Source organism: Pinus tabuliformis, chromosome 7 (genome assembly GCF_031772625.1).
Source record: "Pinus tabuliformis cultivar Carrire ecotype Pingquan chromosome 7, CPIR1, whole genome shotgun sequence".
NCBI lineage: Eukaryota > Viridiplantae > Streptophyta > Pinopsida > Pinales > Pinaceae > Pinus > Pinus tabuliformis.
This window is the reverse complement of record NC_142293.1, coordinates 108,602,740-108,674,828: the sequence shown is the minus strand read 5'-3', so window position 1 is coordinate 108,674,828 and position 72,089 is coordinate 108,602,740. Positions and strand designations below refer to the sequence as shown.

The following is a 72,089-nucleotide window of genomic DNA, read 5'->3' as shown; positions in this document are numbered from 1 at the left end:
TTCTCTAAATTTTCCTTCTTTTTTTTTGTTTTATACTAGAAGACTCGCTACTATTGGACTAGTACGAAACATTTTGTAGCATAAACAAGCTAATTGGACTATAGTATTGGGTTCCTTTTTTATTTTATTTTTGGCTTTCATTTTATTGGCTGTATTATTTGAAGAAACTAAGTAAGTTATGTTTTTTTCTTTTGCTACTGCTATGTAACCACTAAAGGTATTTCTAGCACACCTCAACGGAGCTGGAATAGCCTTTTCTTAAAAGAATCTTCCTACAAGTTCAAGTCCACTGTCATATGTCTCGACTCCAAAGAAAAACAGTACATCAATAGTGCAGCCTACAAAAAATTTTCATACCTTAAGTAGACCTGATATAGTTCCTGTCATTGTCCCTAGAAGCAATTCATTAAGACCGGACACAACAGCAGATGCTAAGAAAGAAATGAACAATGTTGGAAGAGTGGTTGCATTTACAGTATCAACCAAATCAACCGATGTGATTAAATCTGGCAGCAACAGAGATGAATCTGACAAGATAAACTCCATAAATCCGAAGCCCAAGACAGGCAATGACAAAACAGACCTAAACATTGCTAGGGTTGAGCAACACGTTTCCTCTAGACTTGACAATACAAACACTAGTTCTGTTGTTTGTGATGGAAATCAACTAGGGGCAAGATGGATTGGTTCAGCCAAATTCAGAAGAAATTCACCAGTAGATTCAGTTGTAAGCCCACATGATAGAAGTCTTGCTTTTCCATGGTCATATTTTCCATCTTAATTCCTTTTGAAGATGAAGTAGAATATGATCATAATCCCATTAGATTGATGTAAGGTGTTCTTTGGTAGCACTTATTATGTTATTTGTGGGTTCGTGAGGCCACATACTTCATTACACTTCATTACACTGCATAAATATATATTGAATAAAGATGGACAACCATTTTTGTTTCACATTTTTTGCTCTGAATACTCAGAAATATATCATTGCATGCAATTTGAAGTTATGATACATACTTTCGCTTTCAACAACGTCCATTCACATGTTGATGTTGTTATTCTTCCACACTTTATGCCTTACGACGTTTCCTTTGCAACATCTGGTGCAAATGCTAATTATAATATAACTTAAAACAATTTTATAATTAATTAATATTTATAACCAATTATGTATAATTAATTAATATTTATAACCAATCATGTATATTTCTTTTGTCCCAATACATTAATTGATTTTTACCAAATTAGTTAGGTTAATATAACATGCTGGACAAGTTTTAATAACCTAAATTTGTATTTTTTTTTTCCACAACAGCTATTTTAACGCTGGCGCTCTATTTTATTTTTTATTTTCACCGAACCGAATGTTACACATTTTCCAAACGCGTGCATATTATAATTTTATTAAATTCCTAAACATACCCTTTGAGATGACCTAAAACTTAACAACCACCCTTACGTGATATATGAGATATTTTGGCGACTTTTCAGTCCAATATTTTGGCGACTTTTCAGACCTATATTCTTTTTCAATGTAGAATTTATTTTATTTTTTATTTTCACGAAACCGAATGTTAGACATTTTCCAAACGCGTGCATGTTATCATCTTATTAAATTCGTAAACATACCCATCGAGATGACGTAAAACTTAACAACCACCCTTACGTGATATATGAGCTATTTTGGCGACTTTTCAGACCTATATTCTTTTTCAATGCAGAATTTATATCATCGTCGTTGACTTTGAATAGGTTTCCTCCTATTCTCTGTGTGCCGAAGGAATTATTTTCATCCGATAAGATACAACAAACTTTACACGCCAGAGAAGAACCTTGTACTTCGCGTCATACCGCGCGAACCTGCAACGATAATGCGTGTAACTCGATCCATGTCTCCATTATTTCCGACTGCATAGATCTACACTTATTAGTATACCTCTTCTCCACCTTTATATATTCTCGACGACTGTGCAACAATCTATTTGAGAAGTACAGACCATATGTATCCCTATTGCAATGAAGGGTAACATAATCTAATACAAAACAATCTATATTTTTTAAACTTAACAAGTTAGAGTTGCATAATTTGTTGAAGCATTGAAAGCTGAATGAAAGGAAATGTTTTAGAGAAATTCAAGTTGGTCAATGGTCATGAGTGGTTATCCTCTAGGTCCAAGATGGATGCCGATCTAAACAATGAGAGAATATAGCTATAATGGTTGAAATCTCGTTAGAAGATTTATCTAGAAAGTTAAAAAAATTGTTTTATGATAGCTTATACCTTGTTTTTACACTCAAAATACTTACGTGTCTCATTGAAATTTTCTTTTATATTGAAAAAATGAAACCCTCAAAAACCTTTAGATGCCCATGTTGCTTGGTATTGGATCACACCAACTATGTTTTTGAGTATTACAGGGAAGTTATTCCCACCACGGAACTTTTTCTCATGGATTGTGGAACTTAATATATGAGGGTAATAAGTATACCTTGTTTTTACACTCAAAATATTGAGGTGTCCCATTGTAATTATCCTTTATATTGAAAAAATGAAACCCTGAAAAACTTATATGGTATAGTATAGATGCCCATGTTGCTTAGTATTGGATCTATAATCTCTAGTACCAACTATTTTTTGAGTATTACATGGAAGTTATTTTTTTGAGTATTACAAGGAAGTTATTCTTGTTAGGGAACTTTTTCTCATGGATTGTGAAACTTAATATATCATGGTAATAAGAATGTAATTGATATTTTATGTCAATTTTAAAAATCAAAATGAATGATGAAATTTTATAAAGTCATAGGACAATGTAAAGTTTACTTGATGATGACTCCTTAATCCATGTCTATTTGTGTGAGTGTATGGAGTAGAGTGTACCATGAACATAGTGGCTAGTGAAGCTCATAATTTGGCTCATTTTGCAAGATTCATCTCAACCAGGAATCTAGCAAGTGATGAGAGAAATCAAATATCTTGAGGTGCAAACCTTTCCTCAACTTAATAAGGCATTTGCATATTGAGATATATTAATTGTGAAGATACAAACCTCTTTTTGAGTGGAAACTATTTGAATGTCATATATATATATATATATTTATATATATATATATATATATCTGTATCCTCTACAACCCAATATAATCAAGATGTCATGTAACATTACATTTAAAACTAATAATAATATTAATAAATAATACATGTAACACGTAACATGTTAAGAAATATTAATAACACACACACACACACACATATATATGAGAGAGAGATGTTTTCTACTTGCAAATATGAGGGGGCATGTATTAACATTTTAGTGTGGAGAAGGTGTGTTATGAAACCAGCTCACAAAAAGATAGAAAAGATAGACCAACGCCTTAGAAATAAGCCTCTTCGAGGGGGAAACCTCCTTTACATTACACAAATGAACAATTATTCGATGATACAAATGACAAGACCTCCTTTATATATATAGGAGTCTAAGAGGTCATAATATAATCAAAGCCGACATAACAATAATAATGTAAGGACACAATAATAACAATAGTGGGCTTCTATGGGGCACAATAATAACAATATGGGGACTACATGGATACACCAATATAATAAGGAGGTTGTACTAATAACAATAAGGGGTTACACTAGTAGTATAGGGGCCTAACATGCCCCTCTCCTTCAAAAAGTGTTGTCCTCAACACTTGAGTAGTCCTTGATGCTTCTGTATAAAATTCTTGTCCTCCCATGTGGAATCTTCAGTGGGTAAGTTCTTCCACTTCATGAGATACTTTGAAATTGATCGATTTCGTAGTTGTCGAGTTCCTGTTTCTATGACTACTCCAGGTTCCAATATGATTTTTCCTTCCTCTTCAAGTTCTGGCAATATTGTTTGAATTGGGATATTCTGCAACTTTTGAATGAGTGGCCACACTCCTTCGTCCTTCTTCTATTCATCCCTTGCTTCGTTTATCCAATCTGGTTGGATCATAGAAATAGCACAAAATAATGCTTCCACATCCTCATTCTTTCTTAAGAGTGCATCTGCAACAAAATTTTGCTTCCCTTTTCTATAGATGATGTCAAAGTCATAACCCAACATATTTGTGACCCATTTCTTCTGTTCGTCTAAAGATAATATTTGTTCTAAAGAGTATTTAAGACTATCATGATCCATTTTTATCTTGAAGTGTCTACCCATTGGGTAAGGTCGCCATTTCCTAAGTGCATGTGGTATTGCCAAAGTTGATCATTTTTACCTTGAAGTGTCTACCCATTGGGTAAGGTCGCCATTTCCTAAGTGCATGTGGTATTGCCAACGTTTCCTTCTCATAAATAGTTTGCTTGAGATGTAGCCGTAAAATTACCCAATCACCTACATCAAAACTTTTTTCACTGTGATGTTGATCTACCTGTTGTTTCATTTGATTATGCACCAAAGTGGCGTTATCCTTTAAAATTTGGAGAACTTGTTGTTGATGCTCGATGTGATATTTCACTGCTTGAAACCTTTTCTTCTTGATATGTCCTTCTATCTTGAGACTTTGAGGAGTGGTAATTTCTTCCAATGCTTTAAAAGATATGGTGAGATTCATTTCATGATGATCGATGTGATCTTTCACTTCTTGAACATTTTTCTTCTTCATATGTCCTTCTATCTTGATAGTTTGAGGAGTGGTAATTCCGGCCAATGCATTATAAGATATGGTTGGATTCACTTCTTCTTTCTCGATGTGATATTTTACTTCTTGAACCTTTTTCTTCTTAATATGTCCTTCTACCTTGAGAGTTTGAGGAGTGGTAATTCTTTCCAATGCTTTACAAGATATGGTCGGATTCATTTCTTCTTTCTTTGGGGTTGGGTCCTGGTGTATATCCTCTTTTTTTTATGTTTCTTGATCCTTTTCTTCCTCCTCTTCATACTCTATGTAAAATAATTTCTTCTCAGCACACTTATGACCTTTAGTGCATTTGCTATCACAATTGTAACAAAGCCCTTTTTCTCTTTTTTCTTCCAATTGTTGTGGTGTAACCCTTGTAGGTTGTGGAAGGCTATGAGAAACAACACTTCCATCTTTATAGTTGTGAGGGGTAGAATTCTTTGTTGCCATAATTTTTCTTTCCACTTTCTAACAAATCCCTTTTTCTCTTTTTTCTTTCAATTGTTGTGGTGTTGCTCTTTGTATTCTCATAATGTGCTATAATTTCCTCTATGAAAATTGACGACGTAACCAGTTGTTTACGAGAACAAAGCCCTTTATACCATAAAAATTGATCTTGTTCTAAATATGAAGATGAAATACATACCTTTTGTAATAGTGGTACACCATGTAGGTAAAAATATTTCTCCATCTGTAGTATCCAATTTACCGGATCCTTGCCATCAAACTTCCTCATCTCGATTTTTCTTGATTTTAGGAGCTCAATATTGAAACGATTGTAACTCTGCAATTTCAGATCTCCAACTTCTGAAATTTCTTCTTGCAATAGCTCTTCAAGTTCTCTTTCTAACGCCACCAGTCTAGTCAAATTTAGATTCTCCAAGACAGAGTTATGCACAATATCCCAAGATGACCTGATTATATACCTTTTCAAAAGAGCGAACTTGTATGAAGTGCCACATGTCACTGTTTTTACCTTCGGGTCTAAAAAATATACACAGGAAACTACAGTCCGTCCTCTTTCTACAACTTCTTACGAAATTGTAATCTGATGCTCAAAACAAAAGTTATGACGATTTTCCGAAGGTCACCTATTTGGAACGTAATTCAGGAGTCTACAAAAAGACCAACTTCCTCAGATCATATCTCTGCAATTATTACGCAAAAAGCTCTGAAATTCAGACTTAAGGTTCAGCGCGATTTCGTCTCAAATGGTTTTTTTTTTTCACTTTTGAAATGCTGCAGAAAAAAATTTATAGAGAAAATTCCACGATGACCTATTTGGAGCAGCGAAACCTTAGAATCCAAAGCTCTGATACCAAATGTTATGAAACCAACTCACAAAAAGATAGAAAAGATAGATCAATGCCTTAGAAATAAGCCTCTTCGAGGGGGCAACCTCCTTTACATTACACAAATGAACAATTCTTCAATGATGCAAATGACAAGACCTCCTTTCTATATATAGGAGTCTAAGGGGTCATAATATAATCAAAACCGACATAACAATAATAATGTAAGGACACAATAATAACAATAGTGGGTTTTTATGGGGCACAATAATAACAATATGGGGACTACATGGGTACAACAATATAATAAGGGGGTTGTACTAATAACAATAAGGGGTTACACTAGTAGTATAGGGGCCTAACAAGGTGAATCATAAATAAAATATTCCAAAATCAACTATCTATATATTATATAAAACGAGTGAAAATAAAAATATTTTAAAACATTTTATTGAAATAATTATATATCTCTCTCATGTTAAAAAGTTTGAATTACTAAAATTAAAATGAAAATTGAAATATTTTATTTATGGCATAAATTGAATTTCTTGATTATTACTATTTTTTTAATTTGTTAATGTAAATATTATTTTATTAGTTTTAAATGTAACCTTATGTGACAACATCTACCTCAATAAGAATTTACTTACTTTCAATTGTTTTGTCTCTCATATATATATACGCTTGAAATTCAAATATTTTACTTAAGATGGACATTGGAATATTTATGTATGAATGAGATTGTCCACATTTTTTTTAATTAATATATTTCTAAATATATAGATTCATCTTAACTCTAGATTTACCAAGAGTCAAGATTAATCAAATCTCTTGAGGTCCAAACCTTTTTCACTTGAGGAAAGGTTTGCACCTCCAGAGATTTGATTCCTCTAGGGATTGGTAGATCATAGAAATTTTTTAGTTTCAATCATTATATATATATAGTTAACTATGGAATATTTATTTGTGATTCACTTCTCTACATTAAAATATTACCACATGGCCCCTCATATTAGCAAGTAGAACACATCTATCTCTTTACAAAAAATTGATTAAAAAATATGTTATTTAATATAGATATTGAAATATTTATTTATGGATAATACTAATTTTTTTTGTTAGTGATAACTTTTTTTTCAAATATTACATCTCAGCTAAACATACATACAATACAATGGATTGCACATCATATATTATTAATAATATTATTTTTACATGCAATCTATAAACTGCATATTTAGTAAAACAATTATATCTCTCTCATGTTAAAAAGTATATCATTTTTTTATCACTTTCAATTACTTTTGTTTTTCTATACAAAATTAAAATAGAAATTGAAATATTTTATTTATTGCATATTTAGTGAAACAATTATATATCTCTCTCATGTTAAAAAGTAAATCATTTTTTTAATACTTTCAATTACTTTTTTTTCTATATAAAATATAATTAAAATGAAAATTGAAATATTTTATTTACTGCTGAAATCTAATTTTTTGGTTATTATTATTATTATTTTTTAAATTTACTAATGTAAATATTATTCTATTAGTTTTAAACGTGAATTTATTTACTTTAATTGTTTTGTGTTATGTATATATATTTGAACATAGACATTAAAATATTTTATTCATGAATCATATTGTCGACATTAAAATGTGTTTATTTTTTGTTATTAATATATATTTTTAAATACATATCAATATTATTTAATCCTCCATATTGAAATATCTTATTCATCAACACATTTTTTTTAATGTTACATATTAACTTTATATTAAAAATCGAATGAATTATATGTCTCCTATTATTATTCTTATTAGAAAGAAATTGATTTTTTTTTTTTTTCTTTCAATTATTTTTTCTCTTTGGATATTGATTTATTTTACTATATGGTAAATATTAAAATATATCTCTCTAGCACATCTCCTTCATACTAAATTAATTTTTTTTTTATTGTCCCTTTAACCATATATGAAGTAGAACATTATAATGAATGGTAAGTAGCACAACTATAAATGAGATTCCATTGTTGCCAATTCCATGATCAATTCTCCAAGTGCAATAAATAAATAGGGACCTTCTCATGAAGATGAAAATTATCCTCTCACATTAAGCTTAATTTTAACAATTTTGTAATCAAATAATTTGCAAGTAAAATATTTATTTATTATGATTTTTTTTTCCACTAAAACTTATTGTTTTAAATTTAATTATAATAACTTTATTATTACATAGATAGGCATGTCTATTTTGGAATAGGAAGTCTAGAATCTTAATCTAATTATTAATATTTGTTAGGTAAATGGTAGTGATTTAATTTTCATGGAATATTCTAGAATATTCTTAGAAGTACTCGAGATAAAAGGTTGAGATTTATCACCAAAGTTATTCTTTCCTTTTTAGTCTTTTAATTAAACTGATTAATTGGAAGAAATGAGTGAGTTTATCTTATGTGTTTTAGGGGTGGCAAGAAGGGGACATATATTCTTTTAAGTATGCATGGGGACTTGACCATAAATCAAACAACCTTGTGGAGATGTATGGGTTGTATTGCGGCCACTAGATAGCCAAGAATCAAAATGTTTCTTCAATAGTAATTATCAATGACTCTCTTATTACCACCCAACTCCAACTTAAAGAATCTAATCTGAAAAATAATCAAATCTCTTTTCTTCGTTGCAAAATTAGAAACATTTTGGAGGCATTCTCATCTAAATATTATTTCCACATCATAAGAGGGCAAAACAAAGAGGCGAGAACTTAAGCAAATAGGCCTTGTTAGCTAGAAGTAGGGAAATGGGAAGTGAATGGCTCATTAGGATGTAGAGTTATCCTATGAAGGACAATGACACATATATTAGACCCTCCCTTCCTATAGGGTTAACTGGAAAAAATAAAAAAGCTCAAATTCGCACAAACCATAATACTCATCCCCCAATTCTTACAATACTCCGCATATCTCTCCTAAATAATAACAATCCCAGTAGATGACACTGAATTCGCGTCATGCATCATGAGGTGGATGTAGTTCTATAGTTTGGCCATGTGCCAGTTGATGTAATGTGTGAAGCAAGGAAAGATCCACGCCGGATTTCAATCTCCTCCCACACCTTTGCCTCAGTTCCAATGATGTGCAAACAAATCAAATTCAAGACAACGAGGAAAAATAGACATCCCGAAGTGAATAAATTCCATGAACATGTGAGGCATTCATGGATGAAAAGGATGGGTGGTATTGGCCCCAGTTAGATAAAAAATTTGAGAACGAGAGAATCAGGGATAAATCAACCAGGTTGGAGAGTATCCACTACAGTTTCATTGGTGTATGTGGGTGTTTCCCTTGGTCTGGTATCCTATGGTTTCTTGGTTGGTATATTTTCACTAGCCTAGATGATATTTACCCCTCCAGGTTTGAAGGTTTAGAGATTGATTGTAAATATCTTTATCACTCTGGCATTGCAAGGCCAAAATTTCAATTTGGTCATCGGCTCGACCTCATAAGTAGTAACAGAAGCGTTAATAGATTAGGAAAACATTTTAGAGTGTCTATTAATTACTCTCTCTCTTTAGTGAATTGAAAGGATTGCATAAAAAGGGTCCCTTATTCTCGTTAGTGTATGATCTCTACAAGCTTTTATCTTAGTGGGTCACCTGCACGTTAGTGGATTTATTTAGTCGACCTTACAAGCACTCCGTGCATGAAAAAATTACATCTCAATAGTGAGATATTTAGGCATCGTCTGTGCTCAATATTCCTACTCTATATCACTCAACATAGCCAACTTTATCATGTGACCATCTTCTATTCTCTTGGGAGACAAGGCAAATCATAGTGCACCTTCCCCAGGCCTTAGGGTCCTAGATCATTGTTTGCTTTCCCCTCACCCTCCAATTGATGACAGCGAGGAGATTAATGAACTCAAGTAGGAGCCAACATTCTAAACACATTCCCTTCCTCCATGAAGAATGAATTATGGAAGCAAAAAGCAAATATAAACCAGTTAGAAGGAGAAATGGACTAGTTCTGATGCCAATTCGTTGATTTGAAAACCCAGAAAAATGTGGACGTGGAACACAACACAAGTAGTAGTGCATCAGATGGAACCTCTAAAAAAATGTCCACTGACCCACTAAGTTAATCCATGTTTACACAATGCAAATATGTCCTGGTCTCTGGCCAGTTTGGTAGAATTTATAGCTGCCCCAATTTTTGTTTCATGTATGAACATGGTAGGCAAGTGGAAGTAATTTTTGAATTTTGTTTCATGTATGAACATGGTAGGCAAGTAGAAGTAATTTTTGAATCTCTATCAAAAAAGTATTCTGAATATTTATCATCTATATACTACATGTAATCACTTCCTAGTTTTCTTGCTGGTTCAGGGTGGGCGTAGACTTAATGAAAATCATAATCATCATTGTTTTAAAAGAATGATTAAGTGACAAAATGTCATAAGAACAAGTATCATATAAAATGAGTTATGATTTTTTGGGCATGTGGTATTGATAAGTTGTGGTATTGGCCCATGATATTGTAAAAATACCTATTTCTCAATGGTAAAGTGGGGTGAATCTCTATGGTTAAGATCCTTATAACATACTTGTTTATATATATGTTTAACTTATATATTATTTTTATTTTAATAATTAATAATAATAAAATAATTTAATATAAAATTATACATTAGTTAATCTTTATGATTTTTGGGCTAAGAGGCGCTCGACAACCATATGGGGGTAGATATAAGGTAAACACATAGACATTTAAACACGTAAACATGTAATGTTTAGCATTTACCATTTAACATTTTTAATCGAATGTCGTCCCTATTTAAAAATCAATGTAATTATTATTATGTATAAACACAATATAAATAAAGAGGTTTAAGAACACTAAAAAAAGATGTATGGTAAATAACTAGCATTTGCACCAGATGTTACAAAGAAAACGTCGTAAGGCAGTAGAAAAGGAACTAGTAGCTTGAAGTGTCTTGTAAAATCGATGCAATCTTTGCATGCACAGTATTATAATGTTTCAAAATGATATATTTACACTGTCCAAGATCATTTGTAAATTATTTATAATTTAAGGTTAAGGTTCTTATTTTCATTAAATGAGTAGAAAAGGAACTAGTAGCTTGAAGTGTTGTGTAAAATCGATGCAATCTCTGCATAGGATTATAATGTTTCAAAATGATATATTTACAATGTCCAAGATCATTTGTAATTATTTACAATTTAAGGTTAAGGTTCTTATTTTCATTAAATGACATCGAATGCTTGCGTTTTTCAACCTTTGGTTTTGGCTGACTTGGTACATCTGAGAGAGGAGCAGAATTTAGAGTTTGCACCTTTCGTTTATTTCTTGTTTCTGTAATTTTGTTACTACATTGTTGCTTATTGGTTGGAACACATTGAACATCTTGAGTTAATTTTCTATAAACTTCTTCCCAACCAACTTTTGCTCAATAATTTTCCATTTTCCCTCAAAGAATTGACTCATATTAACTGCCGTATAATGAACATCATTACCAGGAGGATTATATTTCATTGCATTGGAAAAAGTCAATCTTACATCTTCCCCAAATTCCATTGGGGTGGAATAGAGATCCTTATCCAACTTACTTTGTATAGTGCCAAAATCCATCGGTTGGGTGATAATTTGAAAATAATCAGGGATGTTTAATTTAACTAGAACAACAAGCTCATTGAATACCCAGGAAAATTTATGTGTCATGAGCTTCTTCAGAGTATCAAAACACTAATTCATGTACTCAAGAACTATTTTTCTTTGGACAGGATCCATTTCAGCCTCTTCACATCTTTTGATTCAAATCTTCCAAGAAGTCCACGCTTTACACATATAGCACCAACTTTAGACTTCTATGCCTTCTTATCATCACCAGAAACATACTCAGAATTGAGGTAGAGTTGATTCAATTTAGGAGTTCACTTTTGTTTACCAAGAGAACGTAAGACACCATTACTTCCATCACTCTGCAGAATTAAGATTTATAGACTTTCTCTTAAGGGAACAGGAATCCTCTGAGGCAGTCTTAGAATCAAACCTGGTAGAAGCTCCAAAGTTTTCAGATTTTACATATTGAACATTCTGCCTCCTTCCATATGAATCCCCTGTAACCTCCAACACATAAGGGTAATCATGGAGCATATTGTATGAAGTCCTAGCTGATACCTTTTTAGAATTTTTCATGATGGAATTCTTGTTGAGGCTATTTTGAGATTAGTGCCTCTCACGAGTTACTATAAGGGCAGAGGCCATTCAGTGTATTAATCAAATAAGCATACAATTACATACAACTAAATAATGGGTTCCAAGGTCGAGGACTTAAAGATCGTACTTAAAAAGCCTCACTTCCAATTGCCAAGAGTCATCCTGAATGGGGATAAAAAGCACACAATAATCTAGAATTATAATAAAAGTATAGCTTCAGAAATTGACACTAGCATACTCATCCTAAATTCATAACAAAACTTTTAAATATGTCAAAAAATATTATCTTATAAGGGTTTCCCTTAAATTCAGAGATATGCTCGCTTACATCTTGAACTATGAAAGAACATAAATTTAAATGAAGATATAAAAATGTTAAAATATTGAAGATTGGTGATGTGAAAGGCAAAGGCATACCTACTAGGATTCACCCGACCTTCATGTCGGGTGTGGGTTCAAAGGCCATGATCCCCATTTTCTTTCTAGTATACTGCAACAGGCGCCACAGGAGAGCCAAGTTACATGATACTTCCTCGTTTGATGAATGAGATGTGGCATCCGATTCTACTTAGAGTTAATAAGAATAACACGACAAAGAGCAGGTGCCTAGGCACAACAATCCAGTTGTAGCTCAGTTTGTATAATCACTATCACCTCTAAGCTACAGGGTCCAAGGACAGCTACCCCAGTTAAGAGTGTCACTGCTGCTAGCGAATGGAACTCAAAAGCTGAGTCCCTCAAATTCTAACTTTGTTGTTAGACCATCAATTTTGATTTATATCTCTGCTCAGTGTAGGGCCAAGAGGGTTTTAAAGATGAACTCAGTACTATATTTTAGATTGGTTCATTATGGCAGAGACTATCAGCGAAGAAGAGGCACTTCCAAGACACTTGATCCCAATTTTTCTTAGGCTCCTTTCCATGGTGGTAGGATTTCTATTGCATCTTCCTGAAGTTTCAAATCTAATTCAGTCCTATTAGTCTACACTTTTAGTTATGTTTGATTTTCCATTATTCCAAAGACAGTTGCCCTAGTTACAGGCTACCGCTAGAGTGTCACTGCTGCTGGCAAATGGAACTCAAAATCTGAGTCCCACAAATTTTCACTTTGTTGTTAGACCATTAATTCTGATATATATAATTTTTTAAATATAAGCTTAGTACTATATTTTTTATTGGTTCATTATAGCAGAGACTGTCAGCGAAGAGCAGGCAGGAGGAGGCACATCCAGGGTGATGGATCGCAATTTTTCACAGGTGCTTTAACATGGTGCTAGGATTTCTATTGCTTCTTGCCCTATTTGTCTACACTTTCAATTAGGCTTTATTGGCCATAATTCCATGGAAATTTATGGGTTGTTATTTTGAACAAGGTTAACTCCAAACTTATTTTCATGCTTTCTTCTGCCCAAGTCAGTGAAAGAAAATTCTTGTGAGAAAAAGGACTTGCCTCTGTAGTGTCCTAGCAAGTGTTTGGTTGAATGGAACAAACTTTATTGTCTTTTCCCTGCCCTCTATGAAATTATTTGGATGAATGGATCAAGCTTTACAAACTTGTCCTTGCCCTCTATGCAAATTATTTCTAACAAGTCATAATATATCTCAACTCATAAAAGTTCAAAATGACAGTTTTCTGACTTATTTAGTGCTCTGTTTTTAACCTTGAATGTAGTCATATTTCATTTCTCAGCAATAATAATAAAACTTAATATCACCCTCATGCAAGACACCAAGCAATTGTTGTATGAGACCTTCCTGACACCAAATTGTTGTACGAGACTAAAGTCTCCAATAGTATACATACTCTACCACTTCTGGATTTGAATATGAACTTTTTCATCTAATTATAGCTTAAAAAGATGTAGTATTTAATACTACCAAAACTTTTACTAGACATTTATGAGAAATAAGCATTGCTCTATGCATAACACATAGAAGGAACATAATTTGTTTTATATGCTATAGAGTAAGAGATTGGCTTAGTGCTTAAGAATGGGCACCAAAGGGGGTTTATCAAATCTTTTGAGCTAAGAAATCATTCATTAACTCTCAAGATAAAATAGGCAGTAGTCTAAATAGGTCATTTCCCCCTTTTCTTAGGCTTATTTTTCAGTTGATTTTATCTAACATTTCGTTAGAAATTGGGAAAATTATAGTTGCAAGTTGTTGAATCTATCAATTTCGATATTTGAAAACACAATTTGAAAGCACACAATAAGCTAGAATTATAATAATAGTACAACTTCAGAAATTGACACTACCATGCTCATCCTAAATTCATAACAAAAGTTTTAAATATATTGACTAATAAAATTAAACGCAGTAGTAGTAGGCAATAACAAAGGTTCCCAAAGGTTCTAAAATTCTATTTTAGTTCAACATTAAAGTCATTTCTCTGACATCTTGAAGATGAAAAAGTAGCTAACACAAATGAATTATCATAGATAAATTGGATCAACTATAAATATTATGTTACAAATAACTTTCACACAATTTACAACATCATTGTCTTGAATACCATAATATACCCCTAATTTTATATATGTCAAACAAATAACCGCAATGGTTGGTGAATGAGTCTTGAAATGCCTCTAGCATTAGCTAGAGATAAAACAAGTAAATAAACGAAACCAAAACCAAACCCTAACAAGCATTTTCATAATACGGGACAATACCACTAGAAGAAGATCAAGAATCACTGGTTGAGCTACTTGAGCTACTACATTTGATGCTAACTGCTTCCATATCTTTCTCTATATAAACACTAGGGAAGTTCATTGCAGACATCTCATCCCCACCAACATCGACATATTCATCACCACAGTCACCACCTACACATGTACAAATGCTTAACATGAACAATAATAACGAAATGCAGAAATTCCATTTAAAAGAATAAATAAAAACTTGAAATTCTGACTAGAATAAAGAGTAAACCATGTTGGACTACTTTTGTGCGCTGACTCTCCAATTTTGATCCAACCCTAGCATTCACAGGCTACTATAGAAAATGCTAGTGGCTCTTGTAAGGACAAACAAACCGAATATGAGTGAATATTGAAAAGAACCAAATGACGATATGGCCATTATCAACTACATTTAAAATATAAGACAGTCATAACTCTACAACAACATACCTCAGGATTAGGAAACCTTGCTAGAGCCTAGGCATTTTTGGTGCCTTTGCCTATCTCTTTGAGGGAATTTGAAACAAGGTTCTGTAGCTCCCATAAAGAATCATCATCAGAAGCATCAATATCAACTTTTACTTCCTCCTCATTCTGACTTAAACCAATGTGCTTCCTTAAGAATGTAATTATGGGTACCGACATCTCATCTAGTAACTATTCAAGATCCTCACTAAGCTTCTTCTTTTCATAAAATGACATCGGGTGCTTCCATTTTTCAACCTTGGGTTTCTTCTGACTTGGTACATCTAAGAAGGAGCAGAATTTGGAGTTTGCGCCTCTTTTCATAAAATGACATCAGGTGCTTGCGTTTTTCAACCTTGGGTTTCTGTTGACTTGGTACATGTGAGAGAAGAGAAGAATTTGGAGTTTGCACCTTTGATTTATTTCTTGTTTCTGTAATTTTGTTACTACATTGTTATTTCTTGGTTGGAATAAACTGAACATCCTGAGTTAATTTTCTATAAACTTCTTCTCCGACCAACTTCTGCTCAATAATTTTCCATTTGCCCTCAAAGAATTGACTCATATTAACTGCCATATAATGAACATCATCACCAGGAGGATTATATTTCATTCCATTGGCAAAAGTCAATCTTACATCTTCAGCAAATTCCATTGGGGTGGAATAGAGATCCTTATCCAACTTACTTTGTATAGTACCCAAATCCATGGGTTATGTGATAATATGAAAATAGTCAGGGATGTTTAATTTAACTGGATCAACAGGCTCATTGAATACCCAGGAAAAGTTATGTGTCCTGAGCTTCTTCAGAGTATCAGCACACTGTTTCATGTACTCAACAATTGTTTTTTGTAGGACAGGATATGTTTCTTCCTCTTCACATCTTTCGATTCAAATCTTCCAAGAAGTCCATGCTTTACACCTATAGGACCAACTTTAGAATTTTGTGCCATCTTATCATTACCATAAACATACTCAGAATTGAGGTATAGTTGATTCGCTTTAGGAGTTCACTTTTCTTTACCAAGAGAACGTAAGACAACATTACTTCCATCACTCACAAATGATGATTATATACAAAAAACACTATCTTCTTGAACCTTGAAATATGTCCATCACTAACAGTTGGAACACTGCAAGATGAAGTAAGCTGTGATTCTTCAATTCCGTGTGCAACAGATCTCACCTGGTCCAGTTCCAACTTAAGTTTCTTTCTCAACTCATTTTTTCACTCTTTCGCATTTGTGAAACTGCAATAACATAAGTGGGAACTCCAATAGCATCCATTTTATGGTCTGCAGAATTATGATTTATAGACTTTATCTTGAGGGAATAGGAATCCTCCGAGGCAGTCTTAGTATCAAACCTGGAAGAAGCTCCAAAGCTTTCAGATTTTGCATATTGAACGTTCTGCCTACTTCCATTTGAATCCCCTGTAACCTCCAACACATAAGGGTAAGCATGGAGCATATTGTATGAAGTCCTAACTCATACCTTTTTAGACTTTCATGATGGAATTCCTGTTGAGGCTATTCTGAGATTGATGTCACTCATGAGTTACTATAAGGGAAGAGGCCATTAAGTGTATTAATCACATAAGCATATAGTTATATACAACTAAAGAATGGGTTCCAAGGTTGAGGACTTGAAGATCGTAATAAAAGTAAAGCTTCAGAAATTGACACTAGCATGCTCATCCTAAATTCATAAAAAAGTTTTAAATATGTCGACAAAATTATCTTACAAGGGCTGCCCTTAAATTCAGAGATATTCTCTCTTGCATCTTGATCTATGAAAGAACATAAATTTAAATGAAGATATAAAAATGTTAAAATATTGAAGATTGGTGATGTGAAAGGCAAAGGCATACCTACCAGGATTCACCTGACCTTTATGTCGGGCCTGGGTTCAAAGGCCATGATCCCCATTTTGCCAATATTGACATAAATGCCTCCGTCTAAAGGGCAGTTGGTAAGCAAACTCCATGAATTTTAGCTTAAACTATAAACAAGTCCCTCTATAGTGTCCAGAACATTGTTGAAAATGCAAGCACAATCCCCCACTCCTACAACTTGTATGATGCTAAACGGGAAGTTAACATAAGGAAAAGTCCTATTAAAACCCTCGCACATGGATGAGGGCATATTTGTTATCTCCTTCCATGATGATGAGGAGGAAGACAAGTTCAGGTTCATCTTCTCAAACTCCCAAATAACCACATCCAACAATTCCTCTTTTTCTGTTATACCCCCAACGAGTCGAACCCATAACCCGCACACGAGAACGTGAGGCATCATGTACTTGTTATGGGTTGTCTCTAGCAAGGGCACGAAAATGGAATATCTATCTCTTATGCTGAAACACAAAATGTCGGGATTCGCATTACCCGACAAGGCCATTGCCAAACAATAGAAGGATTCGCGAGAGATAGCCACTTTTTTTTTAATTATTCGCACATCCTTGGGCAGGTGTCCTGTGATCCTCCATGATTTATCATTAGAGTCAAAGGCTTCCACTATCTCTGGACCCTGATGACATGAATCTCCCACAACCACAACTTAGAATGTATCTTTATTGTCACTCAACACCTTGTCTCTGAGGATAATGGTCGTTATAGTTGAAACAGGGGACGTCTTAATGTTGTTCTTGTCAGAGGATTGTAGACCATAAAATATTTGGGACTACAAAATGCATGACCAATGTCCACCAAGAACAGTCCTGCGACTGATCTATCACAAAAGATTACGTATTCTTTTTCCACTCCTCTCAAAAGAAAGGAAAGGGAGATGGACAGGATCCTCTTCTAGGTTCCCTTCGAGAAGCAGTAAGCCAAGAAGTTTGACATTTCATATATATTTTTTTGTAAAATGAGCCATGGCTCCCCGTTGGGAGGCAATTCACAAGATCCTTGGTTGTGTTCCATTGCTCGGCCTCGGCCCCTAATCACTCCGCCATCTCTCTGCCCGACCTGTGCTGCCCATATCGGCAACCCATTTCATTAGGTTAACACGAGCAGTTATTAGATGAAACTGTATCAATGTTCATTAGGTTAACATGAGCAGTTAGGTTAACACAAGCGGTTATTAGATGAAACTATATCAATCCGATGGTACACCTTTCTCCAATCGTCTAACACTTGATCCGACAGTGTAGACCGATGGAGAGTGGTAGACAGGGGAGTTGATTTTAGAGGGGAACACCTTACGACGTAAATATAAATATAAATAAACCAAAGGTATGGTAAATAAATAAAACCTCTTTTTATACTTACTCTAGTGGTATGGTAAATAAATAAAACTATAAATAAACTAGAGGTATGGTAAATAAATAAAACCTCTTTTTATATTCACTACATCAACCTCTTTATATTTAAAAAAACTCAAAAATGAGGTTTTATTAGGTGAAGCCTATGGGCCAAATACCATGGGATAAATTATTATTAATACCATGGGTCAAATACCATGGGCCAAATACCATATTTATAAAAGAGGTATGGTAAATAAATAAATATAAAATAAGTATAAGGAGGTATGGTAAATAAAAAAAATTATATCAATTAGGATTAGAAATCAACATCTAATTATATACCAAGCCTATGGGCCAAATTATTATTAATACCATGCAAAAAAGCATTATTAACACTAATATTAATATTAAAATATTAATGTTATTATCATTATTAAATCTAATATTCATATTAATATGTCACAATATTAATATTATTAAATTTAATAACGTTGGATTAATACAATATTAATTTTTTTTATTATAATATATATTAATATATTATGATACATATTAACTCTAGATATATATGGGAGGGAAGAACAAGGGCATAGAGTGATAGAAGTGGAGAGATAGGAGGAGTCACAAGGGAGAGATGGAGATAAACTAAAGGAGAGGGGAGAGGAGGAATGAAGAGAGAGAGATGGAGAGGAGTGAGAGAGGTAGAGAAGGGTAAGTGGGAGATACAAATATAGAGGGGGGAGAGAGGGAGAGAATAACAAAGACATAGAGAGTGACAATTAGAGAGAGAGAGAGAGAGAGTGACAAGGGAGAGATGGAGAGAGAGAGTGTATGTTTAGGGGTGAGATATAGAGACAAAGAAGAAGAGATGGAGAGAAGGGGGGCGATAAGGAGAGAGAAGGAGAGAGGAAAGGACATCGTAACATTGTTGGAGATAGATAGAGAGAGGGAGAGTAATGGGGTGAGAGAGAGGATTGGAAGGCAAAGAGATTGCGAGAGAGAGAGAGAGAGAGAGAGAGAGAGAGAGAGAGAGAGATTGGGGAAGAGAGATGGAGGTAGGAGAGAAAGGGAGAGAGGGGAAGGACGAGAGAAATGACTTGAGAGAGAGGAGGAGAGTGATGGGGGAAGAAAGAGTATTGGAGGGAAAAGAGATAGATTGATGGGGGAAGAGAGAGGATTGGAGGGAAAATTCAAGAGAGAGAGATGGGGGAAGAGAGAGGGAGGTAGGAGAGAAAGGGAGTGAGAGGAATGATGAGAGAGAGAACTTGAGAGAGAGGAGGAGAGAGGGAATGAGAGAGGAGGAGAGAGGGAGGGATAGAGAGATGGAGATGGACGGGTAGAGAGGGAGGGAAGAAGAAATACATAGAGAGTGAGAAGTTGAGAGAGAGAGGGAGTGAGAAGGGAGAGATGGAGAGAGAGTGTGTATGTTTAGGGGTGAGATAAAGAGACAAAGAAGGAGAGATGGCAAGAATGGGGGAGAGAAGGAGAGAGGGAGGGATATAGTAACAAATTTGGAGAGAGAGAGAGAGAGAGAGAGAGAGAGAGAGAGTTGGAGGGGGAGAGAGAAGGAGGTAAGAAGAAAGAAATAGAGAGAGAAAGGTGGAGAAAGAGAGATGGAGTTATAAGGAAGATGGAGAGAGATGGAAGAGGACAATAGGAGGGAAGAGAGATAAGAGTTTGGGAGAGGGAGAGAAAGGGAAGAGAGAGAGAGAGAGAGAGAGAGGGAGGGAGGGAGAGGAGCAGGGAGGGATATATAGATATATTGAAGAAACAAAGTGTATGTTTTGGGGGTGATATAGAGAGACAAAGGGAGATAGAGATATATATGGAAGGTGAAGAGAGGGAAGAAGAGAGAGATGGAGAGAGAGAGGGATGGAAAGAGAGATTGATAGATATGGAGTGAGAAAGCGTGTTTGTTTGAGGGATGAGATATATGGCGGGAGATATAGATATAGATGGAGGGGGAGAGAGAGAGAAGAATATTTCTTGCACTAGATAAATTGACTTCAGTGTAGATGCTGATTTCTACTCCTATTTGATTGCTTGCACTAGATGTGTTTATTTTAGTGTAGATGTTGTTTTCTAATGATATTTGATTTATTGCACTAGATGCGTTGATTTCAATGTAGATGATTTGTAATACTATTTGATTGCTGCACTAAATGCATTGATTTCAGTGTAGATGGTGATTTCTAATCCTATTTGACTGCTTGTACTAGATGTATTGATTTGAATGTAGATGTTGATTTTTAATAATATTTGAAGGCTTCCACTAGATGCATTGATTTCAATGTAGATGTTTTCTAATCCTGTTTGATTGCTTGCACTAAATGCATTGATTTCAATGCAGATGGTGATTTCTAATCCTATTTGATTGCTTGCACTAGATGTATTGATTTCAGTGTAGATGTTGATTTCTAATCCTATTTGATTGCTTGCATTAGATGCATTGATTTCAGTGTAAATGTTGTTTTCTAATCTTATTTGATTTATTGCATTAGATGCATCAGTTTTAGTGTAGATGTTGATTTATGATATGATGTAATTGGATGTATGATGGTACGTTAATTTTAAGGCGATTCTCTCAACACTGAGCATTGATTTAAGTGTAAGCACAAAAACCTATTGACAATGTACATTGATTTTTGTGTTATAGTAATTCAACCTTTTAATATTGGAGAGCATGAGAGACAATGTACAATGTTTACTAGAACAACTCGAGCTAAAGATTTAAATGGTTTACGATTTCAATTGTCCTTTTCATATAATCTATATGAAAAGATGACAAAAGTAACAAGGGTGACAATAAGAATAGTAGAAGAAAATACTTTGATATTAATCACAATGGAGACTATTTATAATTAATTACATCCTTATTATTCAGATTTTCTATCATTCAACACTATTACATTGTCACTTTGCATTCAAAATTTTTATTTCATCATTAAAGTTATTAACAATGTCTATCATATCAACAAACTCACGTAACTAACAAAATTTAAAATTAAAATGACTAGATTAATCTTTGACATATTTAGAATATTTAAAATGATTATATTAATATTAGATGTATTTACATATTATTGATATGATACCTTCAATAGATTTTCCTTGGCAACAAACGAACCAACCTAGTTCCATCTTAACTCTAGATCTATCAAGCACCAAGAGGGATCAAATTTATCGAGGTGCAAACCTTTCCTTAAGTTTTTCACTCAAAAAGGAGGTTTGCGCTGCTAGAAATTTAATCCCTCTGAGTTCTTGATAGATATGGAGTTAAGATGGGTCTAGACTAGCTTAAATTTCTACAATATGGCATGTACATGTATTATAAAGTATTTTTAATTGATCAATACAAATGAAATTTAAAAATTATTTAATTTATATAATTAAATTAGTATAATAATTTATAATCTTAATTTGTGATATATTCTCTTTTATCTAAACATATTTATTAATTTTACACCATCTTTAACTCATTACGATTATTAATTAAAATATTAATTGCAACTTCATAATTTAATCAATTTTCACCAATCAAGCATATTTCATTACCATTATTCATTAAAATATTAATTGAAACTTCATAATTTAATCATTTTTCACCAACCATGTATGTATATTTCATTACCATTATTCATTAAACTATTAATTACAACTTCTTAATTACATCTTAAGGCATTCCTTCTGGGAAGAACCCCCTTTCATGCCCCCTGGGTCTCCATATGCCATTGATTTGGATGTTAGTGCCCCTTCTGTCTCCATATGCCATTGATTTGGATGTTAGACGATAAAACTAATTTGGGCCATTGGATTGATGCGACTAGTATTAGTATTAATCAGTTACAATATGGTTTTGATGACAAGAGAAAGATGGAGATGACAATGTTTTCTCCCCTTTTATTTAGTAGGAGCAACTCATGAATTTGGCAGTCAGATCGCGGTTGGAGCACGGAGCCACAACCTCTTCTAGGTTTGGAGAGGTAATTATCCTACATTTTGCACAATCCTCTAATTTTATTACCGATTCTAGCTCACTGAGGTTTACTGTAAAAAGGTTGTGAATGGTGCTTATATCTATATGTACGACTCTGGTTCCCAACAGACTCATCATACATTATTTCTTGGAAACCTTGAGAATTTCTTTGTCGAGGTATTTATGGTCGTGTAACGGTTGAGAAGAGGTTTGAGAAGAGGCTTGTAGAGGATGTTAGGGTTCAGAGCAACGATCCCACACGAATGCCGTGTTTCATGTTCAGATAAACCAGAGAGCCTGGCCAGTTGTTGTACCCAATTCTTTGAATGGCAACTTTGTGGAAATTGTTGGGCGGCTTGTGGGGCCCAGTCAGGAATGACAGAGCTCCGATGGTGCGTCTAATTGTGTTGAGGCAGCCACTCATTTTTCCGACAACGCTTCTGGTTTTGATTTTGTGACCCGTGATGGCTTTAAAATTTAAAGTAGTGTCGAAGGCAGTAATAGTTTGGATGACATCGGTGAACCCGAGAAAGGATTTTGAGGTATTCCTTCTGGGGTTGATAGTTATGGGAGATTCGATCCTGCAGGGTATTCTAAAGGTTTTCTTCAAGGGATATCGACAATGGACTATTGGCATACTCCATTGTAGTTTCAGTTTTTGTCTCACACTAGATGGGAAGCATGTTCTGAGGATAGGACGATGAAATGGAATTAGATACTCCGCATATACATCTACGAATGGGGGATGCATATGAGTGCACAAAATGGTTAACGAAGGCTGCAATAGGTAGTCTTACTTATAACACACAGATCTGGCCTAAAGAATCATCATCCACTTCATCTAGGATGGCAATGCCACATGTTAATGTTCCCGATATGATACAACACAAGCAAGCTAAGGTAGTAAGTATCCATTATTTTTTATATCCATATTGTTATTGTAGTGCATTGCCACTTTTTGTATTGTTGTTTTATGTTGCAACTTGTACCCTAATTCCTCTAGATTATTTAGGTATCTTTGAATGTGAAGCCCAACGCTTTACCGTTTGAATAGCTAAACTACCTTATCAAATGAAATTCAACTTCATCAAGATTCCATCATTCCTACCTCATCTACTCTGACTTATTTACGGTGTGTCCTAGAAATTGTTTCCGCGAGTTCATAACACATTTAAGGACCCTCAAGATGTATCCAAGATGTTGAATATGTCTTGCCATTTCCAACCATTTCTGGATATACTGCTCTATTAGTTCCTTGGGTGCTTCTGGATATTGCCAGTAATTTGTTGGCCTTATTTTGTGATTTTGGTTTTCTTTTCAAAAGAAAGAAAGCTCACACAAAACTTAAAAATTTTGACTAACCCAAACATGGGAAAAAATAACCCTTGAAAGTTAAAACAAACCTATGACGGAAACCCAAGGGATGAAAGACTTGATTTTTTAAAATAGAACAATGGAGCAACAAGGATAAAAGGACATTAGCAATACTATCCTGGGTAGTTTTTTCATAAAAGGCTGGGAGAAAATGGCTCAGTGATCTCAATTGTGTTGGAGGATTAAATGCGTCACCTTTAGCTCCAAGTTCAACACTAATATTATGATAAAAGGAGACCATTATTGAGATTTGTAACCAGGTGAAACAAAAGAGCTAGGATATGTTGCAAGAACTCTTCTGATGAAGTGTAGTTTCTTGATGATGGGTATGACCTAGGAAGCACCCTGATTAATGGCAAGAAACATTTTCTTTCTATTTTTTGAATTGAAAATGGATATGGCCTAGAAACATTTCCTTGTTAAACCCTTTATTGTATATACTCGTGTTTTTTACCATGGAAGCTCCAAAAAACACCTTTTCTTTTTCCTTTGTTCAACAACAATGGATCGTGCTGTAATTGGCCAAATATAAATACCCAAAAGTGTTGTAAAGGCTTTAAAAATGTCAATTCAGTCTCGACTTTATAAAAGTCAATTTAGATGTTGAAGGTTATAAAAATCAATTTATTTATGTCACTAGGGTTTTCCAAACAATTTCTATTGAACAAATAGATTGCGGGCATAATTTATTTCTTAGGAGTAAGTGTAGAGCTCGGTGATGCTCTTAATATCTACTGTCTTTTCTTATTTATGGGCTAGGTCCTAATCTCCTCTTCTTATTTTTTCTATATGGAGACATTTTGTTTCCATGTATGGATTTTTAATGGTGTTTAAATGATGACACACCTTGCTATTTTTTCATAGACACAGTTAGAAGTTTTGTATTTTTGCACGAAAAAGTTAGAAGTTTTGTATTAACAAAATAAAAATTGTGTAGAACCAAGAAAATTGCTTTACTTAATTAAAGTCCAAACTTAATAACATAATGAAAAAGCCTATAAATACATAACCAAATTAAGTTTGAAAGGAGTATTAGAATAATTATCACCCTCACCTTGTTCATTTCATTTAAAATCATGTAACTAAAATTTATATAAATTTTGATATTACTATTAAAAAAAAAACACTTTATCATATTTTCAAATAAAAACAATAAACATCTTGGAAATCCATAAAAATCTACAATTAAAAAAATTCAGCCCAAAATTATTTATCATAATAAATCCATAACTTACAATAGGTTTCGCTACCAAATCCTCTGCAATGTAAAAAGATGGCGCGTAACAAATAAATAACCGCATACGACAGTGGTTTCCTAATAATAACAACACACTACAATGGTTTACTAATAATTATAATAATTCTGGTCCGTCACTTCGTCTAGTTTCATTTATTTCAAAATATTTTATTATTAAATTGTAAAAATTATAAAAAGTAGTTAAATTATAATTTTAGTTTAAATGGTTTTTATTAATTATAAAAAAATAAATATATAAATTAAATATATATATTTAAAAAAATGTAATTACCACTATCACATTAATAAATATAATTGATATAAGTGGTTAATTTAATGTACACTAAACTAGCCATTGCACTAAATGTTTTAAAAAAATGACAGAAATCAGAGAAGAATAATAACATATAAAAAAAATGTAAAATGTAACATATAAAAAATGTAAAATGTAACACTATAATTATAATTCTATAAATTTATTGCAAGAATATTCTATTAATTGTAATCATAATTTAATATGTTTATTGTATAAATATTCTATTCGTTATTATAGAGCAATCTGAGATGTTTGATATTGGAAAGTGAAAATGATTTACTATATATGGTGATTGTTGTACCTTTTTTTGAATTTCATTATAAATGTTAATCAATCAAGAGATAGTTACACCCAACATGGAAATTATGATTCCAATCATATGATTTTACATTTATATCCTTCTTCCACATAGAGAATTCTACCCAAGATGGAAATGGGATATTGTTTGATATTTTGGAAAATGAAAATCATTAATTTCATTACATATAGTGATTGTTGCACATTTTCTGAATTTCTTTTTTTTTGCTGAGGCAAAAGTCGGTCCTTCTTTTACATTAATTGAACAAATAGGTTACATTATGAACAAAATCCCCTCTCCGCCGAGGAGACGAGAAAACTGAGGAGAAGCCCACAGGGCCAGCCAAAAGGCCGAGCAGAGAAAACCATAAAACCTGGCTAAAGAACCTAAGAATCTAGCGAAGCAATCCGCCAGCCAAACAACGGACGAGGTTGAGCACGCATCGACAAGACATTCATATTTTTGCGGGACCCAACCTCCAAACTGCCCGTAAAATCAAGACCGTAGAAAAACACCTGATGCAACCGACGGTGGCGATTAATATCACACCGAAGAAGAAGGCCACTCGTTAGTGAGCGGGGAGGGGCGGTTTTCCAAACCGCCTTCCTGCCACGTGGAGGAGCCTGAGAATGATCACTCCGACGAGGCCCAAACCGCTTCCCAAGTGAAAGCGGTGCGATGAGGTGAAAACCACCATTGTAGCGGTTTATCCTTCCGACCCCGAATAACGAGAAAATCCTGCCGCCAGGGGAATTGGGAATTCTTCCACGCAGACTGATTCTCCATTTCAGAACTTGGAACCTGTAAAGGAAAAGGAGCAGTCCCATGAAAAGGAAAAAGAGGAAACCACTGCACTCCCCCAGCCGAGCAAAGAGGACCAACATGCAAACTTTGCTTAATCTTTTCTTGCCTCGCTAGCCCAATGATCATAAATTTCCTTGTCCTCAGCGGCTTGAGCCTCGCAGATGGATTTTAGCCTGCTAGGAGGCATATCCTGCCAGTTCCTGTTTATTCTACATCCTGTATCAATGACTCCTTGGTTGGCCAGCAGATCTGCAAGTTTATTGGCCTTTCTCCTAACATGATTGAAGCTAACCGTACGAAGGCATTGGAGATGTTTATGGATTCTCTGGTAAACTTGTATGAGTCTCCACTGCTTAGATACCCTTTCAGGCGCTATTCCATAGCTGATTTTCTTAACTGCATTTATAGAAATTTCAGAGTCGGATTCTATGAGAACATTGTAGCTGTGTTTGAGAATGAGCAGCTCCAGGCATTGTTCCAACGCCATTAGTTCAGCCATGTTATTGGTGGCTTTGCCCAAATGGCAGTGGAAAGTGAAAATTATTTTTCCTTCGTCATCTCTTAACACACCTCCATAACCTGCTATTCCTGGGTTGCTTTTTGAAGCCCCATCAATGTTGCATTTTAGATACCCTATTGGAGGAGGATGCCAGAAATCCTTTTCCCTTTCTAACACTCTTACTTTTTTGATAAGACCCTGGAGAGTAATCTCATTAATTCCCAGCTGTTTGAGAGTTCTCAAATCGCACGCAGTGGGAGGATTCGAGGGGCAACTGCGCACAGTGGTGGAGACAGTTTCCTTAATTTGCTTTAAAATTAGATCCAACAGGCTATTGGCAGTAGATTTTTCATCCTTGAAAATTCTTTTATTTCTTTCCTTCCAAACATTCCAGATAGTGAAGCTTGGTGTTAAGTTCCAGGTTGAATTAAGGATATCATTCTCTAAAAAGTTCTTTCTCCACTTGTTCAGGGTATTAATGATACTTCCTTTATCTCTGTCAGTCTGTTGAAAAATGAAGTTTAAATACTCCCACAACCAGTTGATATAGGAACAGTTGTTGAGAATATGCTCTATAGTTTCCTCTTGAGCCTCACATAGTGGGCATATGGAGGGCCCCATAACCCCCCTTTTCTGAATGTTATCCCAGGTTAAGATTTTCTTGTGAAGAACTAACCATATAAACAGTTTGATCTTCATCCAACCTGGTTGGTTCCAAAGTTTTTGCCAGGACTTTGTCGAAACACAGGGATCTAGGTTAAGGGTGATTCTCTTGGCCTCATGGATGTTAAATATGCCTTCTTTGTCTTGTCCCCATCTTAACTGATCCGGCCCCTCTGTGACCAAGATCTTTCTCTGTTCTAAAATTTTCATAAGTTCTTCTGTTTTTGCTGGTCTGGGGTCTTCTCCTCCACATTCAACCTTCTCCAGTTTCTCCATTTCTCCGTGTCATGAGGAGGATACCAAAAATATCTAACTTTTATTAGTCCTTGGGAATCAGTTTCCTGCTTGATGCTCATAAAATCCTCCCTTAACATCATGGGTTCTTGTTGCCATTTGTCTTCCCAGAAGAGGGCCTGTTCACCATCTCTGATTTCCCAGAAGCTATTGTTATGAACTAGGCTTCTGTTATCCCAGGCTTTGTTCCAGATGTGGGAGCCTTTTATGTTCCCTGCCATTCTAATGAGATCACTTGTTAGCCAAGAGCTGGCATATTTTTCTTTCCAGGTTTTGGCCCATTGTGCATCTGGCTCTTTAACCCATCTCCACCAGAGTTTAGCTCCTAGAACTTTACTTAGAATCTCCTGATCATCTAAGCCTAGGCCTCCATGACTTTTGGGTTTGCAAATTTTCTCCTAGGAAACTAGGGCCCATTTCCTTTTTGTCTCCTCCTTACCCCAGAGAAAGTCTCTTTGGATGTTCCTGAGTTGTTGTAAAACGCCTTTGGGAGCTGGCAGGGTTGAAAGAAAGAAAATAGGGATGGATTGAAGAACTACCTTCGTCAAAATCAATCTGCTAGCCAGGTTCAACGCTCTAAAAGTCCATCTTTTGATCTTGTCATGCATCTTGTTGAGCACCGGTTCCCACACCCTCTTGCTCAATGGTTTGTTCGTTAGGAGGATGCCCAGATACTTTGAAGGAAGGAACTCCCTTTGGAAGATCATAATTCTGGAGATGTTCCTTTGAATAGCAATGTTAGTGTTAAAGAAAAAAAAATTTGATTTAGAAAGATTGACTTCCATACCTGAAGCCATGGTGAAATCTTTTAAGATTTTTTTGTACTCTGTAGCTTCCTTGACTATGGGGATACCCTGCAGTAAGGTGTCATCCACAAATTGTTGATGAGTTAAGGCTTGTCCGTTCTCTGTTAATTGAAGGCCCTTGATATTTCCTAGAGCTTTAGCCATTTTAATAGCTCGTCCCAAGCCTTCCATCATGAGGATGAAAAGAAAGGGAGAGAGTGGGTCTCCCTGTCTAAGGCCTCTGGAAGGAGAGAAGATTTCCGAGGGCGCACCGTTCACCAGAATAGAAAAACTGGGAGAGGTAACCATAGCCATTACCCATCTGATCCAGTCGTGATCAAACCCAAACGTGGCAAGGACCTTTTTGATGTAAATCCAGTTTACCTTGTCATAAGCTTTTGCAATGTCTAGTTGCATGTTCATACCGGCCTACTTTTTGTTGGTGAGAGAGTGAACGACCTCGTGGGCTTGAATAATATTGTCTAGGATTTTCCTTCCTTCCACATAACCAGATTGTTCCCCAGAAATCAAAGACGGTAGAAGAGGTTTGAGTCTGTTGGCCATAATCTTAGAAATGATTTTGTAAGCAACATTTCATAAAGCAATGGGTATGAACTTATTAGGAGTCAGGGCTGAGTCCTGTTTAGGTATCAGGGAGATGAAAGAGGTGTTGAGGGCTTTCAGAATAGATTTGCTCCTTTTGGATTCCTTAACCACCTCCAAAATATCCTGCTTGACAACATTCCAGTAGGCTTTGAAAAAGTCCACATTGAAACCATATGGCCCTGGAGCTTTGCCATTCTGCATCTCTTTGATCACCGTGCTAACCTCTGCTTCAGAAATTGGTTTGTTCAGGTTGAAGTTATCTTCTCTAGACACCATTCTAGGAATATTCTTTATAATTTCTTGGATGTGATGGGCTCTGTTTGGATTGTTTTCCTTAGTGATACCTCTGAAATGTTGAACTATCATAGCTTCAATATTCTTGTGAGTGGTCTGAAGCTCCCCATTTTCATTCAATATTGAGGAGATTCTATTGTGCGTTCTATTGGCTATGGTGGAACGATGGAAAAACTTAGTATTTCGTTCCCCTTCTTTGAGCCATTGAACTCTGGACTTTTGTCTCCAGAAAATTTCCTCCTGTTTGCATAAATTCTCCCACTCCTGGTTGAGTTTTTCAGCTTGCTCATTCTTGGATTTCTCAAAACCTTCTGCTATCATTGCTTGGTTTAGAACCTGCATTTTGATCTCTACTGATTTCTTGTTTGCAAAAATGTTACCAAAATCCTTCTTGTTCCAATCTTTTAGTTTGTTTTTTATGTACTTTAGTCTTTTGTGCAGGAGGAACATTTTGGAGCCCTAAATCTGAAGATCTTCAAACCACCATTCTTCAATATTGTTGATGAAGTCAGGGTGGGAGAGCCAGATATTTTTGAATCTAAAGGGTTTGTTCTTGGGAGCATCAATTCCTTTGATTTCCAATTGGATCGGCCAGTGATCAGAGCCTCCAAAAGGAAGAACACTTGCAGATATTTCATAATCTGTGAGCATTAACTTTTTAGAGATCAGAAATCTGTCTAACTTAGAGGCAACCTGAGCATCACCTCCTCTTTTGTTATTCCAGGTGAAAAGCCCATTTTGAGTTTCGGAGTCAACCATCTTCATATCATCAATGAAAGAGTTGAACCCTAATGAATCCCTACTGAGGATTCTGGTGCCTCCTTTTTTTTCCGTAAGAGATTTTATCATATTAAAGTCTCCTCCAATGATCCAAGGGATTTCTTTATGTCTGCTTCTGAGTTCTACTAGTGAGTTCAGTAATCTAAGCTTCTCATCTATTCTCTGGGGACCATAGACATTCGTAACTAGGAAGGTATCAGACATTCCCATTGGCTGAATGATAGCTGATAGGTAATTTCTCATTGCCTCCGCATCTATAATACTGACTAATTGGGGGTTCCAGAGAGTAAGTATACCCCCCGCTGTGTTTTCTGCTTTAACCTCTAGAAACTCAAATTTACTGAGCCATTTGCTATGGATTTGTTTTATTTTCTGAATGGAACATTTTGTTTCTTGAATGAAGATAATGTCTGGAATTGCTAGTTTCATTCTACTACTTAGCATTCTCTATTTTCTTTTACTTCCTAGACCTATGATATTCCAAGAGATGAACTTCATAATTAATGATTTGTAAAGGAGTAGCTGGTTAGATCTTTCATCTTACCTGAGTCTATCATTAGCTTTCTGTACTCCACCAGAAGCTCATTTGCTTTTTTCTTCCTCTCTTCCTCCCGGGATTTCTGGTGGCTAGTCCTGGATTTAGTTTCATTGTTTTCACCCCTCTGAGCTCCTGTTTGTGGTTGTTCTTACCTTTCTCCTGTCCTTGATCCTGAGTTTTCCATAAAAACAGTTGTTGTATTCTGTTGCATTCATCTTGGGGCAGAGAATCTATTCCTCCTTTGTTTCCCTGTAACAGGAAACCTTCCAGATCCAAGTTTTCCTTGTCGAGGATTTCTTGTAGTTCATGCTCTTCCAGATCTGTTTCACTTTGCGTCATTTCCTGGTCCATTTCCATTTCCGATTCATTTCTCATTGTTTTTGTAAGAGAGTCCATGCCCGGAGAGAGATTTAAGTCCTCTTTCTTTTCTTTTTCTGTAGCATCTTCCTCCGGATCTTGACTTTCTCTTGTGGTCTCTTTAGTTTCTTCTAGCACTTTAAACTTGTTCTGGTTTCCTCTTTTCCCCTCAGTGTGTTGTTGTTTAGTTCCTTTTTTTCCTCCCCTTCCTTTATTGGCTACTTTCTGAAAGTTTTCAGTATTCTTCATTGTATTGAGTTTTTCTTTGTTTTCTTCTTTTCTGAGGGGGCAGTCTCTTAACAAATGCCCATGTTCGTGGCATTTTCGGCATTTGAAGGGTATATGCTCATAGTCAACCGCCTGCACCCATTCCTCATTCATCACTTCTAGGATAATTTCGTCTGAAATAGCTCCTGATAGATCCATTTCCACACAGATTCTAGAAAAGGAGGTATATTTTCTCCTTCTTATGGCTTCAGAAGCTTTGATATAGCGCAACAGTTTATTACTGATGGCAGTCAATGATTCAATTTTCCAGTAATCCAGAGGTAGAGAGTAGAGTCTTACCCACACAGGAATCAAGGAGAAAGTCTCCCTCTCTGGGACGAAATTCATTTTCCATGGTCTCATATAGAGGCCTGGTGCAGCAAAAAAATAGGGTCCTCCTTCGAATATTCTGTCTTTGTCTTCGATGTTGGAGAATACTACTGTGAAGAATCCTTTTGACCCCAGATGTAGGCCAATGCTTCCTTTGGGCTTCCTATGATACTTGATCCAAGTCTGTAAAGCCTTTTCAGTGGGCCATAGTCCCATGAATTTACAGATTATGGCGTAGGTTCCCATATGTTCCCTGTGCTCCTACAGAGCAGGGTCATTTAATATTACTCTGGGAGTGATTTCTGCTTTTGGTTTGCAGGGTCCTTTTGGTTTTTTGTCTCTTGAACCTAGATTTTTGTCTTCTTCCTCTTTGTCCTTTGTGTTGCTGTTTTCTTTTGTTTTGGTCCCATCTGTTTCCTTTTCATGGTCTCTGGATCTGTAGTTCATATCGCTTTTACTGTTTTTTGTGGGTCCCTAGTTGCCGCTGGCTACTGCATATTTGTAGGAGGGAGTCGAGTTCCCTCCCCTACCACTCTCCATACGTGTCGACCTCCTCTTTGCTGAAGAACCCTAGCTGTCGCTATTCCTCACCAGTCGCCCTCCTTCCCTCCAAACTGTGTTATGTGCGATTCCCACATTTTCTGAATTTCATTATAAATTTCAATTAATAAATTTATGCAAGAATAGTCTATTAATTATGATCATAATTTTATAAATTTATTGCATAAATATTCTATTCATTATAAATAAAATATTTATAATGAAAATTTGACATTTTGGAAAGTGAAACTAATTTACTATAAATAGTGATAGTTGTACTTTTTTGAATTTCATTATAAATTCAAATCAATCAAGAGATAGTTACAAGAAATATGGAAATGAAGATTTCAATCATATGATTTTACATTTATACCTTTCTTCCACATAGATAATTGCAATCATTTACTATATATAGTGATTGTTGTACCTTTTTCTGAATCTCATTATAAATGCTAATCAATCAAGAGATAGTTACACCCAATATGGAAATGAATATTCCAATCCTATGATTTTACATTTATACCCTTCTACATAAAGAATTGCATGGAAGATGGAAATGGGATATTGTTTGATATTTTGGAAAATGAAAATCATTAATTTTAGTGATTGTTGCTTTCAACAATTTCAAGAGATGCATATTTTGGCTTACACTTGATCTTCTTATAATCTATCCAAAATCATTCTATATAGGTCACTATGATCCTGACCATAACATGATAAAAAAGATAATGATACAAAAGTTTGCTAAAGTTTGAATTGACAATGGGTCATGCATACCCAAAAGTGTTGTAAAGACTTTAAAAATGTCAATTGGGTCTAGACTTTATAGATCTTGAGTGTTATAAAAATCAATTTATTTCTGTCACTAGGGTTTTCCAAACAATTTCTAATGAACAAATAGATTATGGGCATAATTTATTTTGAACGAGTAAGTGTAGAGCTCGGTGATTCTCTTGATATCTACTGTCTTTTCTTATTTATGGCTAGGTCCTAATCTCCTTTTTTTTAGGAGACATTTTGTTTCCATGTATGGATTTTTAATGGTGTTTAAATGATGACATGTCTTGTTATTTTTCACAAAAAGAGTTAAAAGTTTTGTCTTAACAAAGTGAAGATTGTGGTGAATCAAGAAAACTTCTTTACTTAATTAACATCCAAACTTGATTGCATAATGAGGAAGACTATAGATACATATCCAAATTAAATTTGAAAAAGGTATTGGAGTAATTGTCACACTCACCTTATTCATTTCATCTAGAATCAAGTAACCAAAATTTATACCAATTTTGATATCACTATAAAAAACTTAATCATATTTTCAAATAAAAACATTAAACATCTTGGAAATCCATAGAAATCCATAATCAAGAAATTCACCTGAAAATTATTTATCATAATAAATCCATGCTAAACTTGCAATAGGTTTTGCCACCAAATCATTTGCAATGTAGAAATATGGAACAAAGAAATAACTACCTACTACAATGGTTTCTTAATAATTCTCGTCCGTCACTTCGTTTAGTGCTATTTATTTCAAAATATTTTGTTATTAAACTTTAAAAATTATAAAAAATAATTAAATTATAATTTTAGTTTAAATTATTGTTATTAATTATAGAAAGAATTAATATATAAATTAAATATATATATTTAAAAAAATGTAATTAGCACAACCATATTAATAAATATAGTATTCGAATTTTATTACAAGAATATTCTAGTAATTGTAGTCATAATTTAATAAGTTTATTGTATAAACATTCTATTTATTATTATAGAGTAATATGAGATGTTTGATATTTTGGAAAGTGAAAATTATTTAATATATAGTGATTGTTGTATGCTGCTGCTTCTTCTTTTTCTTTTTGTCTTTTTTCTTAATTTCATTATAAATACCCATTGTTATCACAATTTTATAAATTTATTGCATAAATATTCTATTAATTATAAATATAATATTTATAATGAATATTTGATCTTTTGGAAAGTGAAAATAATTTACCATAAATAGTGATTGTTGTACTTTTTGAATTTCATTATAAATTCTAATCAATTAAGAGATAGCTACACCCAATATGGAAATGAAGATTTCAATCATATGATTTTACATTTATACCCTTCTTCCACATAGATAATTGCAATCATTTACTATATATAGTGATTGTTGTACATTTTTCTGAATTTCATTATAAATGCTAATCAATCAAGAGATAGTTACACCCAATATGGAAATGAAGATTCCAATCATATGATTTTACATTTATACCCTTCCACATAGAGAATTGCATCAAAGATGGAAATGGGATATTGTTTGATATTTTGGAAAATGAAAATCATTAATTTTATTATATATAGTGATTGTTGCTTTCAACATCCTTGATTTCAAAAGATGCATATTTTGGGTTCAACTTGATTTTCTTATAGTCTATCCAAAATAATTTTATGCAGGTCACTATGATGAGAGTGATCAAAAACATAATGATATAAATGTTTGGTAGAGTTTGAATTGGGGGAACAATGTAAATGGATCTAATTGAAACCCAAGAGAGCTATATCAATTGCAAGAAATTTTGAATCCCAAATAAAGTTGGCATATTCAAATAGGGTGTGGATAAATTCCAACCATTCAAGAAAATATGTTTAACACAAGTGTTACCATTGCAAATACATATGGATGTTTAACCAAAAGACCAAATTAGTATCTTCTCGTAAATAATTAGTAAGGATAGAGATCTTTGCTATATCTTCAATGCATTCTTTGGCAACTACCCTAAATAACCAAAAAGAAAGAGCGAGATATTGTGAATACTCCTATCATGTCAATGATGCAATTTTTAAGACCTCCCTCTTTAACTAAGATCCAAAATTCTACACATCTGCCAAATACTTTCACTGTCATTATGAAAGAGTAACAATTGAATGCTACTTTTACTTACACTACAAAATTTCATTAGCGACATTTAATGCCATTGTAGTTTAATCATTTTTCACCAATCATCTATATTTCTTTTTACCAAATAATAAGCTCCTTATAATTATTATAACATGACCAATCATATATATTATTTTTTTGATCCAATCATGCTAATTGCTTTTTTCCCAAGAGTGAACTCATATTTTCATTGTAATATAACTTGAACTCATAATTTCATTGTAATATAACTTGCTGGAGAAGTTTTAATAACCTAAATATTTTTGCGACAATTATATTTTATTATTTTTTTATCCTGGCCCCGTTCTGAATTGTTTATTTAAATCACACATTTGTTGAAATTTTGCAAAAGTCAATAATTTCCATTTTTCACCCACCATGTATATTTCTTTATGCCAAACAATGGGCTCCTTATAATTATTCTTATTAGGCCGTAAGGCGTTTCCCTCTGAAATCAACTCCTCTAAATGCCTTTCTGTATTAATGTTAATCGTCAGATCTATTGTTAGACGATTCAACAATTATCTGCCGTCCAATTATCCGCCGGTATGTCTACCCACTTGGTCTGTCGTGCACACACAAATAGCCAGTTTGTTACAGAGGAGGGCCGGGGCAAATGCCTTTGCACAGGATTTATCAACGCAGTGGCAGGGAAAAGCACGAAGCCAGGGTTTGAGATACGATGAAGAAAATTCTGATCCGGCCGATGGATTGAAGGTTTGAGTCCATGGGACTCTCAACTTTCTCATCTCACCCCAGCAGCCATCGCAGCTGCAATTGGACACAGAGCAATTCTCTTGGTTTAGGGTTTCCAGCTTTGACTAGGTCTTCAATTCGGGACAGTTTGGTACCAAATCTAGGCGGAACCGACATTTTTACATCCGGGGTCGAGCTTCACTGCCTTACCAAGCAGGCATGATCGAATTTCCGAGGGAATTTGCAGTAAATTGAGCTCAATTTCGACCAGTTTTATCCAAAGATTGTAGTGTTTAAGCTATGCAGACTGCAGGCGGTTCCATTCCTCAGCCGGAGGCTATATTGGAATGGTTACAGCAGGAAATGGGGTACAGACCACATGGCCGATATTTTTCTATGAGAACATTACATTATTCAAGTTAGTTTCTTGGTTAATTTCTGTCACTTCTGAAAAGTCTCTGTATCAAATTAGTTTTGTGGATCTTGCAGCTTGTTTACATTAAGCTATTCTGTTAAATATTAGGAATATCCTGGTTTCGAATATGCTAATTAATGCGATATGTTCAGAAGGGCCTTGACACTATTATCTTTTTAAGCTCCCTAATGATAAATACGGAATAAACGAACTGATTATACCCGATCCCAGAGTTACTCATTATGCTCCAAAATTCCTGATGTAATATATCACAGGGAATGATCTATTACTCGTAATAGCGAGTGAGGGTTGGCAGTGCGCAAGATGCAACCCCTGACATTCTGCATGCCCGTAACGAGCAGGATACAGTTTATGCCACAATTAAGGGCAACAAGCCAGCGGATGGTCTCATTCTTATTGAAACAGCACAGGAAAGGAGCATTAGAAAGGCATGTGAATCACTTGCAGCTCATCTCATTGAAAGAATACAGAACACTTTTCCGGCTTATGATGGGGGTGGTGTTCAGGGACATGCACATCTAGATGCTGAGAAGCTAGTTATTGATTTGGATGGGGAAATACCAAATGATGTGAAGGATCTTGCTCTAAATTTGCTCAGGAGTCCTCCACAATTGCTACGTGCAATTACTACATATACTGCTCGAATTGTCAATCTGATAAACCGAGAGACGGAGAAAATTGATGTCAGGACTGATGCTGAACGTCTGAGGTATTTGATTATTGCTTTGCCTTCTCCATTAGCTTTAATTTTGATTTACCAACAATGATATGAAAGCAGATATCTGTATTTCCATTATTGTATGATCACAATCTTGTTTTTGAAATAATAGCTGATCAATTGTCTGTTATTATATTTACGCCGTAAGGCATTTCCCTCTGAAATCAACTCCCCTAAACGCCTTTCTGCATTAATGTTAACCATCAGATCTATTGTTAGACGATTCAACAATTATCTGCCGTCCAATTATCCGCCCGTATGTCTACCCACTTGGTTTGTCGTGCACACACAAATAGCCAGTTTGTTACAGAGGAGGGCTGGGGCAAATGCCTTTGCACAGGATTTATCAACGCAGTGGCAGGGAAAAGCACGAAGCCAGGGTTTGAGATAGGATGAAGAAAATTCCGATCCGGCCGATGGATTGAAGGTTTGAGTCCATGGGACTCTTAACTTTCTCATCTCAGCCCAGCAGCCATCACAGCTGCAATTGGACACAGAGCAATTCTCTTGGTTTAGGGTTTCCAGCTTTGACTCGGTCTTCAATTCGGGACAGTTTGGTACCAAATCTAGGCGGAACCGACATTTTTACATCCGGGATCGAGCTTCACTGCCTTACCAAGCAGGCATGATCGAATTTCCGAGGGCATTTGCAGTAAATTGAGCTCACTTTCGACTAGTTTTATCCAAAGATTGTAGTGTTTAAGCTATGCAGACTGCAGGCGGTTCCATTCCTCAGCCGGAGACTATATTGGAATGGTTACAGCAGGAAATGGGGTACAGACCACATGGCCGATATTGTTCTATGAGAACATTACATTATTCAAGTTAGTTTCTTGGTTAATTTCTGTCACTTCTGAAAAGTCTCTGTATCAAATTAGTTTTGTGGATCTTGCAGCTTGTTTACATTAAGCTATTCTGTTAAATATTAGGAATATCCTGGTTTCGAATATGCTAATTAATGCGATATGTTCAGAAGGGCCTTGACACTATGATCTTTTTAAGCTCCCGAATGATAAATACTGAATAAATGAACTGATTATACCCGATCCCAGAGTTACTCATTATGCTCCAAAATTCCTGATGTAATATATCACAGGGAATGATCTATTACTCGTAACAACGAGTGAGGGTTGGCAGTGGGTAAGATGCAACCCCTGACATTCTGCGTGCCCGTAACGAGCAGGATACAGTTTATGCCACAATTAAGGGCAACAAGCCAGCGGATGGTCTCATTCTTATTGAAACAACACAAGAAAGGAGCATTAGAAAGGCATGTGAATCACTTGCAGCTCATCTCATTGAAAGAATACAGAACACTTTTCCGGCTTATGATGGGGGTGCTGTTCAGGGACATGCACATCTAGATGCTTAGAAGCTAGTTATTGATTTGGATGGGGAAATACCAAATGATGTGAAGGATCTTGGTCTAAATTTGATCAGGAGTCCTCCACAATTGTTACGTGCAATTACTACATATACCACTCGAATTGTCAATCTCATAAACCTAGAGACGGAGAAAATTGATGTCAGGACTGATGCTGAACGTCTGAGGTATTTGATTATTGCTTTGACTTCTCCATTAGCTTTAATTTTGATTTACCAACAATGATATGAAAGCAGATATCTGTATTTCCATTATTGCATGATCAAATCTTGTTTTTGAAATAATAGCTGATCAATTGTCTGTTATTATATTTATATTTATAAAATGCCTTCCTTAAATACAATAGAAGTATTGGAAGTGCCTCAATACCATGGAATCCATCCCTCCTCTCCCCCTCCACTGAGAAATTGCTTTTGGAAACCACTCATCAAAATTTCGTGGGCATTTTCCAACGATGAATTTTAGGTGCAGTTTCCAGGAAATTGAAGGAGAATTTCAAAATTCCAAACAATGGGGTTTTTGAAAAATTGCCTCAATTAGATGAGACACGAGAATTTTTTTTTAAATTGTCAACAGTTTGGGAGATTTTGTTGGTTTTCTAAAGGGTATATACTCGATTTTTGGCATGGCCAAGTTTTGCAAAACAACTAATCCTTTATTTGAAGGTTGGTTTTTAAAATTATTTCTAAAGTTTTCATTGAAGTATCGTCTTTTGACTGTTATTTTTTCTTCTTCTTTTGTATTAGGCATAAGAAGGTAATGCTTGAAGCTTATGACCAGTGATGTGAAGAAACATGCAAGAATTTTTACAGAATATCAGCGACAACTATATCGTTATGTTGATCAAGCAAATGGATGCACAACGAGTGAGGGTTGGCATGGGAAAGATGCAACGCCTGACATTCTGCGTGCCTGTAACAAGCAGGATACAGTTTATGCCACAATTAAGGGCAACAAGCCAACGGATGGTCTCATTCTTATCGAAAGAGGACAGGAAAGGAGCATTAGAAAGGCATGTGAATCACTTGCAGCTCATCTCATTGAAAGAATACAGAACACTTTTCCGGCTTATGATGGGGGTGGTGTTCAGGGACATGCACATCTAGATGCTGAGAAGCTAGTTATTGATTTGGATGGGGAAATACCAAATGATGTGAAGGATCTTGGTCTAAATTTGCTCAGGAGTCCTCCACAATTGCTATGTGCAATTATTACATATATCGCTCGAATTGTCAATCTGATAAACCGAGAGACGGAGAAAATTGATGTCAGGACTGATGCTGAACGTCTGAGGTATTTGATTATTGCTTTGCCTTCTCCATTAGCTTTAATTTTGATTTACCAACAATGATATGAAAGCAGATATCTGTATTTCCATTATTGTATGATCACAATCTTGTTTTTGAAATAATAGCTGATCAATTGTCTGTTATTATATTTATAAAATGCCTTCCTTAAATACAATAGAAGTATTGGAAGTGCCTCAATACCATGGAACCCATCCCTCCTCTCCCCCTCCACTGAGAAATTGCTTTTGGAAACCACTCATCAAAATTTCGTGGGCATTTTCCAACAATGAACTTTAGGTGCAGTTTCCAGGAAATTGAAGGAGAATTTCAAAATTCCAAACAATGGGGTTTTTGAAAAATTGCCTCAATTAGATGAGACACGAATTTTTTTTTTAAATTGTCAATAGTTTGGGAGATTTTGTTGGTTTTCTAAAGGGTATATACTCGGTTTTTGGCATGGCTGAGTTTTGCAAAACAACTAATCCTTTATTTGAAGGTTGGTTGTTGGGTGCATGTTTCCTTCATGGCTTGGAATTAGAAGCTTTGATATCATGAAAATGCTTTTTCAGATCTGGGTGCATCTTCTACCAGAGTTTTAGAAGTCACTGGTTTTGATATTCAAGAGAAGATTATTCATAACTCTTTTGTATTCATTCAGTTTTATTCATCGCATACATAGCTTAATAATTTTGGCTCTGAGCACATTCTAAAAGCAAATATCTTGAGTCTGCTAACCAATTGCATTTGTTATAAAGGGAATTTCCAAGATCTTGGTCCAGTTTCCGACTAACATTTGAGAATGTTGAAGTTCTGTCTATATCAAATCTTGGGGTATCGTGTAGATCTAGTATAAGACGATAGCAGATCAATAGTTATTATAAATCGTAAACCCCCTCTGTGTGTTCGATGTTTAACAAAGGGAGTGAAAAAAACTATTGGTGATGTGGCAGCAACAGGTTCATAGTAGCACCCCCTTGACAGTTTTCAATACCATGGAACCCATCCCTCCTCTCCACCTCCACCGAGAAATTGCTTTTGGAAACCACTCATCAAAATTTCGTGGGCATTTTCCAACAATGAACTTTAGGTGCAGTTTCCAGGAAATTGAAGGAGAATTTCAAAATTCCAAACAATGGGGTTTTTGAAAAATGGCCTCAATTAGATGAGACACGAGAATTTTTTTAAAATTGTCAACAGTTTGGGAGATTTTGTTGGTTTTCTAAAGGGTATATACTCAGTTTTTGGCATGGCCGAGTTTTGCAAAACAACTGATCCTTTATTTGAAGGTTGGTTGTTGGGTGCATGTTTCCTGGCTTGGAATTAGAAGCTTTGATATCATGAAAATGCTTTTTCAGATCTGGGTGCATCTTCTACCAGAGTTTTAGAAGTCACTGGTTTTGATATCCAAGAGAATATTATTCATAACTCTTTTTTATTCATTCAATTTTATTCATCGCATGCATAGCTTAATGAGAATGTTGAAGTTCTGTCTATATCAAATCTTGGGGTATCGTGTAGATCTAGTATAAGACGATAGCAGATTGATAGTTATTATAAATCGTGAACTGCCTCTATGTGTTCGATGTTTAACAAAGGGAGTGAAAAAAACTATTGGTGATGTGGCAGCAACAGGTTCATAGTAGCATCCCCTTGACAGTTTTCAATACCATGGAACCCATCCCTCCTCTCCCCCTCCACCGAGAAATTGCTTTTGGAAACCACTCATCAAAATTTCGTGGGCATTTTCCAACAATGAACTTTAGGTGCAGTTTCCAGGAAATTGAAGGAGAATTTCAAAATTCCAAACAATGGGGTTTTTGAAAAATGGCCTCAATTAGATGAGACACGAGATTTTTTTTTAAATTGTCAACAGTTTGGGAGATTTTGTTGGTTTTCTAAAGGGTATATACTCAGTTTTTGGCATGGCCAAGTTTTGCACACTGATCCTTTATTTGAAGGTTGGTTGTTGGGTGCATGTTTCCTTCATGGCTTCGAATTAGAAGTTGATATCATGAAAATGCTTTTTCAGATCTGGGTGCATCTTCTACCAGAGTTTTAGAAGTCACTAGTTTTGATATTCAAGAGAAGATTATTCATAACTCTTTTGTATTCATTCAGTTTTATTCATCGCATGCATAGCTTAATAATTTTGGCTCTGAGCACATTCTAGTAGCAAATATCTTGAGTCTGCTAACCAATTGCATTTGTTATAAAGGGAATTCGAAGATCTTGGTCGAGTTTCCGACTAACATTTGAGAATGTTGAAGTTCTGTCTATATCAAATCTTGGGGTATCGTGTAGATCTAGTATAAGACGATAGCAGATCGATAGTTATTATAAATCATGAACCCCCTCTGTGTGTTCGATGTTTAACAAAGGGAGTGAAAAAAACTATTGGTGATGTGGCAGCAACAGGTTCATAGTAGAACCCCCTTGACAGTTTTCAATACCATGGAACCCATCCCTCCTCTCCCCCTCCACTGAGAAATTGCTTTTGGAAACCACTCATCAAAATTTCGTGGGCATTTTCCAACAATGAACTTTAGGTGCAGTTTCCAGGAAATTGAAGGGGAATTTCAAAATTCCAAACAATGGGGTTTTTGAAAAATGGCCTCAATTAGATGAGACACGAGATTTTTTTTAAAATTGTCAACAGTTTGGGAGATTTTGTTGGTTTTCTAAAGGGTATATACTCAGTTTTTGGCATGGCCGAGTTTTGCAAAACAACTGATCCTTTATTTGAAGGTTGGTTGTTGGGTGCATGTTTCCTTCGTGGCTTGGAATTAGAAGCTTTGATATCATGCAAATGCTTTTTCAGATCTGGGTGCATCTTCTACCAGAGTTTTAGAAGTCACTGGTTTTGATATTCAAGAGAAGATTATTCATAACTCTTTTGTATTCATTCAGTTTTATTCATCGCATTGTTAGTCACAGAAACGGAACATCAAGAACCTCATGTCTTTGATGAAATTTTTGTTATGATCTTAATGAGCTTATTTATGGTGTTTTAAATCAGAGAAATGAAATCTAAGAACCTGATGCTTTTGATTTCAATGCGGATAGATGAAATGCACATCTACTCCCTTCTGCATCAGCATCATAGAAAGAAAGCATTCCTTTTACAAATACGTCCCAATTCTCTATTTTAAGTTTCAGGGGAATGGGTTTGTGGGGGATACATTGGGGATTATCCTGTTCTTTATTTTGGGTTCCCACTCTGCCCCCAGTTTTGAGCAAGGTGCCCATTCTATCTACCACTTGGCCTATCCCGGAGGCAAAACTTTTTAAAAATTCCAATAGATAGAAGGTGCGGAACACCTGGTTCAAACCATGATAAATCAGATTTGTTTCAGAAATATCACTGTTGTCTATATTCTGTGTGTTGATTTCTTGCCTGCAAATTTGAATCTGTTGTAAATATTCCTGAAAATCTCTACAGTTATAACTCGAACCCTCACGTTCTCCGCGGCATTCAGCGCCTTCACGAACAAGGTCATCTGGCTGATCGTCATTTCTTTTTTCTTTGCACGAGGCTTTGTGAAGACAGGGTTAGGTGATCGAATCGCCACATAGCCTGGTATGCATTCCTTTTCCAAATACGTCCCAATTCTGTGTTTTAAGTTTCAGGGGAATGGGTCTGTGGGGGATACATTGGGGATTCTCCTGTTCTTTATTTTGGGTTCCCACTCTGCCCCTAGTTTTGAGGAAGGTGCCCATTCTGTCTACCACTTGGCTTATCCTGGAGGCAAAACTTTTTAAAAATTCCAATAGATAGAAGGTGCGGAACACCTTGTTCAAACCATGATAAATCAGATTTGTTTCAAAAATATCATTGTTGTCTATATTCTGTGTGTTGATTTCTTGCTTGCAAATTTGAATCTGTTGTAAATATTCCTGAAAATCTTCATAGTTATAACTCGAACCCTCACGTTCTCTGCGGCATTTAGCGCCTTTACGAACGAGGTCATCTGGCTGATCGTCATTTCTTTTTTCTTTGCGCGAGGCTTTGTGAAGATAGGTTTAGGCGATCGAATCGCCACATATTTTGTCAAATGGCTGGGGAAGAGCACTCTAGGGCTTTCCTACGAGTTAACTATAAGCGAAGCTCTCATTGCCCTAGCAATGCCCAGTACGACTGCTAGAGCCGGGGGAGTGTTCTTGCCCATTATCCAGTCCTTGTCTCTCTCCGGAGGTAGTTTTCCCAACGATAAGTCGTCGAAGAGACTCGGTTCCTATCTCATTCAGTCACAATTCCAGGTAATTATTTTCGTTGCGTATGATATTTTGGAGCATATTGATGGCATTTTCAATCACAAAAACACACTGTTTAAAACGGGATGCTTTCGATTAAATTTTGATTTTGATTTTAATGAGCTTTATTATGGTGTTTTCTATCACAACAACGAAACCTTAACATCCCCATGCTTTTGATTTTGATCTAATTAACTTAATTATAGCATTTTCAATAACAAAAACCAAATCTTGCATTTGATTAAAGTATGGTTTTGATCTTAATGAGCTTAGTTATACCATTTTCAATCACAGAAATAGAATCTCAAAACCCCACTTTTGATTAAATTTTGATTTTGATCTTATTGAGCTTAATTATGGCGTTTTTAATCACAGAAACAAATTCTTTTTCTATTAAATTTTGATTTTCATTCCAATGAGCTTAATTATGGCATTTCCAACCACAGAAATGGAATCAAACACTTGTTGTTGTTTCCGTTTTGATTTTGATCTTAATGAGCTTCATTATGGCGTTTTCAATCACAGGAATGGAACTTTAAGAATCCCATGTCTTTTATTAAACTCTAATTTTTGATCTTAATGAGATTAGTTATGGCGATTACAGGCATAGAAACTAAATTTCAAGAATCTGAATTTTAATCTTGATCTTAATGAGTTTAATTACGGTGTTTTTGATCACAGAAACCAAATCTCAAGAACACCCGAGGTTGATTTTTATCTTAGTGAGCTTCATTATGGCATTGTCAGTCACAGAAACGGAACATCAAGAACCTCATGTCTTTGATGAAATATTTGTTTTGATCTTAATGAGCTTATTTATGGTGTTTTAAATCAGAGAAACGAAATCTAAGAACCTGATGCTTTTGATTTCAATGCGGACACACGACATGCACATCTACTCCCTTCTGCATCAACATCATAGAAAGAAAATCTTAAAACCCGATTATTTTTTATTATAACAACCAGATATTTTTATTTGTATTAAATTTGATATTTGATTCTGGGAGAATAGGCTCCTTTGAAACAGTTGTAACGTAAAGTTTATTTCAATTACCTTTGAGGCTTCATTCTTAATGAGTTCCGTTATGTTGCTTTCAATCACAGAAGAGGCTCTTTTGAAACAATTGCAATGTAAGTTTTATCTCAATTACCTTTGAGGCTTCATTCTTAATGAGTTTCGTTATGTCACTTTCAATCAAAGAAGAGATTTAAAAGACTCGACATTTTGTTTAAAATTATTTTGGAATAGGCTCTTTTGAAACAGTTGCAATGTAAGTTTTATTTCAATTACCTTTGAGGCTTCGTTCTTAATGAGTTCAGTTATGTTGCTTTCAATCACAGAAGAGATTTAAAAGACTTGACGTTTTGTTTAAAATTATTTTGATTTTATTGAGCTTAATTACGGTGTTTTCAATCACAGAAATGAAATCTTAAAATCCCCATGCTTTTGGTTAAATTTTGATTTTATCTCAATGAACTTAATTATGTTGTCAGATATGGAATCCTAGGAACTCTAGGCTTTTGATTGATTTGATTTTGACCCTAATGAGCTCAGGTATGACATTTTCAATCATAGAAACAAAATCTTGAAAACACATTGTTTTTTATTAGATTTTGATAAAAACCTCATGTTCTTTATTGCATTTTGATTTTTTAATCTGGGAGAATAGGAATTTTGATATAATTGCAATCTGAGGTTTATTTCAATTACCTTAGGACACTTCGATCATAATGAGCTCCATGCTTTATTTCAATCACAGAGAAGAAAACTCAAAATCCTGATGCTTTTGAGTAATTTTTGGTGAAAAGCCATATTTAAATATTTTTTATTAAACACAATATTTGATTCTGGGAGAATAGGCTTTTTGTTTTGTTTCAATCACAATTCCAGGTTTGTTTCAATTATAGCTCTGACCTTAAGGCAGTTTCAATGACAGGAATGTTACACACGGAGATATAAAACAGAAATGGGTAATATTTGTATTAGAAAAAAGCCACAGCTGAGCTGGGCAGCTTAGCGCAATACAAAAAAAAATGTTGTTAACAAAAACCACCATATCTATCTAGCTGTATGTGTTGGGTATAGAAGATCCAAATCATCATTTCACAGAGTATTTAAAAAAGTTTTTGCTAGGATGAACTCTATAAAAGACACCTAAAATTGACATTGTTTTACATAATATGAAATACTAATGAAAAACATGCTTGCTGAGAGCTTCATCTTGACCGGTATTAGTGGGGTGAGATTCCTGATAATCGAAGTCCATCTCTTCAATCACTTGTTGAGGTCACAAACCATATAACTAACGTGGAGCATTCAGCTTCCAAAACTTGGATTTGCCTCCTCTTCTGCACAAGAGTGTCTATAAACTAAGTTACCAAGAAATGGATACAGATACAAATAGAGATCTAGATCCAGGTATGGATCTACTAGAATTTTGAAAGCCAGATGCAGATATGGTCGGAAATGCCATGTACAAAAAGTATAAAATATTTTAAAAATTTTAAAAAACATATTCAAAGAAAGAATCAAAACAACTCATGAATCACAATATTATTGGAGTTATTGAAGTGGACAAATATCACATAATATGCCATCATTTCCCATCCCATAAATTAGTAATTTAATTGCATTTTATCCATTTTATTAGAACATTGTAAATCATTATATCTTGAGAATTTAGAGATTGATTAGCTCATTACCAAATTCTTAAGTCATAAGGCACATCTTTCATGACAACCAGGCTTGAATTCATTAGGGCAAGAACAGGGCTCAAATTTGTTACAACAAAATATTCATTGTGAGTTCAACATGTCACTCAGGAAAACAGACCTTGGGTTTGTAGGATAACTTACATTCCACAACCAGTTGGGTAAACCCAATTGAGAAAGTAGTGTTTTATATGGAACAATCAAAACTATATTTTTTCAAGATTAAAGTTCTGAGACCACTCAGGACATGTTTAATTTTTATAGGAGCATGTTCAAATTTGCAGAGTCATACCCCTCTCAAAGTTGTCATCTATGAGCTAGGGCAGAGTTATGATCTTGGCATGAAATTGGGAGTGCTTTGCCTTTAGTTCTGAGTAAATTTAGTTTCCAACCAAATGGCTGTGCTCCTAGTAACAGTTTAGCAAGCTGCATGTTTCTTACAAAGTGCCAACCAACGTTACTAGCAAGGTGTGGAAACTGCATTTTCCTAACAAAGTACGTCGTAAACATTACTAACATGGTGTCTCAGCTATATTCTGACTATCACAGGACTTGTATTTTTATACATCTAGAACATAGCACCCATCTCTTATTCTATGGTTATCAAGGGTTTAGAACCTCTAAAATCTAGAAAATAAATTGGTCTTGTCGCAACAAACAAAACTTATAATGAGGATGTGACTCCTAGTTCCAGTCTTCTTGTTTTGAATGGAGCAACCAAATCTTATTCTATGGTTATTAAGGTTGGGTTTAGAACCTCTAGAAACCAGATAATAAATTGGTCTTTTTGCAACAAAGAAAACTTACAATAAGGATATGACTTGTGCGTCCAATTTTCTTGACTTTGAATGGTTCTTCATGCCTTTCTTAACTTTCAGACATCTTTGTTTCTTTCAATTTTTCCTCTATTGCTTCGAATACTATATTTTGGAAGAGGTTGTGCATCAAACAATGTTATTATCACCTCACATTTATGATATGCCATATTCAGTAAGTTACTAATGGCATCAGAATTTGGATGTTAAGGTTGGTAAGTTGTGATTGTGGCAATATTTTAGGATTCTGTGTGAAAATTTCTTGAGCTCATACTAGCATAAGAGCACCTGATTCACTCACTCATTGATCTCAAGTTAACTCCACCATTATCTCTGCCTTATTTAAACTTATATGAAGACATTGACATTATGAAAATGCTTGCGGACAACAATCTCTTGATATTGCATGCTATCTTTCCCTTTTCCTTTGACAATGTAGTATATTCTGTTAGTTGATTTCTTGCTTATAATTATTATATTATGTTAAATACCATTACTGTATTGTGCATTGGTTGTGCATCAAACAATGTTATTATCACCTCACATTTATGATATACCATATTCAATAAGTTACTAATGGCATCAGAATTTGGATGTTAAGTTTGGTAAGTTGTGATTGTGGCAATATTTTAGGATTCTGCGTGAAAATTTTTGGAGCTCATGTCATGATTCTGGAGGCACTTTAAAAAAAGTTATTGCAAGTGATTCCAATGCTTATTTTACTTGAAAATTCAGGAATATTAGGGGGCCATGTTGGAGTTTTAGATTTCAATTAACAAGTTATTGAAAAACTGGAAATACTAATCTATAAGAATACTTGGTACAACCCACTGTTATCTGTCTAATTATGTAGTCTGAAACAACATCATTCATCAACAAAGGGATTTGTGCATCATATAAAAATGTCAGTTATTTATTTATAGAATAATCGGAAATGATGAATGTATGCTTTGTTTCTAGGTGATTCAACCTTCAGGGACATTTCTGGACAAGGAAAATGGAAATGATAGAAAATCCTCTGCCATCAAATTGGAAATTGATTCTTTGATTGTTGATCTCCTACCTGCAAATTTGAATCTGTTGTAAAAATACAAGGAACTGAAGCCATCTCTATTATCAACATTTTGCTGATTTGTTTTAAATCCATGACTATATATCATTCAAACCAGTGATAGAACTTGTCGTTTAGTAGCAAGGATAAGTAACAAGACTGATTTAGTTAAAGCTTTGTTCAATTTCTTAGTCAGTCAAATGTTGATGCACTCATTGGATGAATGCAGGCTTTGTTTTTGGGCGGTTCAACTTTCAGGGACATTTCTGGACTACTTCACCTTTGGTAACAGCCTTAATCTCCTTTCTGAGTTTTTGTTTAATTTCTATTTCATCCATGGACCATGATAGAAAATCCTCTGCCATCAAATTGCAAATTGATTCTTTGACTGTTGATATCCTGCCTGCAAATTTTAATCTGTTGTAAATATTCCTAAAAATATATCGACCTCCCTTTAAACAGGGTCAACTATGCCACCTATTATGCAAAGGTCCTTTTATCGATTCCTAGCAGTTTCAAATCTTGATATTGGTTTGTTAGAACTGGAAAAAATACATTGAATATATAACCTGATTTCAATAGGTAAAAGAACACCACAACAGGACTTTCAAAATTCATACATTTCAATATATCGTGGACATACTTTTCCATTATAACCAAAAGAAAGAATATACAAATGATGAATTTTGTTCTGATCTGATTTGTTTTTTGCACAGCAATAAAAATGAGTAGAAAAAAAAGTCTGACAGTAGTTAACACTATCTTACAAATTTTAGTCAGCTAGTGGTGATCAACCATTAAAACCAACAAAAAGAACAAGAAAACTCTGACAAAATTCTCATTATCTGCCTCCAAAATGCACACATGTCTTGACCTGCTAAGACCTAGTCTTGAATACTCATATCGGATTGATAGCCTTTGAGATTTTAATACCTTGGATACCTTGGATTTTATTTGTATCGAAGTGTTTTTTTGGATTTATTTATAATGGAGTTGTGCTGAATGCAATTGTCATTTCGTTCTAAATTTCTTGATGTCTTCCTTATTCTCAGCCATTAATACTCAAAATATACAATGAAACTATTAGAGATCTTTTGGTTACCACTAAATTTGGTAGTGTAGATGGACCTGGTTCTAACCTTGCAACCTAACATTTGATCCCTTCTGAGAGGTCTTGCCCTCTTTTCCAATTTGGGTAAGGAATAACAATCTCCCTCATTATTCTTAGAATAAGGATTCCATCCATGCAATTAGTGGGTGCCTGGGAATATCTGTCTTAATCCTCGAAGTACATTTCCAACTACCTTTCCAACTTTGCAAGCATTTATGTGAAAGTGGTTTTTGGGCTTTGGTGTCCTAAAGGAAATCAGGGAATCATTTTAGATGTTGATGGAATAATCTAGACCCAAAATCCAAATTATGTAGGATTGATCTCAAGTTAACTCCACCATTATCTCTACCTTATTTAAACTTATATGAAGACATTGACATTATGAACACTGACTTAGCCTTTGGAATTAAATTGGCTATCTTTTGGAATTAAATTGGCTAGGGAATCATGTGGCTTGGTGAAGGAAATGCTTGCGGACAACAATCTTGATATTGCATGCGATCTTTCCCTTTACCTTTGACAATGTACTATATTCTGTTAGTTGGTTTCTTGCTTATAAATATTATATTATGTTAAAAACCATTACTGTATTGTGCATTGGTTGTGCATCAAACAATGTTATTATCACCTCACATTTATGATATAGAATATTCAGTAAGTTACTAATGGCATCAGAAATTGGATGTTAAGGTTGGTAAGTTGTGATTGTGGCAATATTTTAGGATTCTGTGTGAAAATTTTTGGAGCCCCATTCAATGCCACCTCCAGATAATCTGCTCCAACCCATACTTTAACAACACCAAAAGGTTTCCTCTATTTACTTAGCTCATTCTATTTCATAGCATACCTTTTGATATCTTTCAACAACAACCAAATTTAATCATTATTAATAATTATGCAAATATTAGAATGTCCTTATATTATGTATACATCTCATTCTAATATTTTCTTTCTTTTGCAACAAGACATATGGACTCAGAAAAAGCACACCTATGCAACTACGAGAAGAATAGCAAGCAAGAAATATGCGTCTCCAACTACGCATAAATCTCCAATGGTGTTCAGTATGCCATCATTCCCCATGCATCTCCCACTAACAATATATAAATCCCCATGGCAAAGGTAACTTCATTCCATTCATTCAAAATTCATTTTAACACAACTCACCTACAAAGCATTACTAATAAATTTCCACAACTGATTTACATATTACAACTTCTAACAAAATATACATTTTGCAGGTTCATCACTGCTTCTTCAGGTCTTCGATGCCTCCAACAAGTTTTGATACAACTTCAAATATGGAATGACAAGAACAATGCTCTTTAGAATATTATATTCACTATTTGTATTTTCCATTTGAAACTTGAAAAAGGATGTTTCAAGATCAAATGCCATTTTGATAGTTTATGTCTTCACAACCGATTCATTATCAATGGGTTTTAACATATTTTGTTAACAAAATCAATTTATTTCAATGAATATAATACATGTTTTCAATATGTCTTCATATTAATTAAATTTCCCGTTTGAATAATGATTTCTTAAATAACCCTATCCAAATCAATATGGATACCCAATTCTTGTTCGCGTTTCGCGTGAATTCATTCCTTTACCTTCACCTTCAACTACGCAATTTTAATCCAGATGCGATGGTGTCTAAACAAGTTCAATGGATATTTAAGACTACTTGCATTCCATTTCGTAGCCACTTTAACCCCCAAATACGCCTTTCGACATGGCTTCCTCAAATTGAAACTCAAATACATCGACCCTTGCTTTCAAAAAAGCCCATTCACATTTCAATATTTTTCCACAAACTATGCCTTACGGCGTTTCCTTTGCAACATTAGGTGCAAATGCTAGTTATAACATGGCTAACCATGTATATTTCTTTTTGTCCAATCATGCTCATTGTTTTTTTCCCAAACAGTGAACTCATAATTTCATTGTAATATAACTTGCTCAACAAGTTTTAATAATCTAAATATTTTTGCGACAATTATTTTTTATGCTGACCCCGTTTTGGATTGTTTACTTAAATCACACATGTGTTGACATTTTGCAAAAGTCGATAATTTTGAAAAGCATGACTAGTCTTTTGTTAAATGTTTTTGTGTTTTTTTGGATTTTTTATTGATATTTTTTTCCCTTCTCGGCATAAAATTTCATTTAGATAAATATCTATTTATTTAGGTTAATTAAAGATAGATTAATGATAGTAAGTTCTCTGCATAAAATTTCATTTAAATAAATATCTATTTATTTAGGTTAATTAAGGATAGATTAATGATAGTAAGTTTAGAGAGGATTAATTTTTTAATGTGTAAATTATTTTTGACTGTAAAATTTGAAAAAGGGTTTATAAGATTTGATCTATGATATAATTTTTCTAATGTTTGATATTTATTGATTTTTTCTCTCTACATACTATGTGTAATTTTTCATTGTTTAAATTGTGATTTTGAATGAATAAATAGATTCAACTCCTTGAATTACACACTTTAACTTTAGAATTACAACAAATATCTATGTAACACTTGAAACACTAACATACATATATAATTTTCTTTTTACCTTTATATAGTTGACCAGTACCGAAATAATAATACCACGAGTCTATACTAATCTTGGTGCAATCGATTATTGTAAGGTCTCAACGATAATTAATGGGGTTAATGAGATTGGAAAGGGGTATAAAGTGCCTAGCCGACGAATCTACGGAGCCGATGACTCTACCCCATGACACTCTTACTTGGAAAATCCGGAGAGGACACATATTCCTCAGAAATTCCATCCAATCTATCATCTATATTTCCTAAAAACACAGAGGGTAAACATCTTTGCTTCCCATCTACCCCTTTGCCTGATTCATCAAATCATGACGATGCCGACGAACATCTCGAATTTTCTGGTCTTGGTCGTTGTGATCTAATCACATCCACATCTGATCACGATGTTGATTCAATCGTTGTTAATCTGTCCAAGGCACTGGTCTATGATGATCTATCTATCAATGAAGTTGAAACCCCCAAGACTGTCGAGGCACTTCAGCCCGAGCTGATGATTATGTTAGGCCCTCGCTGTCTTGAGGTTGGTTTCACTTCCGGTAAGGAAATTGGTGAAACACTCAAGGCTTCTCATCACTCTCTGCTTTGCATAGAAGATCAACCAAACACCCATATTTCACTTTCTCCATTCGAACTACACGATCCCATCGCTCATGCATTGGAGGAATCTTACACAACAAGCACACATGCACAACACAAGTGGTCTACCTTTCTCACCTTTTCTTGCATGTCACAGTCAAGAGAATGCACACACTCAACATCTATATGCAGTGTAGCACAACACCATGGCAGCCCCACAGAATGCATGTCATGCACTTTCACTCATCTTTGTTCTGTGGTCACTTGTAAGCTTGGAGTGTGTTTGTCTTCATTGTTACGTCTTTCTTGTCTACTAGTTCGCACAACTACCTTGTTCGTGAACCATGCCTTCACCAACATGGGTCAACCAATGTGCCGGTCGCTGCATTGGAAGTATCACTTCACATGAAATGACCCATGCACTGTTAGCTTAGGAGTAGGAGTAGTGTTTTCTTTTCAATTGTTTGCTTACTTGTTTTGTTTTGTTTGTTTGTTTTTCTTCTTGCTGGTTTGCTTACTTGCTTTGTTTTTGTTTTTGCTTCTTCTCTTGCTTTGCTTTGTTGTTTGTTAGCTCGCTTGTTTCGTTTCGTAGGACAGTTTCGCATGAAACCATGTATGACTCTCGAAGCGAGCTGGGTAAAGTATAAGAGGCCTTGTGTTGCTATCACTACTTGGTTTATTTGTCATCCTACCTCTGTATGAAGAACTTGTTACTTTTATTCCATGATATGTCGAAGGAAAATATGTACTGTTCGAAGTGAACCTTGGTGAAAATACAACGATTGCACGCTAACTAGTGTCACCTACTCTAGTCGGTTCTTTTTGGGTTAACCCTTGTCATCTCAGTTAAGTACAGTAAGATGAGGGGAAAAATCTTAAGATTCACATCAGAGGTATAATAAAATACTTCTTTGCTTGAACAACCTCTTCTGCTCTCAATAAGTCAGGATCGCTCTTCTGCCTTTGAAATAAATAAGTGCTACGCATAGTTACAAAAAATAAATGAAAAATAAATAAGGCGAAAGAAGAGAAAGGATTCCTATGCAGAGAAGTGATACAAGTAACTCCGCTAGGGTATTGACCAAGTTCGCTGGCAGTGGAGCCATGCTTTTGTTCCTATGTGACTCTGTTAGGATATTGTCCAGGCCTGCTGGCAACGGAGCAACACCAGAGATGAAACTAAGACTTTGAAAACTATACTGCCCGTGCACCAATATACCCCTCAACCACAATAGAAACAACTGTGTTGCCTTGGCTTGAAATGTGTGTCAATTGACCAAGAGCTTGGCAGATACTACATCTTACAATCAAGCTAGCGTGAAACAAGACAAGCTGAGAACTAAACAATACATACGGAGGTGTTATACTTGCTTTTCATGAACAAGGTCCATTCAGAGAGCTAGAGTTCTACCAATGTGTCGCCAAGTGTTGTAGCAGCTACAACCACCTCCCAAAATTTTGTTTTAGCTTTGTTTTGGAGCCTCCCTTCCAACTTTTCACGGCAACTTGTTTTTCTTCGTCAAGTTCTCAAGTTTCAGTGTTTTGCTTACACAAAGGCAGTTTGTTGATCATAATTCGATGCATTCCCCTCACAACCTGATCACTCAGACTTGGTCCAGCTGCAGGCTGAGAAACTCCCCCAAGAAATTAAAAGTAGGAATATTGATATTTTATAATACTATTAATTAAAAATTCATTTTTTTTTGTTATAGGCAACATTATTTTTATCGAGAGAAAATTTTGTTTCTATTCTTTAAAAGAAAAAATCACACTTCATTTTCATACTAAACTAGACTGTAAAATAAACCTCTAAATATAATAATAAATTTAAATTTTATAATCTAATTAATTTTAACATTATTAAAATATTATTAAACTATTTATACATTAAAAAAAATACATTTTTACAATATTATTAAAATACATTAATTTTAATATTATTAAATTTTTACAATAACTTAAAAAACATTATTATCAAATTGCAATGGCCACTATCAAAAGATGACCTAAAACTTAACCACTACTCTCATTTATGCGTATATATATGTATATATATATATTGGTTTCCTTTGATGTTTGAATAGGCATCCTCCTCTACCGTGTGCGGAAAGAATCATATTATTCACATCCGATACGCCATAGAATAACTGAATGTTAGATATTTTTCAAAGAATAATTTATTCTTTTCTTATTAAATGCTTAGCTTTACTTTTATAAAATATTCAAAGTTTGAATATGAACATGGGTATCTTTATGTGTATTGCAGATTCACAGAATATTTGGACATTAGATGGCTGAATGATGTAAAAACTTAACCAATGAAACATATATATTTAAAAACTTGTCTAATGAAATATAGGCATCTAAAAATTTGAGCAATGAAACATGTTATGTCTATAGCAAATTTTAGAAATATCCATAACTAAAAGAGTCAAACAATTCTCAAAATCTACCATTTATATAAATTTAGAAATTTATATTTAATATAAACTTGATACCATAAATGAAATGTTTTAGCCACCATACTTAAAATCGGTTTTATCCGCAATATATACCACCAATTAAATTTTGTGCTTTCTTAAACCCAACTAATACCTTATATTACCCTGCTCATTAATAGATAAATAAAACAAGATATATTGATAGCCACTAAAATTATATTCTTTTTCAATATATAATTTATATAATCGTGGTTTACTTTGAATAGGTTTCCTCCTATCCTCTCTATGCCGAAGGAATACATACAACACACTTCACACGCTATACAAAGAAGAACGTTGTATTCTCGTCACAGCGCACGAATCTCCAACGAAATTCAATAGAAAAAGTGTAACACATTCATATATTAAACATTATATATATATAAAATCTTAATATAACATTTATGTTAAAAGAAACATTGTCATTATTAAAATTACTATGAATGATTTAAAAGCACCAATGACAAGCTCTATTGCCATGTTCATACGAAAATAAAGGATTGGATTTTAGATACTATGAATAATTTATTTGATGATTGTGGCGGGATTTGGTTGTACGCGGCATTGATTTCAATATTTATACAATCATGTGTATTTAAATGTTTTGGTACATTGTTGGCCTATTCACTAAATGAAAACAGGTCATAGCCTCGATTCCCGCCATAGGAGTGCATGCACAATTACTACTCTGGCTGTCCGAGTCTTGGTGGCTACCTGAAGGTCACCCATCTATCCATATCCAAACTTTAACCTCGGGATCAAGCTCCTCCATCGATGGTTCACCATGGCTTGCTGGATCGAACGGTCCTCGGGATGTCTGTCCTTCATTTCTTGGCGGTGTGGTTTCATTCTGTCATTGTTTCATTCCAGAATTTTCGAGGGGTTATGGCTCTGCTCTGTTCTTCGGTGTTTGTTTTGCCTGTAGTCCTGGTTCACTGGACTATTCGCTCCACGTCCTGGCATCTTGGTAATACTCTAATGGTCTCGAAGCCGCTTCAATGCCCCGAGACTCAATCTGCAGAGGCAGGGTTTGCAACATCCTTTCCAAAGGTAAGAGGTTAAGGTTTTTTCCTGCATAATCACCTTTGTTTATCAGGGTTAGTATTATTAGTACAGTCTCTATTTCTTTTGCATATTTTAACACAAAATTCTCTGCTATGGTTTAAGGTTTTGTTCCCAGAACAGGAGTTTTGGCTCGACGCTGTGGCAAAATCCTCCTACTGGCTTCATCGTTCGTGACGAGCTCCGAGTATTATAACTTACTTCAGATCTTTCTAGGGCAAGGTTTTATGACCAGTCTTCCATGTCTAAATAACCGTGATATTAGTTCTAGATAGATTTTTCGAGGCCGCTGGAGCCGTGATACATAATTTCTTATTGAGACAAGGGTTTTCATAATTTAATTGCAGAGTTTCAGATTGTTTTCCATGTTTATTCAAACGCTGAGTTTGGAAACTGAGAGTTATCCTTTCTCAATTTATTTAGAGTATTTGGTTTACGCTTTCATTCTATACAGAGTTTTATTGCGGCTCAGAATTGTATGCCTCAATTTGTTCTGCACTATTTTAGTTATAGCTTGGTAAATTCTCTCAACTTGTTATGATTTAAAGGAAAACGTCTTGACGACTTCTTTAGAAGCTCGAAATGCTAAAATTTTGATATCTGGGCTAAGATTGTAATTTTATTTTTTTTGAAATCTCCAGAAGTCGATTCTTCTTATCTTACATATTGATTCGTGAGCTTAGATTCTCTCTATTATTCTCTGTTTGTAGTCGTGGAGCTTTTCATAATTAAATAGTGTATTTTCTATGCATCGACTAGGGTTTAATGCATGTAAATGATTATGGTACAGAATCGTGAACAGTTCTGAATGTGTTGATCTTTAAGCATACATCAATTTTTTTTAATTTTTTAATTTTTAATTTTTAATTAATTAATTAATTAATTTTTTTTGGTTGTGCATTCCGCATAGATGTTGTTTAATTTATCTATCATTGTTTGAAGTTCTTTCGGTTGAATGAAGTTCCTTCGGTTGAAAGATGAATTTAACTGCTTTTCCTGATTTAAATAAAAGACAATATAGAGGATTTACCCTATCTGGTATTGCGATAGTAATGTTTACAGGAATCTTATCATTTTCCAATTTTTCTTCTCCATCTAAGTTCTTTGCTAATTCTACTGATATTCTTTTGATAATTTCTTTCTGTGAATATAATAAGGGTTTTTCCTCAGTTTTCTATTATTACTCTACTCTTACTCTTTCATGAAATATTTCAAAATAAAATAAGAAAACCCTAATGTCATACTTCAAGAAATAGGAAACCTTGCCTATAATTCTTTCAACAGTAATTTACAGATAATATCTCTTAAAATTAGCCAATTTGCCAAGCTATTGTTCTTAGATTCAGAGAATAACTTATACAAGAAATTCTTTACTTATCTGTTTACGCTGTCTAGGACTGAGTCTAAAACAAGACCCGCACTTTAATTTTCCTCCCTGCCGTGAGATTACCTGCGTCGGTAAATCTCCCCCCCATGCTACTCCTGATTTCAGGATTTCTATCTCTCCTCAAAGACCTAAATGTTTACCAGCTATCTAGTTTTAACCGGACATAGCCATCATAGACTGCCTGACCCTTCAACACAGTCTCCTTTCATCCTTTTGATCTTAGATACCCCTATCCTCTTGATCTTTTCAGTAAAAGTACTCTAGGATTTAGTTTTGGAATAGATAATCGTCTCCATAACTAATTACCTAGTAAAACAATATTTACCCATAACTGCAAAATTTATTCTTCCATAACTAAATTCCCAAAATAGATTATAATTAAAAAATAGTAACAGTCTGTTTGGTTGCAGTAAAAAATAAATATTTACATTAATGGGGGATATTAGACCAACAAAATCCAATAGAAAAAGCCACAATATTACACAACTTCTCGAACAAATCCTTGATGGGATATATTGTTGCCTCTCCATAATTGACCCACTTCTTCTTCAATCACACTTTTCTTCTCTTCCACACGTGTGATTGCTCATAAGTGCTTCCACGAAAGAATGAATTCCATTTCCCATCAAGTGTGGCATCGATTCCCAAGGACATGGGAGTATTTCTCAAGTTGGTTTGGAGCATGATGGAGCAATACTCTAGGGTTCTATGTTTCGGATTGTCTAGGCCCACTGCCACCACCACGCTTGGAGCTTATACACTTAATTTTATCATCTTTGGTCATGGTTTTCTTATATCATTCCATGTCTGCCGTGAGGTATATGAACAATATTGGACATGATCAATCGATTTTAAGAATTTTCCCCAATGGGTGGTCCTAGTGGGCGATGGAAATAGATGACATGACTCAATGGACACCCTCTTTCTTTTGGCCTCATCTTTGTATTTGATTTTCTTCTTTTTTTCCTCCAAGTGTCCTGCAGAATGCAATGTTGGCGGTCCTTTCGGTTAGCTTGGACGATGGGCCAATGAATTCCAGGTACTGCAATTTTTTCAAAATTTTATTCATGTATCGATTCTTTCATGAAAAATGTATTTATGGGGATTCTCTATGATTTTTCCCCATGAAGTTGTGTGGCATTCAATGGTTTTGGGGCAAGTTACTCCTTGTGCTGTTCCTTCAGAATCTATGTAGATTTTTCTGTAGATTCAACTATTCATGTAATGTACTAAAACATAAGACAAGAATCTACTTTACTCTCAACAATGGAAACCAATAATGATCGATGAAAACAATAATCAGAAAGAGGAAGAACATGAATCACACATAAAAAAATATTTTTTTCTGGGGAAAGCAACTGCTCAAAACACTGACTATCTATATTGCATTAATAAAAAATCTGTGAAGAAAATACAATGATTGTTTTCACTAGAGTAATCCATGCACAAGTATGATCAACTCTTTGCCTCACAAGCCCGCTCTAGCCAACACTTAGACAATTCTACTACCTGTCAAGCCATTATTTCCTTGCACAATTTCTGGAGGAATTAGCCCATATTTAATTGGAAAATCCTTCTTCCAAAATTGTGCGATCCAAACTTAGGTCCTCAACTTATTGCATGCATGATATGTACAACTCAAAAAATCATACAACTGATAGCACATTGTCCCCGCACACTAGTCTCAACTGGGTCTTCCTGGGTCTTCCTTTGAACTGACATGCATGAATTACTCTTGAGTTAATCTTCAGTTAGATGATGTGGCACATAGGACGCGCTAGTGAAACAACTCACTACTATAACTCTACTAGTTCCTCCAACAATTAGAACTAGTTTAACTGACTATAACTCAGTTGAATTGAGTTATCTAATTACAACTCCAATAAACTCAATTTGGACTGCTAAAATTTAGGGATCACACATACATGACTACAAATAGACTCCCAACTCGTAATTCCAAAGTCAATTAAAATTAATTAACTATTTACAAGTTTCTATGATAATAGAATTTGATTTTAATTCACAATTTAATTCAAAGACAAATTAAATTGGAATTTCTTGTTACGATTTTTTAACACTCCCTCTCAACAAGAAAGTGATTATCAACTACGTCGATCCTATCCTTGTGAAACTCGAATTTACATCTTGACAATTCCTATCTCAAAATGTCAGCATCATGTTCCTCTGTGGGAATGTACTCCAACAACATAATCTTCCTCTGTACATAGTCTCAAAGATCATGATATTGAATATCAATATGTTGTTGGAAAAAATGATAATACTGAGAGGGGGGTGAATCAATATTAAGGCTAGTTTTCACGTGGAAACCTTTCAGGAAAGAACCATAAAGCTTGTTGTTGTTATTGATCTAAAAAGAGCACCTACTCTATTACATCAATATGTTTTGTGAGCACCCACTCACAGGAAGAACCAACTCCCTTTGATTGTTTGCTAACACCAACTAGTAATTAGCACCAACTCCCTCTTGTTGTAGACACCTATCGAGCTTACTAGAAGCACCATGTGAGGAACCAACCTCACGGATTTGCTGCAAGGACCGACTTGCGACTCCTTGGATTTTTTCAAGCACCAACCCGGAGGAGCCACCGACCCCCAAGCCTTCTCAAGCTCTAATAGAGATGGAAGCAAAAACTTCCTGTTTGGGTTATCACAAAATCCGACCCCTGATAGTTTGCTAATCAAGTAGACCTTGAGTAACTATTTCAAACCAAATTTCGACTGAGGCTTAGCCTCCCCAACCTGAGAGGGCTCTCTCACAAGACTAAAGATTTTTGATAATGAATTAGATGGCTAACTCTATGAAACAAGTGAAGAAATATGAATGGTTGAACATGATCAATAAGCATCCATTGGGCTTATGGAGTCAAGAAATGCTTCAGTATGACAATACAATTAGCTTTATATGGAAGTCAGGGCATCTAGAATTCAACATATGAAGGGTACATCAATAGCATAAAGGAAAACACAGTATACAAATGTATGAAGGAAGTTAGAGCATAACCAATGAATTCTAAGTATCATACATTAATACTACTGCAAATAAGGAGATAAGGACAAACATAAACAAGCCACCATTGCACCATTGAACTCTTTCTGAATCCTGAGAATTAAAGCCAAAGTCTGCATTCATAAAAACATAAACTTCTATAATGGCACAATATGAGTCTTTCTCTGAAAATTTCCAACCTTTTGTACATTAGATATTCTTCTATATATAGAGCCCTTTACATAACTGAGATTCCTCCTCCAGCATGAGGAGAATTCAAATTCATCCTACAATGACACCTATTGATACTTAAAACTAACTAATAAATGCAAATCACACTTAACTAGCACTCCTAGATACCCAATAAAACTAGGAGTGTAACTCCTTATCATGATTACAACAACCTTATCTAAGCATTTAAAGCATTTTTGACAACTTGAAACATAAATAAGTCTAATTTGATGAAGCCTCCCACGTGGTCATCTGATTGCTGAAGACAAACCCTAGAAATTAGGGAACATGTTTCCCTGTTTTTAGGTTTAGGATCCCTGAAATTGGCATGTGGGACAGAGCCTTTATCTCCTCATCCATGACACATTTTTCAAAACTGAAAGAGGTTTTTGTAGTCCATATTGTCTAGAAAAAAAATCTCTCTCTTTTTTTTTAAACACTTCTCCAGCTGTTTAGAATCTGTCCTTGAAAAACATGTGTCAAACAGGGAAAATCCGTTCTCTGAAATTTGGGTTTCAAAGAAAGCTTATTATCTCCCAATTGAAAACACTTATGAAGAAAGTGAGATAGGTTATTGTAGCTGGAGAGTTGATGAAGAGAAAACTCCTTCAAAATTCCAAAATACTTTTTCCTATGTCTAGAAACTGATCTTGAAAAAGACTACTGAAACCAGAAGACAAAGCTTGACTTTCAGCAGTTTCGTAGCGCAAGTTTAACCATAAATTCCTCCCACCTCAGAACGAATTTGAAGAAACTGAAAGAGGATTTTGTATTTCGGTATGTTAGGAAGAAAAACCTCTTTCATTTTTCAAAATTGAGTTCTCAGCTGCTCAGGACCCCTTCTGGAAGTTGACTAGTAAATGAAGAAAGCAGAGTTTTTTATGCTGAAACATGCTTTTTCAGGGGTTTCGTAGCGCGCTACGAAAACTCCTAGTTCAGTGATTTCGTAGCTAGTTTCAAAATTTCTCCAAAATGATGTGAGATATGACTTATAAACACTTGGTGAGGCTTCTAGGACATGGAATGAGGCTGTCAAACATTATTTGGAAAAGAGATATGACCTTAAAAGACTTCTAACCTTATGACCTAACCCTTAAAGCATGAAATGACCTAGAGACCCTTTAACACCATGACTAGAAGAAGGGTTTGTAAATGAGAATGACACTAATTGTGATGAGATGACTCAAAACTTATAAGACTATGACTAAAAACAAGGCAACTTTCCAAAGCTTAGAGACAAAGATTTTAGGGTGATAATAGTGGCTCCACTAGGGATAGTGTGCCCTTGTGGTATACTAAGAACATGTAGCTCCAATGCCACTATCCATCCTCTAGAATAAAACTCTGAACCTCTACCCAATTTTCTCCTCAAGCCTTTAATGATTTCTGAACGAAGAATTCAAACTGCACCTACTGAAACAGATGCTCATTCAACCTACCCTGAGCTTATTTGCACATTACTATCTACCCTATTAGTTGCAATCTCCACTTGTAGCTCAAGGAACATGAAACTTCCAATGAAGCCAATCATCGATCTGATCTGACACTTGAATCTCTTGACTTTGCTTGAAGCAAAAATAAACCAAATACTGAAATAACCAAGGCAACATGAGGTGTAACTGTTCTTCAAGATGAACATATAAATGGAAGCTTGAATAATAAATCTTTTCCATTTAGTCAGCTATAGGGTCGAAAAACACATGGTTAGTTTGATGATTCTCATAACATTCTATGTCTTCAAACAACTGATCCTCAGCCACACAATTTATTTGATATGCTATCCAATTGCCTTTCTGAATGATGCCCACAAACAATGTAATTTTCTTCATTATAAAGATCATTCTTTGATGCAAGCTACTGCAAGGAATTACAAAAATGAACAACCTTTTCCTCTGTCTTAGGGTCATAAAAAATTTCTTCCAGTATTTCTTCTTGGTGTTTGTAATCATTTTCATCTTCATTATGATCCGAAGATTGACAAGTCTGTTGCATCTCTACATCAATCTCGGAGGACATAATATGATTTTCATAAGTAAACCCCGTTGATCTTCATGCTTCATTTCATGGGATGTTATACTTTCTTCTCAGTGTTGAAATGTATTGTTATGAAGAGCCTCTAAAATTTCTTCATCCATGAATTCATCATCATCATAAAAATCCTCCAAATATTGAATAAGACTCAAAGAATGTTTACAACAATCTTTAACCAGCAATAAGGAGGGATGACACTCTTTATACATGTCATAGAATACATCATGGAAATCAACAAGAGAATATAATGAACCATTTTCCAAGCTTTTATACCAAGACCATGCTTTTCCTTCTAAAGTGGTCATAAACATCCTCATGAGACAATCTTCAGGGAACTGAACCTTAAGACTGTGTACATGCATATGGAACCTAACCAAATGAAGAGCAACATTGTCTTTCTTTTCATCTTTGAATATTGGAAGATCATCTAACCAATCAACCTTGGGCATAGGATTTGGAAAACCAGGGATATGAGACCGATTCATAGGGGCATACCTGGCATTCATTCTTGCAATGGAACTCATTTTGAAACTTCATCAAGCTACTGATCTTCTAGCAGTGGAGTCACCTTCTAATTTGTTATTTGATGTGTGGAGTCGCCAAGGTAGTTTTGCAGCCTCAAAAATATGTCTGAGCTCCTACTACCTTCAAAAGTTCAGCTTCTTGATTTCGGGAATGAATAATCTTCAGACTCCCGGCAGACGCACCAAAATGTTATCACAAAATCCAACCCCTGATAGGCTGCTAATCAGGTAGACCTTGAGTAACTATTTCAAACCAACTTTTGACTGAGGCTTAGCCTCCCCAACCTGAGAGGGCTCTCTCACAAGATTAAAGATTTTTGATAATGAATTAGATGGCTAACTCTATGAAACAAGTGAAGAAATATGAATGGTTGAACATGATAAATAAGCATCCATTGGGCTTATGGAGTCAAGAAATGCTTCAGTATGACAATACAATTAGCTTTACATGGAAGACAAGGCATCTAGAATTCAACATATGAAGGGTACATCAATAGCATAAAGGAAAACATAGTCTACAAATGTATGAAGGAAGTTAGAGCATAACCAATGAATTCTAAGTATCGTACATTCATACTACTGCAAATAAGGAGATAAGGACATACAGAAACAAGCCACCATTGCACCATTGAACTCTTTCTGAATCCTGAGAAGTAAAGCTAAAGTCTGCATTCATAAAAACATAAACTTCTACAATGGCACAATATGAGTCTTTCTCTGAAAATTTCCAACCTTTTGTACATTAGATCTTCTTCTATATATAGAGCCCTTTATATAACTGAGATTCCTCCTCCATCATGAGGGGAATTCGAATTCATCCTACTATGACACCTATTGATACTTAAAACTAACTAATAAATGCAAATCACACCTAACTAGCAGTCCTAGAGACCTAATACAACTAGGAGTGTAACTCCTTATCATGATTACAACAACCTTATCTAAGAATTTAAAGAATTTTTGACAACTTGCAACCTCGAGAAGTCTAATTTGATGAAGCCTCCCATGTGGTCATTTGACTGCTGAAGACAAACCCTAGAAATTAGGGAACATGTTTCCCTGTTTGTAGGTTTAGGATCCCTGAAAATGGCACGTGGGACAGAGCCTTTATCTCCTCATCGATGACACATTTTTCAAAATTGAAGGAGATTTTTGTAGTCCATTCTGTCTAGAACAAAAAATTCTCTCTTTTTTTTTAAAACACTTCTCCAGCTGTCCAGAATCTGTCCTTGAAAAACACGTGTCAAACAGGAAAAATCCGTTCTCTGAAATTTGGGTTTCAAAGAAAGATTATTATCTCCCAACGGAAAACACTTATGAAGAAAGTGAGATAGGTTATTGTAGCGGGAGAGTTGATTAAGAGAAACCTCCTTCAAAATTCCAAAATACTTTTTCCTGTGTCTAGAAAGGGATCTTGAAAAAGACTACTAAAACCAGAAGACAAAGCTTGACTTTCAGCAGTTTCGTAGCGCAAGTTTAACCATAAATTCCTCCCACCTCAGAACGAATTTGAAGAAACTGAAAGAGGCTTTTGAATTTTGGTATGTTAGGAAGAAAAGAATATTTCATTTTTCAAAATTGAGTTCTCAGCTGCTCAAGACCCCTTCTGGAAGTTGACTAGTAAATGCAGAAAGAAAAGTTTTTTATGCTGAAACACGCTTTTTCAGGGGTTTCGTAGCGCGCTACGAAAACTCCTATTTCAGTGATTTCATAGCTAGTTTCAAAATTTCTCCAAAATGATGTGAGATATGACTTATAAACACCTGGTGTGTCTTCCAGGACATGGAATGAGGCTGTCAAACATTATTTGGAAAAGAGATATGACCTTAAAAGACTTCTAACCTTATGACCTAACCCTTAAAGCATGAAATGACCTAGAGACCCTTTAACACCATGACTAGAAGAAGGGTTTGTAAATGAGAATGACACAAATTGTGATGAGATGACTCAAAACTTATAAGACTATGAATAAAAACAAGGCAACTTAACAAAGCTTAGAGACAAAGATTTTAGGGTGATAACAATATGCATCGACCAACCCACATTCAAATAGGAACTGAATGTCCTATTTTGTTTGGAAGCCACTCTGCCTGATAAAAACTTTGATCTCAGCTCACTCTACTGCACTTTGCAACTCTTTTCAGCACTCTTTAGTAGCTCACTGATCTGTTCAACAACAGTCTCTCATCACCATCTATGCAGCTCCATCTCTGCCCCTTCAATAGCATGCACTCAACTCTTGGGTTCTCTTCTCTCCACACCACACCATCTTCTCTCTGCCTTGATTCACACAACATAGGCTCTAATCTTAGCCTTTCTCAATACAAATCACCGACACCTTTGGCCTTACACATACAACACACGCAACTATCGACCTTTACACACAGAGCACACAGGAACTTTAACTTCACACACAAAGTGTTGCTCTCGAGGTCTCTTTACTTCTGCTTAGTCATTGTTGGCCTCTCTCTGCAGAATTGGCCTCTCTCAGCGTTTCACAATAGTGCACACAATCAGAGCATTTTCCTCTTGCCTCTCTGGAAACTATGTTGCTTTCCCCCGAATGTTCATTCCAGCTCTTGGGATTTGTTCTACTTCTGTCTCCCCGATAGATGCTGCCACATTGTCCTGTGTCCATACTATGCACTATATCTCGGCATGGCCCTGCAATCTACTGTCTGCGTCAGTCATGGTCTCTGCCATTGAATTCACTAGAGAATGGGAACATGATTGTTTCTCCATACTGAGAATTAATTCTCATTCCACCTACTTACTCAAACCAGGCATAGTCCTCTCTATGTTGTAGCTCTCCCATCACTAAAGCTCTCCATGCTTATTCATGGTTTCACAGTACTTCAACATGGCTTCTCTATAGACCATTGTCCTTACTGCCTTGTCTTAGAGTTTTCTATTGATTCATCTATCCACTTAACTCACTGAGACATGCATCAGAGCACAGGAATATCTTGTCTCACCTCATGACAAACCCATCATTATTTTCCTAAGATCGTGGTATTTTCCTTCGACCCACAAATCTCTAACAGTCTCCATTCATTCTTGAGATCAAATCCACTGTGCTTATTCAATCCTGCAACTTCTGAGCCATACACCATCAATGCTCCCTATACCGTTGTATTGGATCTTTTCCATTGCAACTTCACAGTGGTGCTATGTTACAATATTCTGCTTTCTAACCTCTGATATTCAAGCCCCTTCTACTTGACCCTCATCGAATATCCACTATAGGATCAGTTGTTATGATCGAGGGCTTAGCGTTAAAGTGTTAAGTCTTTCAGAGTCCTACCTGGGGCCTTTTTCCTTTGTTAAATATCTACACCCTTGGTTTCTTGTTTGTTTCACAAACAAGCACTAACACCAATGGAGCCCCCGTATCGACGTTTTTCAATTATTTCCCATGTGCCAATAACTGCAATCCTCTGATCGTCGATATCCAATTTATGAGCTCCTTTCACGTAGCCCTAACTGCACACTTCTCACCATAGGACCAAGGGCTGTGACCAGTCACTTAGCATCTTGGCGCTTAAGACATTATTCTCCTACTGGGGGCTACACTCCCTTTGTTAACACACTGTGCCCACGTTTTTCTGAGTTTCCTCTTGACCATGTGCTAGCCACATATCAGAGCTCCATTTATCGGCGATTTTCATTTGTGACCAATGTGCCAAAAGTCACAAACCTCTAATCGCCGATCACTACTAGCCCTTTGTATTCATCCCTAACCATTGGTACCTAACCTCTTTGCAACCATGTGCCAACCCTTATATCAGAGCCCTCTTCTCGGCGATTTCCATATTGTGACCAACTGCCAACCATCACAAACCTCTGATCATTGATTGCCGATGTGATGTCATCACTGCCACATGACACTCCTTGAGTGGTGACACGTATCACCTAGATATGACCCATTTGGCCACCCAAAGTGGTCAAATACGCCTAACACATGTCCTTCTGTAACCCCACGTCATGCCGACGTTAGCTGCCACTTGGACTTATCAGAACCAATTAGATCCTACCATTTTTCCTCATTGGAGCTCACCAATTTCTTCCATGTGTCCTTATAGGAGCTCACCGGACACTGACATATGTCCTACTAGAGGAGAGAGAAATGACCTCACCTAACTGTATTTTGTGATGAATTCCTTATTGTTTCTCTTTCGTAATTTCCGGTGGATTTTAATTGCAATCATTGTTCTATCAATATCACAACATTTTAACAATGTGTCGATTTCCTCTTATCATCGATCTCCAATATTACAAGCCTCTGATCCTCTGATCTCCGACATGGCACACTTTCGGAGTTGTGAACATTGATTGTGCCGATATGGCTGGACTCTCATCTTGCAATCATTTATATGCAATACACCCGATGCTGTGATCGCCGATATGCTTGGATCGTTGACATTCGACTACTAATGTGTTGATACACCACTGTGTACCGACCTTCGAATGCGATCGCTGATATGTCTGGCGTTTCCAATGTGTGATCGCTGATATGGCATGCCTCCAATCTTCTGATTGTCGATATCACTAGGCCTCCAATATCTAATCTTCGATATTGCTGGGCCTCTGAACTATGATTGCCGATATCGCTACTCTCCGATATGCGATTTTCAATTTCGCTTGGCCTCCAATCTTCCAATATCCTATTTCACTTCCCTCTAATTTTCGGATCTCTGATATCGCTAATGTGTAGACGTCCGATATGCAATATTCTTCCTTGCTTAAGGCTTCAAAACCATGAACTTAACTAGGTCATAACTTTTGAACCACGAGTTCATTTGTGGACTTCCACCTATCATTGGAAAGCTCTTCTAGAGAAATTTCCAATGGAGGGTGTACAATTAGTCTTTGAGTGCATATTATACTTCAATATGGCTCCAAAACTCGCTGCAATTATTCTGGTCCTTGACTCTGCGGACAACTGAAATCACACCCACCATGGTGATCCTTTGCATGAAGCCTGCAACTACAATGGACTTCCATCCTGAGCCATCACTACCAACATATGATGCAATAATAATCCAATCTTGTATGCTTGACATCAATGCCAACACTCCTGCCAATAGTTAGGAAATGCCAACTGCCCAACACATGTCCCGACTATGACTGTTGACATCAATGCCAACACACTTGCAGATGCCTTCACTAGGCCACTAGCCATCCAAAAAATGCCAACTTTCTAACAATCTCCCCCTTTGGCATTAATGGAACCATTCCATCCTTCTCCTCAAGTTATGGCAAAAACTTAAGATACATCCACACATCTCATTGCATGAGACACCAATGGCCTGCTTTCTTCTACACCAGCCGTCACAGGTACTCCACAAAAATCCTCCCCCCCTCTTTGACATCAATGACAAGGGGTTACAAGAGTCATTTCTTTCCCCATGAAATCACCTACTATGAGGACTAGAGTTTAGCTGTTGAGATGTGACTTCGGCTTCACAGACATCTCTACTAGGGTTGTCACTGTTGTTGCTCCATAAGCTGGGCATATGTGATATGATCCCCTTGAACATATATTGCCTCTTCTTTGTCCTTCTAGTTTTGGACACCTTATGGTTGCTCTCCCCTTCAAATCATTATCCTATAATAGGGATTGCTTCACATCTCATACTAATTGCATCAAAAGAAATGATACAAATGGAACAATGTACCAACCAAACTCTACTATTTCTTTCTCAAAAAGAAATTTCCATTTGCACGCAAGGTCTACTCAACATGAGCCCAACACAACCAATTGACATAGCGATACCAACTGATGGTTATGAGACATGAAAAATATTACACCAATTGTGTTTCTTGAACACAAGACTATTATACATTATCAAACTCACAACTTAAATGAAATAAGAGTATTTTGCCAAAGATGCAAACCTTTAATTTTCTCAGTAATCTTCCTTTATGAGGTTGCCCATTGTTGCCTACTACTGGTTTATCAAAGCAACTCCTGCTCCTTGATCTCCTGCAAAGATTCCTTGCCTCTGTGTGGGGACTGATCTTGTGGACCTGACATGAATGTGAGCTTCATGTCCTTCCACACTTCCATTGTAGCCCATCTTCTTCCTACAACAAAAGATATTGTTGTGTACTCCTCATGATGGTTGTAGTCCACCTTCATCCATTAGATGCACCTTTCTATTCATTCTTCATGGCCTCCTACATCTGACTTATTCAACCTCCCTTGAGGCCCTTCTCTTCCTTCACTGAAGAGAAACAGAGGATCTAATCCCCCTTAGTGTTGATTTGGGGTAGCATCGAACGTGCGTTAAGCCTAAAATTTTGTATGGAGGCTTGGGCACTGGTATTCCAAAGAACCCAAAAAGTGTTCTGTGAAATTCCACCCAAAAGTGATTTTATTAAAAGAATTAATATTTTTAATGGGGTTCCTAAGTCTAAACTTAGGGAAATTTAAATATTAATGGACATTAATCTAATAAGGGGTGAAACTTCTAGAAAACGCCACGGATCAAGCCAAAACGATATGAGCCTTTGATTAAGCTGTAATCTAGGCCGTTGGTTGTCCAACAAGAATATATAAAAAGGGGCTTGAGGGTGATTTGTAAAACACACAGAGAGATTGAGAAAATCGATTTTCTGAAGTGAGAAGTTCTTAGGAGGAAACATTGATTGAAGAAATCTCTTGCAATTGAGGGGCAGGGATAGCAGCTTCCGGAGAGAGATATTAGCAGCCATAGATACATGAGTAGAGAGAGGTAGTAAATGATCCAGAAGCCTTGATGCAAAGGTTGACATAGGGCCAGAAGGGCCACGCAGAACCAACGTAGAGGGAGAGAGAGGAGTCTAAATTCTGGAGAGGAATTTTATTTTCAGAAGTCGTGAGATGGGGTGTGAGACCGAGAGGCAGAAATCGAATCTCCTGGGCAGAAGATAGACTGGCCAAAGAAGTGATGCAGCACCTAGAGAGATTGACGCTGGTCTGATGTAGACACTTCATAGAGGCAGCAGAAAAGCCCGGGGGCAGTCAGTTTGGGGCTGGATCAGCCATGATTTCTCAGTGTTTGTGTGAGATAAAACTAACAAAGCTTCTACCAATATTTCTCTCTATAATTGAGTAACCCTGTGAGGTATTCAGTGATGTATTCATATTTTTCTACTTCTTAATAATAATAAACCCTCAGAGCTACTGCATTGATTTTCCTGCATTGGGTTTCTCCAGGGACTTTTGTCCAAAAACAATTTTGTCCTATGTGTTTCTATTTTCCTTGCTCAGTTTCTATGTTTCAGAATCATATTTAATTGGTGTAGGCTACTTTAGTAATTTGTTTCGATATGTCGTGAATAAATCTGAAATAAGTTTGTAACCTAATTTACAATCTAGGAGAAGTAGATTTAGTTGGTTGCAGTAGTATTCTTGAGATTGCTATATCTAGGAATTTTCACCTGGTATTAGAGGTGCTAATGTGAAACAGGGAAGGGAAGATATAACACTAAAGAAAGGGCCAACATGCTGCAACAAGAAATAGTTCGAATCCCCTAAGGGATTGTGCAGCTCTAGCCAGGAGGGCTATATTTTCATGGGTGTCTGTCTCTGAGTGAGTCGAAAGAGAGGTAAGACTGCCAGATCAAAAACTTGCCAAGGCAGAGGGAGCTATGTAGAGCCACGCAGAGCTAGAGGGACACATTTTGTGCAAGCTAAGTGCTAGGTAGAAAAGCCGTTAGAGGGAAGAAGCAGATCACATAGTGAGGGAATACTTCCTCAGTGATTTCTTGTCCATGAAATTAACATTCCTCAATTTATGAGCAACAGAGGAGAAACAACTTACCAAATCCATCAACGAGTGAGTGAATTATCTTTCGAGCTACACATTAGGGAGAAAGAAGGAGTTGTTTGAATTTTTTTGGAGGATATGGCAATCAATGGCTTGAGGGATCAGGACAGGTTGGACGGGGCTTCCAACTATACCATCTGGAAGGTTAGAATGAATTTTCTTCTAGATTAGCATTCCCTCAAGGCGTATGTTGATAATGTGGCAGTTGTCCCAGTGGATGAAGATTTGTTGAAGAAGTAAAAAGCTGAGATGGATAAGGTGAAGAGGATGATCTTGGATGGAGTCAAGAATCATGTGGTGTGCCACGTTACAAGCAAAGGAACCGCTAAGGAGATGTGGTATGCCTTGGAAACATCGTATTAGGGATATTCGTAGTAGTAGAAGATGTACTTAGAACAAAAGTTGAGATCTTCTTAGATGCAGAAGGGAGAACGTGTGGATTCGTTCCTCACAAAACTGAAGGCGACCC

The 72,089-nt window shown here is 35.5% G+C and overlaps 1 protein-coding gene across 1 annotated transcript; it reads left to right on the top strand.

Moving 5' to 3' along the window:
* Positions 1–38,028: 38,028 nt before the first annotated feature.
* On the top strand, positions 38,029–51,035 carry LOC149245524 (AUGMIN subunit 5-like). The gene is made up of 4 exons (XM_089439040.1): positions 38,029–38,096; positions 38,763–38,873; positions 39,487–39,999; positions 50,901–51,035. Exons 1-4 carry the CDS (start codon positions 38,029–38,031, stop codon positions 50,980–50,982), a joined length of 774 nt encoding a protein of 257 aa, XP_089295166.1. The 3' UTR covers positions 50,983–51,035.
* Positions 51,036–72,089: the final 21,054 nt, after the last annotated feature.

Coding starts and splice junctions, on each gene's coding strand:
- LOC149245524 (XM_089439040.1), top strand. CDS start 38,029: ATGCAGACTGCAGGCGGTTCCATTCCTCAGCCGGAGACTATATTGGAA. Junction 38,097..38,762: donor TGGTTACAGCAGGAAATGGG/GTACAGACCACA, acceptor AAATTTGATCAG/GAGTCCTCCACAATTGTTAC. Junction 38,874..39,486: donor ACTGATGCTGAACGTCTGAG/GTATTTGATTAT, acceptor GCTTATGACCAG/TGATGTGAAGAAACATGCAA.